Source organism: Pavona decussata, unplaced genomic scaffold (assembly GCF_977016875.1).
Source record: "Pavona decussata unplaced genomic scaffold, jaPavDecu1.1 SCAFFOLD_329, whole genome shotgun sequence".
Lineage (NCBI taxonomy): Eukaryota > Metazoa > Cnidaria > Anthozoa > Scleractinia > Agariciidae > Pavona > Pavona decussata.
The window spans coordinates 659,339-710,000 of record NW_028145717.1 but is presented as its reverse complement, the minus strand read 5'-3'; the positions used below and the strand labels follow the sequence as shown (position 1 = coordinate 710,000).

The 50,662-nt window shown below is 40.9% G+C and overlaps 6 protein-coding genes across 8 annotated transcripts; 1 reads left to right on the top strand and 5 right to left on the bottom strand.

The window, feature by feature from the left end:
• Nucleotides 1-6,868: 6,868 nt before the first annotated feature.
• LOC146453574 (uncharacterized) lies at nucleotides 6,869-7,756 on the bottom strand. The gene has a single exon (XM_085096449.1). It carries the CDS (start codon nucleotides 7,754-7,756, stop codon nucleotides 6,869-6,871), a length of 888 nt encoding a protein of 295 aa, XP_084952575.1.
• An 18-nt stretch (nucleotides 7,757-7,774) lies between these two features.
• Nucleotides 7,775-8,197, bottom strand: LOC146453573 (uncharacterized protein F54H12.2-like). Its single transcript, XM_085096451.1, has one exon. The coding sequence runs from the start codon at nucleotides 8,195-8,197 to the stop codon at nucleotides 7,775-7,777; it is 423 nt and encodes a 140-aa protein (XP_084952577.1).
• A 302-nt stretch (nucleotides 8,198-8,499) lies between these two features.
• LOC146453572 (uncharacterized) lies at nucleotides 8,500-9,791 on the bottom strand. Its single transcript, XM_085096450.1, has one exon. It carries the CDS (start codon nucleotides 9,538-9,540, stop codon nucleotides 8,659-8,661), a length of 882 nt encoding a protein of 293 aa, XP_084952576.1. The 5' UTR covers nucleotides 9,541-9,791; the 3' UTR covers nucleotides 8,500-8,658.
• A 596-nt stretch (nucleotides 9,792-10,387) lies between these two features.
• Nucleotides 10,388-11,515, bottom strand: LOC146453571 (uncharacterized). The gene has a single exon (XM_085096496.1). The coding sequence runs from the start codon at nucleotides 11,513-11,515 to the stop codon at nucleotides 10,388-10,390; it is 1,128 nt and encodes a 375-aa protein (XP_084952622.1).
• A 9,801-nt stretch (nucleotides 11,516-21,316) lies between these two features.
• Nucleotides 21,317-50,330, top strand: LOC146453569 (uncharacterized). Of its 3 annotated transcripts, XM_085096447.1 has the most exons (19): nucleotides 21,317-21,385; nucleotides 21,834-21,905; nucleotides 28,613-28,684; nucleotides 29,110-29,181; nucleotides 30,837-30,908; nucleotides 31,331-31,402; nucleotides 33,008-33,079; nucleotides 34,459-34,530; nucleotides 37,485-37,556; nucleotides 40,176-40,247; nucleotides 41,865-42,867; nucleotides 43,900-43,981; nucleotides 44,252-44,320; nucleotides 44,526-44,588; nucleotides 45,698-45,730; nucleotides 46,101-46,136; nucleotides 46,663-46,734; nucleotides 47,289-48,677; nucleotides 49,933-50,330. In XM_085096447.1, exons 7-19 carry the CDS (start codon nucleotides 33,012-33,014, stop codon nucleotides 50,037-50,039), a joined length of 3,138 nt encoding a protein of 1,045 aa, XP_084952573.1. In that variant the 5' UTR covers nucleotides 21,317-21,385; nucleotides 21,834-21,905; nucleotides 28,613-28,684; nucleotides 29,110-29,181; nucleotides 30,837-30,908; nucleotides 31,331-31,402; nucleotides 33,008-33,011; the 3' UTR covers nucleotides 50,040-50,330. The 3 variants fall into 3 exon arrangements, with proteins under 3 accessions (XP_084952573.1, XP_084952571.1, XP_084952572.1); XM_085096445.1 differs by lacking the exons at nucleotides 21,317-21,385; nucleotides 21,834-21,905; nucleotides 28,613-28,684 and having other exon boundaries at nucleotides 29,142-29,181; nucleotides 31,331-31,753; XM_085096446.1 differs by lacking the exons at nucleotides 21,317-21,385; nucleotides 21,834-21,905; nucleotides 28,613-28,684; nucleotides 29,110-29,181 and having other exon boundaries at nucleotides 30,643-30,908; nucleotides 31,331-31,753.
• On the bottom strand, nucleotides 23,731-24,480 carry LOC146453570 (uncharacterized). Its single transcript, XM_085096495.1, has one exon. The coding sequence runs from the start codon at nucleotides 24,478-24,480 to the stop codon at nucleotides 23,731-23,733; it is 750 nt and encodes a 249-aa protein (XP_084952621.1).
• Nucleotides 50,331-50,662: the final 332 nt, after the last annotated feature.

The window sequence follows — 50,662 nt, the reverse complement described above, 5'->3', positions numbered from 1 at the left end:
TCTATTTGTCTTTGGCAGGGAATGGGCATCATGGGTGCTATCAAACCTAGATCCTGAATCTCACGATAAAGAGGAATATCCATATGGACTGTACGTAAATTCATATTAGACTTATTTCATCAGCTTAGTTTGTGTTGTTAGGCTAAGACCACAAACGACGCCTCAGGCTTGTCAGTATGCATCTATATCAAATCCTTTTCTCGAGACGTGCCGACTGATACCGACAATGTGTCAATAATTTCCAGCGCTTACGACAAAACTGCGTTTATGTAATAGCAATTTCAATTTCAATTTAGCGCTGATAAGTAATTTAAAGGGTTAACATAGTAGGAAGGTAAACAAGATGTAATGTCTGATGCTACACCAGCAGCAAAATTGTTAAACAGCCTTTTAAGACCAGATTAAAGGCTTTACATTCTCACCTAAAGAATTTGTTATTTTTTCAAACGTAAACAACTTTTTGTGTGTCTTAAAATCACGACCCGGCTATGTTACAGGAAGATGGATCACTAAGTGTTAAAATCAAGTAACGTTGATCTTAGCGAAGAGAAAATGTGTAATCAAAATTGCGTTATAACAAATTTTAATTTTTAGAGCCGCCTAAAACAAACACATAACGCGCGAATGAAACCATTGAATAATAGAAAAAACAACCCCTACGCGTTTCCATCGGGACCAAATATCTTTCAGTTGATCTATGTCTCGTTTGATCGCGATGTCTAGTTCAGATACTTAACGCTTTTGAACAAGTTAGTAAACATCGATAACAGTAGACGCTAAATCTCTAATTTGCGTTCAATATTAATAAACTTTTGAACAACCACCGATGGACAGTCTACGAAATGGCCTTTCTTTAGCAGAAAGTAAGTTAAATTTTTCATACGGCGCTTTAATACAACATTTTCGATATATTAAAATTCCAGCTTGCCTAAGAGGCTTGGGGAATAAAACAAAAGACATAATCATTCTGAACCTCAATATAATTTTTGTTGTTTTAATACCCCAAGCCTCGTAGCCAAGCTAGAATTTTAATATATCGGAAATGGTCTATCCGTTGTCCTTTAAAGCCTAGGCTACAAGACCGTAAAGTGATATGGGTAATTTATTTTACCCTTTACGAAACCCACCTATGACTCGTCCCTCGGAAAAAATAAATCCCAAGGGAAAAGGTTTAGGGTATTTTTCCAACCCTTTCGTACTGCTAACCGTAAACTTACAGACAACTTATAACATGTTACAGCTACCCATAAGACCTTTCGGTCTTGACGCGTAAGCCTAAAGAGTACTCATGAACTGCATCCTATTGAAAAATTGTAATGAAAAAAAACGTGCTGGCCATCAAGGCTTTGTCAACTTGAGATAAAAATGCAGGGGATGTTTGTACAACATCAATAAGTTAACTAACAAATAACATCAATTATGATTGTTTGTTGATAGATTTTTGTCAAATAACGAGCTGAAGAACTTGTCGTCTGGCGTTTTTGATAAGAATACTCGGCTGAAAACTTTGTAAGTTAAGTTATCGTTTTACTGTCGCACTCACCTACAGCAGTGAAATTCAGATAATTTAGACTGTTTAATGCGAGTGTTATTTATTTATCTGCAAGACGTGAATACAGCCATTGTTTGTGTGACAGTGTTATCTTTGTGCCATGTGTTTTGGCACGTAAAGTGTAAATTTTCTCTTACATACTGAACAGTTTGTGGATCTTTGGGTTGAGTGTATTCAAACCCAGGCATAACTAATCGATAATCAATGAAATCAATTGGTAATCAAGGAGTAATCGATGGGTAATCAGTTGATAAGTCATTGATTATTGGCGATGATCAATGAGTCATCGATGAGTAGTCGAAGCCCAAAAATTTTGTGGCCTATCGATTAGCGATGACATCGATTACTCATTGATGACCCATCGATTGCTCATCGACTTTTATACCGCCTAGCCCTCCTTTAGACACAGCAGAACTTAGCCGCCAAGAAGCACTGCGCCTTTTGCGAGTGAACAAAATTCCAATCGCGCAGTTTGTTACCCACGTGTTGGAAAGTTACCAAGGTAGAGGATCCGAAATTGTCAACAAACCTAAGACGGAGGAGGGAAGAGGGCCCTACCGAGAGATAAAGAACTGACTTTAGCAAGAAGATCCTATAGCAGATCTGAGAGGAAAGATAAAAGGTACATGAATCCCTTATGAACACGTGTTATTCAATCAATTCGCAAGAACTATTTCCGTTGCACAATCCATATGCGTTGTGTACTGTCATTAGTACACTGACGTCTTTCCTAGGAATGTTTTTACCAGATGTTTATTCATCAGCTTTGCATATAGATAAGTAAATAAATACTTGTTCAATTAAGTTTACCTAATTTCATTTTGTCTTTGCTTTACAGGAAAAAGGAAACGAGCGGCTTCATCAACCACCCATATTAAAATGAAATTTTCCCATCTACAAAAAATGGCCCATGAGGCCCTATATAAAGGGAGGAGATATCCATCCCAAGGTGTGATAGAAAAATTTTCCAACCTTGACGGGACAACCGTCAAAGTTTGGTTCAATAATAAACGACAACGAGATACGGGTGAACAAAATAGGCCTTCTGAAGCTTAATTCACATGTACTGTAAACTGGATAGAATAAAGCTGGAAACATCGTTTTACATTTAATAAGTTGTTTTTATTTTGTTCTTATTCGCCGAATACGGTCGTCAGCCACGAGATGATATCGATGAGTAATGGATGAAATCAATGACTAATCGATGCAATCGATAACTAATCGATAACCTAGATTTTTGTGGCCTATCGATTAGTCATCGATTACTCATTGATCATCGTCAATAATGATCAATGACTAATCAACTGATTACCTATCGATTACCTATTGATTACTCATTGATTTCATTAATGTCATTTATGTCATTGATTTGTAGTAGTATGGGTCGAATGGATAGATCAATTTTATTCATGTATTCAAATAGATTCAGGGGTCACCTAAACCGGTTTTAAGCGTTGAATGAGTTGACATGACATGTGGTAGATATAGGGGAAGGGTTTAATGAGATGCAAGCCATCCAGGTGGAAGAGGGGTTTAATGAGATGCAAGTGTGGATAGAAAATGGAGATTGTTGTTTATTAGTCAAGTGTACTGTGTTCTGGTAGTACGTTTCCGCCCAACCAGCCGGGTGGTATAGCAAATATATAGGGAAAGAAACAATGGATAAGTTGAGAACCAATGAGAAACCACTCACGTCATGGTCAAACAAGTTGAATCTAGAAAAACCAGACTAAACCAGTTTTGAACACAATTAAGTATTCAAATGACCTCCTTAATATCTCAGACTAGACAAACCTGTCAAACCGGTTTTTTTTTTCACTGTTCAAAGTAGCAGCACCCAAAAACGGACACGAGACAATATTTTGTATGAACACCATTAATTTTATTGAATAAACATGATCAATTATTACAAACACTTTCCAAAGAGAATGATGGTTCTGAATTTTACATGAAATCAGTTACTTTATCGATTCTGGCAAATTGTCTCTGAAGCTTGGGTCTTTGCAGCTGTTTCCCATATGTTGTCGTCATGTCCACCTCAGTTTCTCTTGGTTTGTACACCGGAGACTCCCTTTGAGAATATGCGTCCACAGGCATTTCATCACCCCATTGAAAGTGTCTACACATTTCCTTTCTTCTACATGTAAAGTAAGGCCTGAACGGATTCTTTGCTGATCTTGACACCCTTAACGTGGGCGTGTCCATGTGCTTGCATAGTAGCGGCTTACCACCTTCACATACTTTGTACTCAGGGATCACACGGTCGCACACGCATTGTTGATAGCCATGGATACTCTCTTCAGGGCAGAAGAACGGACACTCTTTCCAATTTGAACACCGAATGTAGGCTATACCAGAGGCGGGTTTGATCACTTCGAGGTCTTGGAGGCAGAGTCCACATTTTGAGTAACTCATCTTGGAAGTGTTTCTTGGGAGCAGTCAGTTGAAAGTGATGTGTGATGGTCAAAGTCACGGTCACTTTATACAGTTTTTAAAAACCGGTTCTTTCAAATATCACAAAACCAGTTTACTACCTGTCAGGCTCATCAATGTCGTTAACGATCAAGTCTAACCAGTACCAACAGGTTTTGCAAAACTGGTCACGTTGCAGAAGCACTTTCTCAATGTGTTTCCGCTCTTCATGTCGTTGTGTGTTATCGATCCAGTCTTGTTCGTACGGCGCCACTGCATCCAACACATCTAATAAATCGTGCCACAACCAATAAACATCGCTGCGATATTTATCCAAAGCTGCTTCCTTCAAACATGACGTCACGTTTTGATGATCATGCAATGAAAGCGGTTCCTTTTTAAAAATGTCCTCATACACTAAGAACGCAAAACAGATCCAGTACGCTTCCTTTATTCTCTCCTCGTCACAAGAGTTGCTTTTATTGTCAACGATGTTTGGTGCCATGATCTGGACTCAATAACCATAGTAAGCATGTCCTTCTGTTTTATATCTTTCCCTTTAGGTAAACAGGTTTTTCCAGTTTAGTACGGTTCCCATTGTGCATTGCTTCGTAATCTTGCGACCAAGGGTGTTCTTGCCTTGTAACGACGTTTTCCTGTTTTACGCCTAGAAGGTGGTGGTGTATCCATCATGAGTGCATGCGCTGATTCTTCAGTTGAAACGGAAGGTGGTGTTTCGGTTCGGATGGGAATTTTTGACCCTTTAGTACTGAGAGGAGTACCCCTCAATGGTTTAGAGACTTTGGTAGATTTTGTCTCTGGTTTGGGGGTAGACTCCTTAGCAGGTAATGCCTCTGACTTTGGCATCACCACTGTTGGTTTCACTGTCGCTTCAGTTTTCATCTGTTTTGTCAACCCTTGATACTTTTGCAAAAGTTGATCCAACAATAGCACTTTTTGATCTTCAGGTAAAGACGAGTCCATGATCTGTTTCATGTCTTGATCTAAACGTGTCAAAGTGGGAAGCTGAGCTGGTGCAGTCAACCGGTGTTCTGTTTCCATACTTTGCAATAAATGTTCAGGTACCATCACCATCTTTTGCGCGTGCTTCATTTGAACACTTTTCCTAACAACTCGGTAGCAAGAGGAGCAATCAAACTAGCAAGGGCAGACAAGAATCCTCCCTTTTGATTCAACACTGCCTTTTTCCGCTTAAGACTTGGTTTCTTGCGAGTCAAAAAGAGGAGCTTTGACTTGTGTGGCTTCAACCGTTTAAATGATGAATTCGGTATTACCATGTTGCCTTTAAGGAGATTTAGAGCAATTTCACCAATGGCCTCCATTTGCCCTTTGTTCGCATGTGCTATCATGTCTTTCCGTTGTTTTCCATTACTCTTGAAACAAGTACAAAGAAAGGGTAAATGTTGTTGGACTCTTGACTGTTTGGATACTCTCACGCGATTTCTATTAACCCCTTTAGATCGGGTGGTGGTACCAGAGCGTAACGCCATACTGCCACCACGTTGATTTTTTCTTATCCCTTTTGTTGTGCGACGTGACCTGCAGGACGTCATCACGTTAACTGAAATCCACCCGTAGTGGCTCCTCTGTTTTATGACATTTCTTGTCTACGTAAATCACGGGATAAGAATGTGACGTTGGCAATATCCTTGTCCGTAACCGTTGAATATTTTGTGTACGAGGATGTAAGTCCAAGACAAGATAACCGAATGGGTGTGACGTCGCATCTTGGAAGCTCTCCCATACGTAAAGTACATTTCCTGCGAATGCCTGCTGAGCCAATGTTCGAAAACCCAGCGTATCGCGAGGGTTGTCAAAAGAAATGATGTAGTGGGCATTCAGAGAGATACTCCGCGAAAACTTTCCAGGTGGAAAAAGGTTCTGGGTCAAATAAATGCAGGTTACATCACAGTGATGAGACACCTTAGTAAACAGATCGAGAATACGTTCGTCATCGCTGCAATTTCGCATTAAGTCATCCAGTACGAGTATTCCAGGTCGGCAGTTTGCTGGAAATAAACTAGGAATATCTTCGGGAATACCCTCAACAAATGTCACTTGAGCTGTCATGTTCCTAAAACATTCTTGCCATTGTCCATAGCAATACACAATTTTACGAATAGGCCTTTCAAATAAAGAATCCGCTTGTTCAAGTAACTGTTTTGTAAACGTCGTCTTTCCACACTGACTTGGCCCTGCTATCATAATACTGCTTGGACATTTGAATTGGGACATCTTCTCGCAATGAAAAGCAGCAACGTTATGATAACTTGTTGATCGATGTTCCTTTTTAAAGTGATATATCAAAGACACGGACACATCATTCATTTTAACATCAACAAAACTTTATTTATTGATTACGCCAACATTTGAAAGATTTACAAGCTTGCTCCTCAAATTGTGAGACATTTTCATTCCTAACATTCGTTAACGACTGAATGTAGGTGTGTACAAATTGCGCTACTTGTGAATCGTTCCATTGTGTATCATATCGCAGAAATTTATTTTGAATAGTGTTTAAATCCACATTTCGTGCACGATGAAGTAAGTAAAACAGGCAATAGTCTCCACACACATCTGAGGTTAAGCCTTGCATCGGTTTGTCATTGTAATATGTTGTTTCCCTCAGTACGTATCCATCCATACCATAGCTCTCAGGAGGAAATCCATAGCTGTCAAAGAATTCGCTTTCTTGAGGCGATACAAAGTACATCGCAATCCAATGCGTTCCAGGTTGATTATGAGGATCTGTATTTGCAATCATTGCTGAAGGATACGTTTCGACGATTGGTAACTTGTCACTTGGAAATACTCCTTTCATGATAGGTGCTAGGACAGGATCGTGTATTGAGGCTTGCCATAATTCTTGAGTTGTATGCATCTTCAAGCACCTTGAGACAGATCGTATACCACGCGTCTATTGCGGTCAACCTCCAAATGATTTTGGAATTCTGCGTATACGATTAAATTTAAAACCTCTGGTGTCGGCACTCCAAATTTCAGATACAAATTGACGTTACCGCTGCGATGGGGAATCAGGTGGTCCGGGTGGCCACTACCCGTAGGAGTGGTATCCAAGCGGAATAAGCCGTATCCACCTTCCCAATCCTCTCTGTCAATATCAATACCATGGCCACAGTTCATATCGCCACTGCCTGAGAAGAGTGTATTGTACCCATCAATTCTCTTTCCACCTGTCAAATCTATCACTGAATAAGGGATTTCTTCACCATTGACCGTCAGTCGTACTGCATTCACGTCAAACAGCTGAAAATTGAAAGGATTTCTTGCCAAGCTACCATTGTAGGCATCATTTCGTACCATTTCAAATATGATGCATTGAGGAATAAGTCCGTTGAAAAGATCCGTCTCGGTATGATTCAGCACACCCCTGGGGATAATCCTCGCGTGTGTTGGCGTCCTTGTCAGCGTGTAGATAGCAGGTAGGGCTTTTTGTCCTGACCGTCCTTGCATGATACTAACATGCTCTAGTTTGGTACTGTCAGCTACGCGTACTGTGCGGACTCTGAGAGTGCTTGACATTATGCTTATCTTGCAATCATTGGCCTCTTCTCCACTCATGAGAACAAATTCATCGCTGTTTAGATCAATCTTGATTTTGATTTCTATGTTGTCCAGCAGCAGCTTATTGGTGTTGAACAGATCACACAGGGGTACTCCAACCAATCCTACCTCAGCACCAGCATTGGTAAATACACCCCTCTTCTTGAGTCCCCAGTTATTGTCAGAAGTGTTATCTACTACATCCATATGTCCTGCTGTGTCTTTTTAGTACAATGCTTTGGTTAGGTAAGATTTCTTTGCCTGTTCAGTAAAATTAAGCAAGGTCTTGATGTAGGCATTGTACGCCTGCGTGTCAGACTGTTCTGTGACAAGTGTTTCGTTCAACTTGATGGTAAACTGTTTGATGAGCGAATGAAGCGCGTTGTTGATCAACGTATATTTCTTTCCACCTCCTGTATCCCCGCCATTTCGTTTGGTAATCTTCACCACCAATCGCAGTTCTGTTTTGTTGATGTCAATGTAATTAGATAGAGGCTTGATGACAAACTCGATAGGGTTGGTTCCACTTTGAACTGGTTCATAATCCACCCATTTACTTTTGAGAATGGAGACATCCGTGACCGGTACTTGAAATAACTGTAAGCTCGAATTTTCACCGGGGGCAGAGAGAGGGTGAGCTGAGGCCATCTTTAGTCGAAAAAGGTCTTGAACTTTGAAGGTGATGTTCTCCGTTTCTTGGTCTGTCTTGAACTGGCAGGAGTCGCCTTTCGTTTGCGCTTAAGTAGTCTCCCCCCACGACCTTGTTGCGTAAGGTCCTGGAAAGCACCCGTCAGAAACTGTTTACCGGCAGTCTTTGCCCTCGCTTTCGCTGCTTTCTTTAAAGACTGACCATTGATGACATCTTTTGCAATTTGCATTCCTGTATCCACTCCTGTATTGAGTAAACGTTTTCCTACTTTCTTGGCAGCTGTCTTGAGAAAGGGTGTGGCTGTAGGAAGAGGGAACGAAACATTCCTCCTAATCCATTACCTCCTTGACCATAAGGATGTGTCCCTCCAAAGACACTTATGTCTCCTTTCCCTCGTTGGAAAAAGGGGATGACTTGTTGTTGGTAAGGGTAAAATTGATGATTCATAGGTAGAAACATCTTAGAGAATTGCACGACGCCGAAAATGAAGTGTTACTCGTACAGTGCCAAACGCAAATGGTACCAGATGGCCAGTGTCACTTCTTATATTGATCTCCACGGAAGAAAATACAGATGTACGGAGTCGATGGTAAGTAGGAGTCTTTATTTCCTCTGCCACCATCTCCCCAGGTTGACCACGAGGTACTATGGTTCGAAGGATATTCGCTTGTACATCCCCCACTACAAGGGACTCTATTAGGTCAGAGTAGATGTACATCGTCTGAAATGAATGTCTGCTTAACATACCCCAGACCAATTCATCGTCTCGTCGCACAGTGGTCGTAGTAGCGGTAAGTGTCACACTCTGATTCTTATTCAGTTGGACAACGGTGGGAAGACTGATCTGATAAAGAGCCGGTACCCGATCATGATGGTTCAAGTATCCTAATGCCCGAGCTAAATTCTTGGGCAACGTTACTTGAAATGTTGGAGGTAAATTGAATTCGTAGTAATGTTGAGCTTTGGAGTAAATGTAGAAGCAGTCACTTCCACCGATGCGCTTGATCCTTTTTCCACTTTTCAGATAAATATCTGGAAATGCACTCTGGAGTCCTGTCACCATACCTTTGACCAAGTCATCAACTGTTCGATAAATGCCACTTGGTAGATAGATGGGTAGGGTCCATGGTGAATCGCTGTTACAGCTTAACTGGTAAGACAGTTGCTGACTTTGCACATTTTTCCAAGTATGTGGGTAAATGATGTGTGTCATTGCCACTTCCCAGTCTTCACTTAAGTGCTGCTGATTTAGAAGTTGCATCTTAAACTTGGCAGGTTTGTTTTCAGGGTACTGAGCTGTGCTTGCGTCACTGGTTACAACGATGTAAAAACTGTTACTCATCTTGTACGCCGTCTAAAGTGAAGTGTCACGTTTACGATACCACCTTGGAATGAAAGCAGCTTTCCACAACCACTTGTTAAGTAGATTTCAACAGTCTGAAATGTTTTGGTTCGTAAAGGAAAATAACTGATGTGCGTCGCTTCTTCCATTAACGTGTCGCGAAATCTACCGTGTGGTACCATTTCATATAGCAAATGCAACTGTTTTTCACCCACTTGATGTGGCTCTATGAGATTGGTTTGCACTTGCACTACTCTGTGTGTACAGTGACATAAAGAAACGGTGAATGGTATTAAGAATGTCCCGGGAAATGTGAATGAGTAACGAAGCGGTAACGCGCACCATTCATAACCATAAGTAGGAATCTGTCCAAGGGTAGAATAGATCTTCAATGCAAACATGGTGCTTTCTCGGACTTTGTTTTCTTGGGTTATCCAACCAAGAGCTTGAGCCACAGGCTTGGCCACGAACATCCATTCCTCTTGAGTTGTAAAGTTAATGTTCCATTCATCATCCACGGCAATGTGAAGGCTTTGTCTTTGCACGCATTGCAGTATGCCTTCTATCACGTCCAGTGCTGAACGATATCTTCCCACAGGTAGAGTTATCCTCTTTACTTCTTGGGCACCAGATCGTCGGAGCATGAAATGTGGATGATTGCATTCATGGGGAACTTCAAACCACGAGAATGGGTAGATTACATTATGAAGTCCAACTTCCCAATCCTCTTCATCTTTTAACCGGATTTGTCGAGGTAACGCTACACGATAGTATGACGTTGAGTTGGTTGGGAACAAATTCGTATTGGCATTGCTAGGAAGCATCACATAAAAATCATCATCTTGAATCATTTTTGCTGCAGAGAAACCAACTGTTTATATGGAATCCAACTGTCGTATTTCTTTGGCCAACCTTTCCAATGCACCAACACTTCTTTGTTGACGCCTTTTCCTCGACGTTTTAAAATTTTCTCAATGTGAAACAGATGATCTGAACTTTCTGTCACTTTCTGTAACTCAGCCTCGTAAAATGTTCCTCTAATCAGCTCACCGTCTGCCTCCTTCAAACGATACACGGGTGGGTTTCGTGGCAGTCTCTGGGCGACCGTAAATGATTCCTCTGTCCAAGAAGGAAGATATCCTTTCTGAAAGACACGTTTGTACTTACTGGTCTTGACTTGGTCTCCCACCTTGAATTTATATTTTATGATCGGGGCCTGTTTACCACACAAGGTTCTCCATACGTCTTGAGCATTAAAAACTGTCACATCTGCAGGTTTCATTTTTATACTACGATGTATGCTCTGATTGTAGTTCTCATTCACCAAATTGTCTAACTTGTCCAGGTAATGATATGAGCTGCTCATAGTAAATAACCGCCATAGAAGATGTTTCAAGGTCCTGTTAAATCGTTCAACTACTTGCGCCTTCGTCTCGTTGTATGTGAAAAAATGACGAACATCATGATTCTTGAGAAATGTTTGAAAGCTACGGTTCATGAATTCCGTCCCTGCATCTGTCTGCAACCTTTCCGGTTTACGTCCTTTCTTAAATATGCTTGTAAAGGCCGCTACCAAAGCCGAAGCAGACTTAGATTTCAATGGCACCACCCATGCATACTTGGATAGGACATCAATGCAAGTTAACAAGTATTTGTGACCGCGATTCCACCGACTCAAATTCTGAAGATCTGCCAGATCCGCTTGCCACTGTTCATCCAAACCGTTGACAAATACTCTATTGCGACGAAAGCGTTTTCTTGCTGGTTTGTGGAGAGTGTAGCCAGGTTGTTGCTGTAACCACTGAACAACTTGCAAGCGGGTTACTCCATACTGACGTGCGGCTCGATACAACTTTTGTACACCACCTAATGCGGATGGGCGATCAAATTCATAATACAGTTTCTCTAGTAAACGATTCGTGTGACGGGTGGTATTCTTCTTCTTCGTTCCCCTCTTCGTGTTCTTCTGTCGCATCTCTTAAATCGATGTGTACTTGACCACCGCAACATGCAACTAAACAGCGCATCCTCTGACATATATCATTTAAAGCGAGGGTAGGAGTTGAACTTGCACAAAGACGACTTGTAGCACTGCCCATGGTTGTCTTAAGAATGACCAATGCAACTTGTTAAGTCCGCCTTTTATCCTTTTCCATAACATTAGCCAAGGAGCCTTTATTATTTGTCGAATCATCCACCAGGGAGTAGGATAATGCGATGAATACGTATCACATAACATTAGATGAAATGCATATTGTTCTCTCAGAGGTGCGTTGCTTCGAGCCATATAAGCATAAAAGCCCAGCAGCCTACCCCAGTGCATGGCGCCTATTTCTTTCAAAACATCCAACCAATGGTGAGAGGAAACGATTGGCAAAGAGGTACGATGTACAAGTGTTTGAGCGCAGCCACGCACCAGGAAAAAATACAGTCTGTTCATGTTCACTGTTCAATGTGTAATGAGCTGCAGATGGCCTCCAAACCTCCCCTTATAGCCATCCCTATCCTCCACAGCGTCACCATTTCAGATTGCAGGCTCCAGTATGGAACGGTAAAGTCAGCGGTAACCATATGGCAATGTTGTGAAACCGTGAATAACTCGTTTGTCATACACCAGTTTGTACCTCTTCTTTAAGTTAACTGTATGTATTGTTTTTGTTTTTGCATCTCGTTTGATGAAGTGTGGATTCTCCAGGAAGGTGGGCTGTTCATTAGGGTTGCAGACATGTGCACACATGGTTAAAAAATTCAATTTCTGTGATCCTCTGAAGTTTAGCGTGAATCCTCTCACTTTGCATGTAGTTTTACCATTCTTGGTTTGGTAGGCATAATTCTTTGGACCACCGGACACAAAGGTTGTGATGTAGTCATCATCGTCCAGTTCATTCGTTAGCTCTCCAAGATAATCCCCAAGGGCTGGCATCCAATCATCTGGTTGGCTAGTGAAGATGACAGAATCTTGGTCAAAGTAAAGGACCCTTGTTTGTAGACGTTCAAGGACAGAATAGAGTTTGAGTCTTGCATGGGCTGTCGTGAAAGCAGCAATGACAACATTCGTCTTGTGTGATCCTGATACGAACCCTTCCCCATGCGTGTAGTAGACTTCTACGCACTCATCATTCACAAACTGAATGTTTTTCACTTGAGTTGACTGGCATGTGAGGAGTCGAAAGTAGCGTTCTGGATCCTTGACGAGCTCCACTTGAGGCATGTTGTCACGTTCACCAAATTTCCCCCCTTGAAAGAAGAATAACAACCATAATTAGTTTATTGAAGCAAAGAAAAGTAATCAACATTATCATTTTGGAACTGTAAGAGATGATACTTACAAAACGAATTCAACATCAGCTTGGCCAATGAACGTAATCCAGGGTTCTTCTTAACCTTTCCATAGTCCAACTTGATGCCTTCTTTCCCTTCATAGTCTTCGATGTACTGTTGTTTTTGAGCTTCTGTTTCACACCAAGAGGGCCACCCACTCGCCTCTTGCTTGATTTTAAGGAAGGTATCGATGTATCCTGTAAAAAGCTCGGACGATTTCTGAGGGAAATGCCACACCTCTATCATTTTAACCACTCGGTATCCCAGCTCCAACACTTTATCGATCTCAATGGAACACCAGGTTCCAGACAACATACGTTCTTCATCTGCATGTTCGCAGGCAGTCTGTTGTAGGCTCTCAGCACATGTTCTGCAGAGAGGGAACATCAGTTTTCCATTGGCACGGTAGGGCAACACAGGGTGGAACAGAAAGGTGGGTGGAAGGATGTCACACTTGATCAGCCCAAAGAACTCATGGGGTGAACGGTTCATTAAGGCTTCACTTGTTAAAATTTCAGGATGCTGGATCGGAATTTCGCAATACTTATTTGTCCAGGGGTACAATGATGTAAAGTCCACGTAATGAATCTTCTCGTTCTCATTTACTTCCTTGTGGAGACAGATAGCATTTGTCCGTCCACCGAAAAACGCATGCCGGGGCTCTAAGGGCGTGTCAAACTTGAGACTTTCAACAAATGATTTCATCTCTAGGTTGTTGGCTAGTTCTTGCTTGAATTCACATTCCCATTTTACTTCTACTCGGAATCCAAGCTTCTTGAAACGCTCAACTTTTCGAATGGTACCTTCCAGGAGATCTTCCATACTTGTGTCGTTCACTGGGTTCACTGTGTCGGGTAGGTAACACTTACGACAACCATGCCACAGGCACCCCATGAATTCATAAATGATCTTCTTGGTGGGATCATAACCGTCAACATAGCTGTTATCGATCCGTTGTTCACCACCGTTCAGAGCATGCAGAATTCGGTCACCTGACTGATGGTGGATCCATGCCAACCACTGGAGGGCCATGACAGAATATTTTCGGGCGGGTTGGTAGCCCTGTGCAGGAATGAGACCAATGGTCTCTTTTTCTAGAAACTCTTGCCTGAACACACGGTTACAGGCACTTGCAATTGTAACACAGTACTTGAATGGATCGAGGTTGCACGCTTCCTCCATTAACTGTTTAAACTGTAAACAACACCGTCTCAGAATGTCCACATCACTACGACAATATTCCTCGATTTCTTTTTCAAAATCAAACACATATTCTGTGTTTCTCCGTTCTTCATACCACCTCAGGAATTCTTGACGCTCTTTCGTACTCATGCCATCTGGGTCGTAGTTTTCAATAGGCGGAAGAGGACCAACATACTGCTGATTTTCTTTGCGATTAAAAAAGTGAGGAAAGTAGCCTTTCTTAAGCTCTGTTAGGCCAAAGGTTTTTGGTAACGCTTTAAGTGGCATGGGGAGGAAATTGAGAGAGTCCCGGAACTTGATTTCAGCTTCTGTTAGTTCCATAGACATGATTTTTGCACCATTCAGGATCAGACTTGGAAGCAGGCATTGTTCGTAGAAATATTCACACAGTAGATATCCATCGTACCCCCTTAGATTATGTGCAATGACGATAGCACCTTGGTGGGTTCCATCCAACAACCACGTGCCGAATTGGTCAACGCAATCATCCCCTTTAAAGACCATCTCAAACCCTGTTTCATCTTGCACGATGAGCAGATTGGCAATATGTCTCCCCTCGTCTTGGCGTGATTCTATGTCAAAGAATAAATATTCCTGCTCTTCCTCTTCTTCTCTGTCTTCGTCTTCAACTTCATCGCTTATCATCTCTTCAGAAATCCGTCTTCTCTTTGTTTGCCCTTTGTTCTTTTTCTTCCGCTTTGGCTGTGCTTCATTTCCTTCACCTGAATCTTCTTCTTCTTCTTGATTGGCAATCGGTTTCATATAGCATCGGTGTGTATTTGGGTCTACAAACTCTTCACAATTCCAGCACATCTTTTCTCCACACATGTGATCTTCCGGCTTCCTTTTTTGATGCGACAAGACTTTGTTACATTTTTTACATTTGTAGAATTTTTGACAGACAGATTGGCCCTCTTTGTTGGGTCGGCAGTGGTTGGTATAACATTCATCTCCAGCGAACATTCTGTGACAGGTTCCACACTCTCGCCAAGGTGCTTTCTGGGTAATCCCTTGACAACCATCTGTGAAGCAACATTTACATACTTTGTTGCAACGGTGTTTCGTTTTTGTATCGTAACCTTTCTTGCATTCCAAACACCAATAGCCCCTTCCGAGAAAGCTAGAGACAGAGGTGATGACATCAAAGTGGTTTTCGTGGTGATATAGGTAAATTTGTTTTTCTCGGCGTGGTCCTTCGTAGACAATGGCGTTGAAATGTATGGCAGACAGAACGATGATTTGGTACTCGTCAACCACTGCTTGGAATTTGGCCACTTCTGTTAACCCACAGAGACCCTCTGGGACACCAGCCTTTTGATGCAATCGTTGAGTGAGGAGCCGTTGCCGTTTACGTCCTAGACGAATTGAATTCCATTCGGGATGTTTCTCTTGTCGAGCGATATCAGTCACTATAGCACGGGCGAGGCACAGAAAATCTTTGTTTTTGATGCGAAGGACAGAATGTTTGCTGTCTAGGAACTTGGACAATTTGAATCCATAGTGTTTTCTCTTGCGCGAGGCCACTCCGCCTTGTGGCATACCCACATGAACCACATGTACTTGCATGCCATCTTGAAGGTTGACCTGTTCGTTGGATTGTAAGACGCGCTGTACTTCGCCCAAAATCCTTTCTGCATTCAATTCATGGCGTGGCATAAAGGGTAATGAAATGGGGTATTGCAGAGAACGACTTTGGAGTACAAAACGTACAAGATCAATGTCGGCCATACCTGACGTCATCTCGTCTACAAGGGAATCAAAAATGTTGCCAAGTTGATCAAGTAACGGGAGTTCCTCAGATTGCGGATTCAAGGTAAGGAGAAAGTCAGTAGCAGTGGTATTAAATTTCCGTACGTTTCGGGAGGCGACTTCACGCAGGGTATAGTACTGTTCAGAGGTCCACAGATTGTTTCCAGCCCCGACCTGCTCCTCAGCCAACAAACATTCTGCATCTTCCAACTGTGAACAAAAGAAATTTAACCGTAAGTTATATCAGAGAACTCAAATTGCATACTAATCAAAAGTGTTACTTGCAGAAAAATAGAGCAGTAACGATATGGCATAATAATCAGAAGTGTTACTTGCACAAACATGGGACAGTAACGTTATCGCATAATTATCAGAAGTGTTACTTGCAGAAAAGTAGTGCAGTAACGTTATGGGATAATAACCAGTAGTTGTACTTGCAGGAACATGGAACAGTAACGTTATGGCATAATTATCAGAACTGTTACTTGCAGAAAAGAAATGCAGTAACGTTATGGGATAGTAATCAATAGTTGTTCTTGCAGGAACATGGAACAGTAACGTTATGGTATAATAATCAGCAGTGTTACTTGCGTAAAAATAGAACAGCAAGTACCTGAATTAACGTTAAAGAAATGTCCTTACTTCATTTTCCAGCAAATAACCGTAGGAATCGAAAGCGTCATTCATTTCTTTTTCCCACTGTTCCATAGACTCTACCTTTCGTCATCCGTCAATTCATTGTTCAGGGTTGAGATGTCATCTTGCGTTTGATCTTCAGGTAATGGCAAATTTTCAAAAAGTTCGGGATGCGAGGATTCCAGTTCTGCAAAGGCCTCTGAAACCACGTCAAACTGAAGTTGCGGTGTCATAGTATCATCAGGGGATAGTTGTAAATCGTCCAAGAGTTCAGTATCAGAAGGGCTTGTTAATTCCTGTACAAGCTCGTTGAACCAATGATTGGACCGGTCAGCTCGTGCAATCAATCGTTCTTTCATTTTGTGAATATTTTCTTCCTCTTTAAACAGCGAGTTTAAAAATCGGTCGTGAAATGGCACCATGTGATGCTGTTCCACAATGGGGAATAAAGTCATCAATTGTTCGCGCCATCTTTTAGTTATTTCATTCTTGTTCACGGAAGTGATGGCTTGTACTGCAAAAGTATCAACATCTTCAGTGGTAACAGGATTGTCAGCGATGTCAATCAGTCTCGTCCACGCTTCGTCTTCGTACGTAGCCCAGAAGACTTCGAGAATGTCATCACGCATGAAAAGCTTACTTCTCTTTCTTTTATTCATGTGATATTCATGCAAGGCTTGCTTTTGTTGTCGTTGGATTATTTGAAATTCCGAAGCGCGTCCGGCGACCTCGCTCTCTTCAGTTAACGGACATGGTTCCACCTCTTCAATACAGCGCTTAGTCCCTTTCGTCGGGTTAAACACGGCTTGAGAAACATTATCCTTGAATCGTACTTGCTTTGACATCTTGTCTCGGCTCTCAGGTTTCACTATAACACACACTGCATGAGTCCCTCCTTTTATTAACAGGTTGCGGACGTCCCAGAGAAAAGTAGGATCGAAATCCACCAATCATATTTTGCACTATCAGCTGCTTTATTCTTCTTTAACTTGTTTAACTTGACAAACTTGTTTTTTAATTGCCTGTTCAGCGTCAGCAAAATGACCATTGTTAGAATCACATTTGTATGCAGAAACAGATACTCGCTTCTGATTTGCGTTTACGGTTAACCGTTTTTTTTTTTTTTGCTCCTCCAACCAATGCGAACCGGAATAAAATAACCTATCAGGAGTTAAATCGGAACTAAAATCGCACTCAGCAAAATTGAATTTGCACTGTGCACGAAGCGAAAGACATTGATGAGACGAAGTTAAAGTAAGAGAGAAAAACCTCAAGAAAATCAGAAGCTGATGTAACAAAGATTACTGTAAGATTTGTAAACGTCTTGATGAATGTTAGCCACCTTCTCGGGTTGCAGTAGTTTCTACATTTTCAAAGACAGTATTGAATGCCGTTACTTGTAGATTCTTTACGTGTAAAATGTTCTGTAGAAGACGCGAATGCGTGGAATCGTTTGTAATATGTTCGAAAACTTTATGCGTACTGAAGCAGTTTTGTTTTAATTGTTTTGTTTTCAATGATGTTTGCGAGGACGACGCTGTTTTAAGTTGACACGATAGTTTACTAGTTCTGCGCGTGGGAGTTCGTTATTCGAACGAAGTGAAATCGCTTCTCCTTACTGCTCGAAGAAATTCGCGCTTTCAATTGCATCGTTTTACTTTAGGTTTTGCGAGCCAAACAAAGCTAAACTTCTTGTTTATTTCAATTTTACTTAGGGTTTTACGAACAAACAGCACTAAACTTGTTCGTTTCTCAAAGTTTTGTGTGCATACGACGCTGTTCATTTCTCAAAGGAAGAACAGAGCGCGCGTAAATATGCTCGAAAACTTTATGCGTACTGAAACGGTTTTGTTTATTGTTGTGTTCTCAATGATGTTTGCGAGGACGACGCTGTTTTAAGTTGACACGGTAGTTTACTAGTTCTGCGCGTGGGAGTTCGTTATTCGAACGAAGAGAAATAGTTTCTTATTGCTCAAAGAAATTCGCGCTTTCAATTGCATCGTTTTACTTTAGGTTTTACGAACCAAACAAAACTAAACTTGTTCGTTTCTCAAAGTTTGTGTGCATACGACGCTGTTCATTTCTCAAAGGAAGAACAGAGCGCGCGTAAATATGCTCGAAAACTTTATGCGTACTGAAACGGTTTTGTTTATTGTTGTGTTCTCAATGATGTTTGCGAGGACGACGCTGTTTTAAGTTGACACGGTAGTTTACTAGTTCTGCGCGTGGGAGTTCGTTATTCGAACGAAGAGAAATCGTTTCTTCTTATTGCTCAAAGAAATTCGCGCTTTCAATTGCATCGTTTTACTTTAGGTTTTACGAACCAAACAAAACTAAACTTGTTCGTTTCTCAAAGTTTGTGTGCATACGACGCTGTTCATTTCTCAAAGATACGGCATACTTCTCTCTCTCTTCTTCTACTTGTTTCTCAAACATTTCGACTAGTCGCATTTGGTTTGTTTGTGAATTTGTTTGGGTGTTTGTGTATATTGTCAAAAGGCAAAATTATCCAGAGCGCATCATTTTGATTTGAATATGTCAACCATTCATTCTGAAGGAGTTCGCCTATACATTTATAGCTTCAAGGTGAATTGAATGTTACTTTCTCTAAATATAAATACGGTCCTATTCGCGTTATATTTGTCTTTTGAAGCGTTCCTCTGTGGACGACATTTTAGAGTGTTTTTTAGCGTTTAGTGATGAAGTCAATTTCTCTAACATAATTTTAACTTCATGCTTAAAGCGGAGTTAACAAAAATTATTACGTCTTTTTGTTTTCTTTACAATTGTTTGGGAGTCGCCTATTATTGCAAAGCCCGAACATGACTCTTATTTGAATATAAGAAGTCCGTTGTAAAGTGTGAATAATTAGTAAAGTGAATCATGTATAGTAAACGCACTGATATGTTTTCGCCTTCAGTGCTGTCAACATTTTCTTTTCCGGAAAATAAGTTCAGGGTAACGATAGTAATTACTTAAAGAATCGCCAGAAGTTCTTTAGAATTGTTTAGGATTCGCCTATTGTTGCAAAGGGAACAACATGACTTTTATGTGAAACTCAATAGCGCGCTGTAATGCGCGAATAATTTTGTAAACGCAAGAATTTGTTTTCGCTGTCTTTCTGTTGTCAACAATTAGTTCAGAGAAATGAGGGTAACGCGGTAACGAAATCATTTCACCGAAAACATCGCAAATGCGAAAATGCGTTTATATATTTTTGTCTAATAAATGAATTAACATGAGTGTAATCGGAGGTAATTGATTTATGTTTGCTCTGATTAGGCAACCACAACTCAATTATTATTTTTCTTTAAAGCCTTTTTAATTCCATTTTCCATATCCTATTTCTACTCATATCTTGCAAAGCCTTCATTTTGTATTTTCTGCTAGTGTACAAAAACGGAAAACGTTGTCAAGGTTTTGCAAAGTTTTTATTTCTTGTAAATAGTTTTCAAAGTTTTCTGTATGAATATTCCTCCTCTGTATTAAAGTTTTTCTTCTTCATAAACAGTTGTCTCTTTCATTGCGTGTGCTAAGGCTTAACAAAGTTTCTTGATACACCACGGGGTAAATGGTTCCATACACCAGTCATGTAAAAATGTTTGTTGAATAACAGCCTTGATCCAAAAGTGATTGCGTATCCTCAATTTCAGAATCTTGTTAAGTTGACGTCTAAATTTCTTTTCGTCGAGAAAGTAAAATGAAGGCACTTTCAGTTCTCCAATGGCAAATTCCATTCCATTTTCCTCCCATGTTGATTCAATTGTTTTCCGAGGGATGTTTTCATGACAAACATTGTCCCACAGTTCATTCAATAAAGTCACAACTCTGTCTTGTAACTGTAAACGTCTCATTTGTGAAGTGAGCGCTTCCATATCCAATGCAAACAGCTGTTGTTTCATAAAGTTTTCCATCGTTTTAGATTTCAAGTAAAGGGTTCGCTTTTATAGGAAAATTTTAAACCAGTAAAGTCAAGTTAAGTCAACTTGAGGACCGGTTTGACAGGTTTGCCTAGTCTGAGATATTAAGGAGATCATTTTGAATATTGAATTGTGTTCAAAACTGGTTTAGTCCGGTTTTTCTAGGTTGAACTTGTTTGAACATGACGTCAGTGGCTTCTCATTGGTTCTCAACTTATCCATTGTTCTTTCCGTATATATCTGCGATACCACCCGGCTGGTTGGGCGGAAACGTACCATCAGAGCACAGTACACTTGACTAATAAACATTAACTAAACTCCAAATTATACATACACTTGCATCTCATTAAATCCCTCTACCACCTGGATGACTTGCATCTCATTAAATTCACCCTTCCCTATATCTACCTTATGTCATGTCAACTCATTCAACGCTTAAAACCGGTTTAGGTGACCCCTGAATCTATTTGAATACATGAATAAAATTGATCTATCCATTCGACCCATACTACTATTTGTTATGCCTGGTCAAACGCATAGTCTTGGTACCATTTGAGTACAAGTCTTTGTAACATGTAACATAAGCAGAAAACAGAATTGGCTTAATTATCTGATGACAGTGCTAATGGATATTTAAAGTTCTCATTGCTTTCAACTAATAACGCCATTATTGTGTTCGTACACATGATATAAGTTAAAAGGTGCGTTGATAAAAATAATTATCTGGAGAATATGGGGTGGCTAGAAAGAAAGAAAGGCTGTCCAATAGCGCAGATGAAGGCGAAATTAATTATTGTTTAATTTTGTTTTTTATTATGGCGTTTTTGTTCTCGAGATCCAGAAGAAAATTTTTCTAGAACAATACAACATCTAATCAACTTGCCTTCAATAGTTGTATTTTTAGTTTACATCTATTACCTTTCGGTTTTCATTAATTTTTCTAGGTGGCTAGAAAACAACGAGCTACAAGAGTTGCCAGCAGGAATATTTGACAACAATCCTGAGCTGGAGACCATGTTAGTCAACAATTACGATGTACAGATTTACCTAATTTACAAGCATTACGAGCCCTTTCCTCAAAGTCTAATAATGTTAAAGCATTAAGACCTTGAGAAAAGAGTCATTCATACAATTGCTTAAGATTGCTAAGTCAAGTATGAGCATTCACAGTGTTATCATGAGCCCTCTTTATGCTGTAAGCAGGTTGAAACATGTTTTGCCCTTATTGTTTGTTTGTTTATTTTTGTTGTTGTTGTTGTTGTTTTTTTGTCTGTTTAATTTTACTATTTCCATAGTGGCTACATCTTACCTAAAAAAAAGACTTGACATCAAATTCTTTTTTGATAGCGCAATTTTTAAAGGTAATCAATTTTAATCATCTGAGTGAGTATGGTTCAAAGCGTTTTCACTTTAAATTCAACCGGCCAGTATATCTGATATCTTTTCCTTTTAAATGATCTGCAGTCTTCTCGACGACAACAAGTTGTCCCAGCTGAACGAAAGTGTTTTCCGTGGGTTGGAGAATTTAACGTATTTGTAAGTAAAAAACGTTTTGTAACAGTTTGCACACCAAAAAATTGTATCATTGAACAGGTTATAATCAATAAATTAAAGTCATCAACAATAGATGAGCTTAGCAGCAGGTGCCTAGAAGGTTGGTGGAGCCAGCCAGCAATCAGGCAACGGGAATGAGTTTACTATGGCAACCGTTCGAGCGGCCACCACCAACGGCACCGTCACAGTAAACCCAATCACTGGAATACTTACAAGACCCGATACTTACCAAAGGGAGGGCGGAGAGGGGAAGGGGGTGGGGGGGGGGGGGGGGGCTTGACAATAAGGCAAGCAAAATGACCTATCTCGTAGGCCAGGAAGCAAGCAAATGCGATGTGAACCATGGGGCGCCCCCCAGCAGAGAATACAATGGTCTCCCCTGAGCCGTGACAAGAGGGGACCACTGACCTGCATTGAGCTGACTTTAACCTTGCCTTAATTACATTTAGCCAAATTTAAACTCATCAACAATAGATGAGCTAGGGAGCTGGGCCTCGAAGGTTGGCGGAGCCAGGCAGCAATCAGGCACGGGGAAGGAGGTATCCATGGCAACCTAGCGAGTGGCCACCACCAAGACCCCATAACCCTTAGTGCTTGAAAAAAGAGAGGCGCGCGACACAGGACGAGGGCGGGGGGGGGGGGGGGTAGGGGGCAAAGGATCTCCGACTTCGCCAACCTCAAGCAAGACCCACTTAAAGGCTAAAGAATAGAAAGTCCACACAATTGCAACGGAAGAGACTTACCGCGCCATGACCATCAGCTCTACGAGCGGCTGGAAAGGCACAGCGAATGGCACTCATACAGGCCCAAGTCGAGGAGCACTGGCATGCAAGCCACTTTGAGCAACGAATACCACCACGCAATCGATGGCGCTTGGCGACCTCAAAAATTAGAAGTAGGAGGCAAAAAGTTGAGCGACGCATGGGCCAATTAACTCAAGCTAGAGAATGGCACAAGTCAGCCAGATATTCGGATGGAGTCCTGATATAAAGCTGGTAAGTGTTGTTGATCCAACGCCTGGATAAGAGTCTGGATCAGATGATCTGGAACACCATTCCAAGCTGCCACTGTAGCTGCACCAATGGGAAAGCTGTGACTGGAGAAGTTACCTGGAATCCCGCAGCAGACATTGTCTGCTGTATCCAGTCAGTCAAGATGGCACGAAACAGCGGCTATCCATTCTGCAGGAGGGACAATAGTCCAGGGGAATCGCCTTGGAGGAAAAGATAAGCCAGCATTGCATGAACGGCACACAAAGGGAGGTTTCCACGACCAATGTATATAAAACAATCCTTGCGAAAGGGATGCCTTAGATGCCCTGATCCTGACACGCAAGCACGATGAAACGAGGCTACAGTCTACAGCTATGTCTGCAACTGACAAATGGATAGTAGAAGAGAGGCTGGCTAAGTTGGAAACAGTAGATTCAGTGGAGCGTAGGAAGCCAAAGTAACTCAAGGTACAGGCTGCCCAGAACATGCAATTTGTCGGGGGTGATGTTACCTTCAAGGCCTGTCGGATGACGGTCATGACACTATCAGTAATGGGCAAGCGCGAAGAAACAGGGGAACCCTGAAAGCGCTTAATTTCCCTCATAACTCGTTGCAGGCGTAAGCAGTTGGGCATTGGGCCAGGAAAACCCTGTTCAACGTGAAGGGAACGGATAGCTGATAGATAGACTTTGATTGAGGCATGTTGAATGGAATCAGCAAGAAAAGGAAACAAACAAGCACAGCGTACATTCCTCAACCGGACACGGCGAGCCATCAAAGTGTAGTTTCCCTGCTTGACGACAAAATTCGATCAATCACCGCTGACCAGACGCGTAAGACTTGCACGTAGACTGCGTTAACCCGTGCGCAAGAAAGAATCGGTACCGATCCTCTAGCAAGAAGGAATTAAACTGAGGTACTGTGCATGGAGCTGCCTGAGCCTCTGGAGCCAGACGCCGGAATTCCTGCAAACGAAAACGAGATACTGCATCAGCAACTTTGTTATCAACACCTGGAACATGGGAAGCACTGAAAGAGAAACCCCAGCGTGCTGCCGATAAAAGCAGGTCACGAAGAAGATGCATTAACACGGAGCACTCCAACGTTCTAGCTGACGGAATGGCAACCACAGCCTTGTTGTCGGAGCGAAAGAGCACATGCTTCTTTGACCAACGACAGCCCCACAAATGGGCGGCGACTACCCCGAGAAACAGCTCTTTATAGGCAATGGACTGATGTGCCTGAGTTGGAGCCCAAGAGCCGTAAAACCACTTACCCCGAACGTAGGCACCATAGCCTAAGATATCAGCCGCATCAGATGTGACTTCGAGGTCCGAAATTGCATTCATGCCAGGGAACAGCCAAAACCCAACCCCATTACACGAGGACAGGAACAGCTGCCACCACTGAAGGTCCGAACGAAACTCCCTGTTGAGGTGAATTGGGTGTTTCTTATTGCAAAAGCAACACAGCGGATCAGTCATCCTGCGAAGAAATGATATTCTGGGCCAGACTACCTTAGCAGCGTGCTGAAAGTGACCAATGAGTGCCTCTATCTCCCGCATATTGCACCAGCGATGTGGGAGCCAAGAATGTAAGGTTTTGTGCACATAGAGGGGACTGCGGGGACCCCGCAGTGATGAAGTCATCCAAATAGTGTGATAAATCCGAAACACAGTGGGAGTTAAGGAGAATCCATTGGACCATGTCTACCATTGAGTTGAAAATGAAGGGCGCTAAGCGCATACCAAAGGGGAAGGCGAGATCCACATAAAATTGATCCCTCCACTTCATGCCCAGCAAGAAACGTTCATCAGAGTCTCAGGGCCATAGTTCGCAACCATACGAATGTTCTGATCAACCGTAATATACTGAAGGGTGAAAAGCTGGGAGTCAATTCCATCGTTTACGCTAGCCCCACCGAAGGACGACAAGTCAACTATCATTCAGCCGCCACTTGCCAGGCTGCCCTTTCTTGGGAATAACGCCAAAACTGCTAACGTGCAAACGGGGTAGTGGTGGGGATTTGCAGGGGCCAGCAATCTTGCCTAAGGCTACCTCGTTGGCCAAATACTCGTCAATCACCTTCGCATGTTGCAATGCGAAAGGGTTATTCTTTTTGGCACGTCTAAGCCTGTGGGTGGCTGAAACCCCAGCTTAGAACAATGGCGGATGTCCTGAATAACAAAAGTAACCTGTTGTTGGTCAGGATGGGAAAACAATTCTCTGCAAAATTCATCCACGTTCAACGGGCTAACTGAAGAGTCTGGCGGAAATGCAGAACTTGCTGAGAGAGAGAGAGAGAGAGAGAGAGAGAGAGAGAGAGAGAGAGAGAGAGAGAGAGAGAGAGAGAGAGAGAGAGAGAGAGAGAGAGAGAGAGAGAGAGAGAGAGAGAGAGAGAGGAAAACAAAAATTCACTAATAAACCACTCAAAAATGGCAACAGAATTTAAAAAGCTTTAATACACGAGAATAACAAATAAGCTATAATGTTCACATCTACCAAAGCAATTATCATACTATGTAAACACTGATTTGCCATCAGTTCATTTTTCACATAGTCGAGTAACAAGAAACAACACGCGAAATGGAAACCAAAACTAGAAATGCAACCACAGTCAAAAACAGCATGTACAATCATTACAACATGTAATGTTTAACAATTAAACAAAAGGGAGAGGGAGTCCATCAAAGGCGTTTGGAACGAGAGGTGGACGAACTCGAAGACAGCGAAGCAGACTTGCGTTTCCGATCCTGTTTGGACGCATTATCCGTATAGGGAGAACTGGCACGAGCTTGATGGGGACCATGATAATGGCTGGAACGATAAGCAAAGCGACAAGACATGATTGGGCGGAAGAACGACCTCTGTTCCACGTCCTGCATACGAAAAGGCCGCTTCGGAAGGTTCAGTCAAGTCGTTAAAAGCACTGGCGAATCCGCCACGTACCGACGCCCCAGCAGCACAGAAATTATATAGCTGTACGTTCAGAGTCGACCAATCATAATAGTAATAATAATAAAGTCTTTATTTCTTCACAAATCAACGATCCTCGCTGCCGCTACTTGCTCGCGGAAAGCTTTATCGTACGCCAGCCACACGCGCCCACTGAACTGACGGTACGTGCGAAGAATAAGCAATTTGTAGTTGGTCAAATCCTTCCAGCGGTGAGGAAAGTATAAAGTAAGAATGAGCGTGAAAATAGCGAAAGCTTCGCAGCACGAACCGATATCCTCAACCCGACGACGATTTTTTTTTTTTTTTTGGTGAATGGACCAAACGCCTATCCAACAGGACCTGCAACTGCGGCTTGGTGTGTACAATGTTCGCTGAGAGCAAGTCGCTCAGATCGACAAATTTACCACTGACGATCTGATTCACAGTCTTAGCCGGGACCGGGGAAAAGCCAGGACCAACAACGAAAGGCTGTTAAGGGAGAGGACCAGACGGCAAGCTAGTAGAGGATGTGACGCTAACATCACAAGGAATCGTAGCCGGGATCGGCGAATTGAGAGAAATCACTGAGCTTGTATCGGCAGATACCAACACCCGACGCAAGGAAATCGCTGTGCGAGCGCCCAAGTCCGTCTGTTGAGAGGGAACGCCCACCGAAACACGCCACGAAGACGAAATCGAAGGTTCAGGCATCGAAACCGGCATGGTACGACATCCGACGAAGCGGAGGTTTGGTCAGGAGCCAACGCAACTTTTACTGCATTGACAACAGCGCCAAGGAGGGCTGGGTCAGGCAGATTCACCGCAGGAAAAGATGGAGCTGTCGGTGAACTCGTTGGGACCGCCAAAGAAACGACAGAAGATCAGAAGAGGCCTAAGCGCCACAAAACACGGGAAAGAGCGACGGATCGCTAAAAAGATCGACTGAACGACTATTTTTCGTCTGACGAGAAGACGACATGACAACGAAAAGGCTTGACCAAAAGGGAGCTTGACAATAAGGCAGGAAAAATGAACTATCTCGAAGGCCAGCAAGCAAGCAAATGCCATGCGAACCATGGGGCGCCTCCCAACAGAGAATACAAAGGTCGCCCCTGAGCTGTGACAAGATGCGACCACTGACCTGCATTGAGCTGCCTTTAACCTTTCCTAACCTACATTTAGCCACATTTAGCGCAATGTAAAATTGGTTCATTGGTTTTTACAAATAAATTTTAAGTTACCGGTCGTCTGTACTTCGATAACCCATAGATGGCGTAAAAATGTGGTAAGAACATAAAAGTACGCTACTCGCATCCGGCTGGTAGCGTGACTGATGTTCTTACCAAGTTTTGACGACCTCTGTGCGTTATCAGAGTACAGACCCACGACAAATGAAATATTTTTGTTTTATACAATGAACAAGATCATTTCATGAGCGAGCACCAAATTGACTGAGCCGACTCAAAAACTTTCAAGCAAAGTTCTAGACTAATGCACCCACGCGCACACACAGTTGTGATCCTCGTAAGAGTATAATCCAAAAGAATTTTACAAACAAAATTTCAAAACTAACCATTATTCCAGAAGGACTTTCTGACCCTAAATAATTACAGCATGTCAGTCACATAAATGCGATTTCTGACGCCAACATATTTGGACAATTTTTTCCTTCATTTTCACATCACAATAAAGTTCTAGCTTTTAATCTGGTTGAGGTCACTTGCAACGGTCGTTGTCGAATTTTTATCGGAGAGTTTTACTTTTCTGCAAAAAAATTGCCTTTAACGCCAAAAACATTGTTGAAACAATTTCCAAAACTTTGTTGACCAGGTTGGACTGTAGATTCTGATCACGTGCGCTGGTCACACCACTCAATGACGTCATTGGTAGTCTACACTCGAAGAACTCCGCTGCACCAATCAAAGCCGGGAGTTTTACTGTATAATGTTATTAGCCTATAAAATTGATCATAGTTAATAAAAGGCAGGTTGTGAAGTCAGAAAAACTTCGTCTTATATGTTTTTGTTAGCATTTATGACCTCGACCGTGCACAAACCACAATAAATTTTCAAATGTGTTAGAGCAACTGACCAATAGAAACGTCCCAGGTAAGATATTCACCTGTAGTGTCAACGATTAAACCATTTGTGCACATTCGCACCATTTTCAGCAACTTTCGAGATGTCAGGGTTTCATAACCAGTTCCTTAATTAACTATGTGCTAAAGTACACGTGCCAAAAATATATTATTGACTGTAAATTCACAACTGAACCAGCAAACAATTAAGCAACAGCTTTGCCGTGGGGTCGTTTCTTCGAAAGTGATTTGGTATGGGCGTAAGCTTGAAATTAGATAAATAATTAGATTAATGAGAACTTTTCTGTCGACCGATGGATTTGCAATGAAAAATACGAAAACGTTACTGATGTCTTCACAAAACTCAATTTGCAATGTCATATTGCCTCATTTAGTCACTTTCACTGTCATTTCGTAGCCATACGCCAGTAAACACCATCGCAACTTAGAAGTGTTTGCATTGCTAAATGGCCAGCTGTTTACTTTACTAGCTGCTTTACTCTGATTTTACAAACTGCGCTGTCAAATGTTTTACGCTTTGTTTTCCAAGAATCGCGAGCACACACACCTTCTTGTGTATGTGCAAATGCATGGTTGCCAAGACATCTGACCAGTCGACGCGTAAGCGGTCAATAAAACTGCCGTTTATTTCTTGAAGCAGTTTCGTTTATTCATTGGTGTAGGTATCTGCAATATAACAATTTACAAGACATATCACCAAACACCTTTGCCAACAACAAAAAGCTGCTCCGTCTGTAAGTAAAATGTGAGTCTTTTTCTTATCAACCACGCACCTTCAATTTTTGCCACACGGGCGACAGTAAACGAAATCTTCCAGCAATTACCAACTCCCTCAAGATTGGCAGCACAATAGTTCATTGTTTTGTCCCTTAATTCACTAATAATCTGCCCTTTAAGATTAATTATATTAAAAATTCCCTTTGATTATTAACACTCTTTACCTAATAAAACTCCCTCAGACCCACATTAAAAATTACATTAAGTACTACTCTGAAAATTTTAAATTAATGCAGTATTCCGATTTGCTGCCACTATTATTGTGTTGCTTGTATATGAAGATCTATTTAGAAATAATGGGTTTGCCTGAATGTGTTGATAATCAACCCTTGTTCAATTTCTTTAGTAACAGTAACTCTCTATCTCTTCTTTAACGGTACAGGCGATTGAACAACAACAATTTAACGCTGCTCAATGAAAGTCTGTTTCGAGGCTTGAGGCTTTTGGATGAACTGTGAGTTAATTTAATTTAGCTTCATTAAAGTCGAAACTGTAATAATGGATAAAAATCTGGACATGCACGCATTTTTGAAAAAAAAAAAAAAAAGAAAAACAAGTGACTGTTGGATCAAGAACTTTACTAGGTCATAAGGATGTGAAACGTTTTTTTGGCTATACCGTAAATGTTCGATAGATGTAAATGCCTCACCCATACCAGGCTCCTTTTTCGCCCCAAAATTTGTGTGAAACTTTATCTGTTAACAGGCCTGTATGCAGGTGATGAACATGCGGATGTCACTTTACTTTTTTTTCTAAGTGGATGCGTTAGAAGGGATAGCTAGATCTCTTACAACAGGGATGCGTTTCTCGGTTTGTTTTCATCTCCCCTCCAGGCATTAAGATCCTTCATAAGCTTTTATTACATTGCCAGAAATTCCACGCAACCAATTGCAGATTCGGTAATTGTTAGGATGCTTCGTAATCTTGTTAATCACGTTAATGACGTTCACGCAAACTCAATCTGTTCCTCGCTTTGCGGAATCTTTTTCTCGGACAAGTGGCTTATCGCGACAGAATAAAATAAATATTTGGTCGAGAAAATGGGCAAAGAATTAAAGAGGCTCAGACCTTTGTCATTTTGAAGATTCGTTCGTGTGGATGTTTTTCAGGCTTTCGTCACGTTCTTCGTCGTACACCTGCATACATTTCCATCGAAGATTCTATAAGACAATTGGTTCATGCATTTAGCTGTGCGTATATCGAGTTATGATACACGTGGGAAGTTTTATACGCTTCTCTCGTGTTCTCCAAACTTCCCGAGTGCATTATAACTTAATACATGTACGCGTACGCTAGAGGATGACCAATCGTTAAAAGACGTTCGGAATGTTTTAGAATCGAAGAAATCGACTTTGACCTTGCAGCGCCAGAGTCATAGACGTCAAAAAGACTTACAAAGTCCAGATAAAATAAATTCTGGCGCCTTTAAGGAGGCTCGGAGGGGTTTTAGCCGTGTGCGCATGCGTACTCCAACCACGTGCCATATATAGTTTCCTCTAACTAAGGTCTCTTTGAGTTACGTAATAGGAAGTTTTGATGTCATATGAAGCGGAGATGGCGTCACGATGTCAAAATGGTGGGCATTTTGGATATCTTGATTTTGCTAAAACCTCAGAAAACCACCAAAATTCGAATCAGGATGTAAGAAAAACTTCAAGATGATACGAAAGTATCAAAGTCAATGTCTGTAGAACGAAAACGAGAATCTTGCAATTTCTGAAGTGCGTCTCTGTCTATATCAATTTCGTGAACCCTAACCTATCATACCAAAGTGTTACCAGATAAATATCTGAAAAAGTCACGAAGTTTCGCCCCGTCTGCACAAATATTAAAAGAACGTTCGAACTCGGCACGGTTAAAATCCACCCCCGTTCTAGAGAGGCTAAACGTAGTACTATGAAATTCAACAATGATTTTGTCAAAGAACAGAAATATTACTTAGTCCTAGCTTACTTGATTGGCTTTTCGTTCTGTATTTCCTCTTTTCATGATTTCTGGTGTTAATTACACTGTTTATTGTGAAGCTATTTAGTTCTGTGCAAACAACGTAAACATCACAAATGTTAACCTAGGCTCAACCAAATATGTTTTCTTTTCCGTGCAATGTAGGTGGTTACACGAGAACAATATCGAGGTGTTACGTGATAGACTGTTTGCAGATCTCAGGAATTTGGACGAACTGTGAGTATCAACAGATATTACTCGGTATTTAACAAATTAATTTAAATTAATAAAAACTTAAGTTACAATCAACTTGCAACGTTTAACTTTTTTCGCAAAAGAAACATTTTACATGCCCGCAGTTAATGAAGATGAACTGAAAAACATAGATTATAGTTCATGAAATTCCGTGCACTTTACAAGCTTTTTGATCGGTTCAAAGCTATGCCTAGTGATTAGGAATAGCAAGAAATTAATAAATTAGGCGGGGGTAACAATTTCTAAAGAAACTGTGAAACTACACTGACGTGCAACTCATTTAGCTGATTTAGCTGGGTTGACAATTTACTCTTTCAACACTGCTGATATATTACATTGGAATGACGAAAGCTGACTATTATTTTTGCTGGATTCCTAACTTTATATGTTTTCTGGTTCAACAGGGATTTATCTCACAATAATATCAAGCGTTTGCCACGCAGGATTTTTGGTAACCTTGTCAATCTGACACAGCTGTAAGTGAGAACCATCTGCGGAGTGGAATACGCCAAAAATACTCCATTTTTTGTTTGTCAGTAGACTTCTATGTTAATTTTGATGTTACAACTCCTCCTTGGTCTTGTTATTGAGGCATATTAACGACTAACATCCAGGATCACTGTTAAAGAAACACAACCTATGCCACTCGTAAACCAATATTATTCCACAGGATTTTGGGCCAAAGGGCTTTTCAATAATGCGTTCATTTGTGGCGTAAGTTGCATTTTTCCACCTAAAATGTATGTCTTATGCAGGTGGATGGCTGACAACAAACTTGATGATCTCCCCTATGACGTCTTTAAAAACCTGACTAAGCTAAAGATACTGTAAGCGAGGTTCATGCTTAGCTCATGTTAATTAAAATTGGTAAAATAAGAAAAAAGAACCATGACAGCAGCCAACAGATACCAAACTTATTTTAGCAGGACGTTTCTAGTTCCTTAGCCTTGAGGGGGGCGGGGAGGGGTTCGGATAATTTTCACAACCCCTGGTAACTTCAAAAGCATCAAACCTGTGGCAATGAAACCCGAACGGAGAAAACAGTTTCTCCCAAATTGTTGCTAATGGGGTAAAGAGTCAAAGAGGTCACATCTTAGATCTGCCATTTCTCAAAAAATGGTTAAAATTTATTTTAATAATGACAATTTATGAAAACCGTTTTCCTGGTATAAAATTGGAAAAGTTCGGACACTATATTGAAAAATCCTCACAAGAGGCCGAAACCTTGAAAATAAAAATTGGATGCACGAGCTTTTCAAAATGGTTGTAACTATGGGAAAATGTAGTTACGTGAACAATGATGGGTCATGTAAAATTGTTTCCCAATAAATGTGGAAAGGCATACGACGTTTGGTGACCTTGATATTTAAATGATAAAAAAGGGTGAATATTCACTTTTTCCTACCTTTTCCCTGCCCCCAACACCTCCACAATGTGTTTTTTCTAGGAAACATGGATAATAATTTCTAAAATAAAAAGATAATACTACTTGTTGTTATCGCACAGTTTGTTATTATAGTCATTGTTGTTAAATAATCTTGGGCACAGTTCGCGATGCAATTTCTCAATGATCCTTCACTTAGAGGTATCAGCCGTTGTTTAAGTCAATTGAAGGCTGACAATTGTAACTAATTGGCTTAAATTTGTTTTCATACCAATCCCAACAACAGCAGTCTATATGTAAATAATGTAGCTATTTCTTCTTTACGCCGTTCTCAAGGCTTTGTTACTTACGATATACAGCTATTTCAATTAACGTTGTCGGATTAAAATCAAGCTAAAAGACCAGACCGCAATGTTTGGTGGGATTATTTTTTATGAATAATTTCATCAAAATCTTCCCTGCACGTGCAGGTCATTGTACTGCTAATTACAACCTATTGTTTTCTCCAGGCATGACTGATTTTGATGAATTTATTCATAAAAATCCCACGTAAACTTTCGGTCTTGTCTTTTAGCTTCATGCTTTGAACCGACAACATTAGTTTAAATGACTGTATACAAATGTAACTTTCCTGTTACTCATCATCATGATCATCAACTCACTTGCTTTATTTTAATGTGTGCTGTTAATATATCAGGCAAATGGAGAAAAACAACATATCAAAGCTTGATCGTCATCAGTTTAAAGGCTTGGTGCATTTATATGATTTGTAAGTAATGCCATTTATGCCCATACTACACTCAAGTTAATTGCTTAACACTTATCTAAGTTTCATATTGCAACTTTCAGTAGACCTACTAATATTGATTGACATTGACCTTTAGACTTGACGGGAGTTGAGTTTTTCTTTGAGGAGCATCATTTCAAACATAAATCACATTAGGATTGAGGTTAAATTTCTTCCAAAGAACTAACCTACATTTATGTAAATGTTCCAAAATAGAAATAGAAAATAGAGCCTCGCCGTACTCGTTTGCGAGGAACAAAAGGTTTTAAATATCTGAGTCAAAGCTTTTTTTAAAGAAAAAAGTGACGGTAATCGAGGAACTTTTATTCAATAAACAATGGTGAAGATCTCATTTAATGGTCTTGTTTGCTGAAAATAAGTTGCATTTCTTTTAAAACTATTCCGTGACAGGATGACTCTAGAAAAATCATGAAACATGCCTATTAGAACACTGGAATTACGATTACTTTTATTTAGATACGAAAATGTGCTATTTCTAGCGATGGAATGTCATTGATATTCACGTACCGCCCAGGAGGCGTTATTAAGTTAAGAAATCTGTAAACCGGCAAAAAAATGTTTACAAGCCGTTTTGCAAACTTCAAAACCCCATTTTTAAACCATTTGAATGGGATACATCCTACATTTTACGAATAGTAACCAACTTCCCTGGGACCTTCAAATTAAGAAGCTTAATGGGAAATTAAGATTGAATGGAATTTAAAGAAAGGAAGAAATTTCGACTTTGCTGCCATGGGCAGAAGAGGTACCCACTTGAAAAAAGGACAAACCTCAAGAACGAGGTTCAAAATGAACACAGTATACAAGGAATTTTTTGGCTACGCAAGAGATCCCGGTTCAATGATGACTAGACAGCAAAAAAGGGAGAATGCTTGGTTCTCCATGGAGAGGAAACTTCGATACTTCAACTACGATCTCACTTTCTACTGATTGTAACTTCGAGAACGTGTTCCTTGGTTGGTTTGTTTGTTTGTTTGTTTTGCTTTCTTTTCTTTTTTTGTTTTTGTGTTTCTCTAAGCTACAAACATGCAAACGTTGCATCGCAGTCAAATTTGTTTACCTTGGCACTGAAAAGAGAAAAAAATACGGCTTCTTGATATGTAGTGACCCTTGCACAACTGTCATGTCCATCCCCTACCTTAGAATAATCGAAGAGACCACCACGGATCACTGGCTAGTTTTCTACCAACCTTAAATTTACCATTGGTGTCCATTTCCGCCCTTAGAATAAATGGAGAGCCGTGCCTCGTGATTTCTGTCAAGTGATGACACGGTGGCATGTGGAACCGCATGTCGAGTTCTTGGTTATAAATACCCTTACGTTTGTTCTGTTCTTTAAGGTATCTGTCGGAAAACCGTATTAAGGAACTACCCAAACAGCTTTTCAAGGGGCTGAGGGGTCTTATTTCCATGTGAGTACATAGTCCATAGTTCCTTAATTACTGAAATATTTTAAACAAGCATTCAGTCTGAATGCTTGGATAATTGAAACGATGCTTAGAGTATAGAGCAAAATATTGAAAATCTAGGCAGATTTCAATCTTAACACCCCTAATTAATATGATACATACATTTTCTCACTAAATAATGTTTGGCTTTATCAACAGAGTTGATGACTTAAGGTAAACTGACCGTTTTAAAGATACAGTAGGGCACTTGTGTTCGGCTAAGATTTGAGACTCAAATAAAGTTGTTACTATTATTATTATTCGAGTGCTGAAGTTAGCCCTTCGCCAGAGCGAATCCAACTATCATCGTTGTTGATAAACCAAACATTCCTCCCAACTTCCCTCCGACTAAACACTAAACAGTTAGTTTTTAAACTTTAAATTACCGGAGTGGACAATAGAGCAGTTTAGCGTGCGCTGAAAGACTAGTTTTTCTGATGTGCAGGCAGATATATATACTCACCGGGAAAAGAAAGAAAAGGAAACGAAACGAAGAGAAGGGAAGGAAAGGAAAGGAAGGAAAGGAAAAGAAGAGAAGGGAGGGAAGGGAAGGAAACGAAGAGAAGGAAAGGGAAGGGAAGGACAGGAAAGGAAAGGAAAGGGAGGGAAGGGAAGGGAAGAGAAGAGAAGGAAAGGAAAGCAAAGGAAAGGGAAGGGAAGGGAAGAGAAGAGAAGGAAAGGAAAGGGAAGGAAAGAAAAGAAAAGGAAGGAAAGGAAAAGAAGAGAAGGGAGAGAAGGGAAGGAGACGAAGAGAAGGAAAGGGAAGGGAAGGACAGGGAAGGAAAGGAAAGGGAGGGAAGGTGAGGAAAGGAAGGAAAGGAAAGGAAGATAAGGGAGGGAAGGGAAGGGAAGGATAGGAAGGAAAGGAAAGGAAGAGAAGAGAGGGAAGGGAAGGGAAGGAAGGAAAGGAAAGGAAGAGAAGGGAGGGAAGGGAAGGAAAGGAAAGGAATGGAAAGGGTGGGAAGGGAAGGGAAGGAAAGGAAAGGGAGGGAAGGGAAGGGAAGGAAAGGAAAGGGAGGGAAGGGAAGGAAAGGAAAAGAAAAAAAAGGAAAGAAAAGGGAGGGAAGGAAAGGGAAGAGAAAAGAAGAGAAGGGAAGGAAAGGAAGAGAAGGAAAGAGAAAGGAAGGGAAGGGAAGGAAAAGAAAGGAAAGAAAAGGAAAGGAAAGGGAGGGAAGGGAAAAGAAGGGAAGGGAAAAAAAGAGAAGGGTAGGGAAGGAAAGGAAAGGAAGACAAGGGAAGAGAAGGAAAGGAAAGGAAGACAAGGGAAGGAAGACAACGGAAGGGAAGAAAAGGAAAGGAAAGGGAGGGAAGGGAAGGAAAGAGAAGAGAAGGAAAGGAAAGGAAAGGAAAGGGAAGGGAGGGGAAGAGAAGAAAGGGAAAGGAAAGGGAAGGAAAGGAAAGGAAAGGAAGGAAAGAAAAAGAAGAGAAGGGAGGGAAGGGAAGGAAACGAAGAGAAGGAAAGGGAAGGGAAGGACAGGGAAGGAAAGGAAAGGAAGGAAAGAAAAAGAAGAGAAGGGAGGGAAGGGAAGGAAACGAAGAGAAGGAAAGGGAAGGAAAGGACAGGGAAGGAAAGGAAAGGAAAGGGAGGGAAGGGAAGGAAAGGAAGGAAAGGAAAGGAAGATAAGAGAGGGAAGGGAAGGAAAGGAAGGAAAGGAAAGGAAGAGAAGGGAGGGAAGGGAAGGGAAGGAAAGGAAGGAAAGGAAAGGAAGAGAAGGGAGGGAAGGGAAGGAAAGGAAGAGAAGGAAAGGAAAGGAATGGAAAGGGAGGGAAGGGAAGGGAAGGAAAGGAAAGGGAGGGAAGGGAAGGGAAGGAAAGGAAAGGGAGGGAAGAGAAGGGAAGGAAAGGGAAGGGAAGGACAGGGAAGGAAAGGGAAGGGAGGGAAGGGAAGGGAAGGGAAGAGAAGAGAAGGAAAGGAAAGGAAAGGAAAGGGAAGGGAAGAGAAGAGAAGGAAAGGAAAGGGAAGGAAAGGACAGGGAAGGAAAGGAAAGGGAGGGAAGGGAAGGGAAGGGAAGAGAAGAGAAGGAAAGGAAAGGAAAGGAAAGGGAAGGGAAGAGAAGAGAAGGAAAGGAAAGGGAAGGAAAGGAAAGGAAAGGAAGGAAAGGAAAAGAAGAGAAGGAAAGGAAGGGAAGGAAAAGAAGAGAAGGAAAGGGAAGGGAAGGACAGGGAAGGAAAGGAAAGGGAGGGAAGGGAAGGAAAGGAAGGAAAGGAAAGGAAGAGAAGGGAGGGAAGGGAAGGAAAGGAAGGAAAGGAAAGGAAGAGAAGGGAGGGAAAGGAAGGAAAGGAAAGGAAAGGAATGGAAAGGGAGGGAAGGGAAGGGAAGGAAAGGAAAGGGAGGGAAGGGAAGGGAAGGGAAGGAAAGGGAGGGAAGGGAAGGGAAGGAAAGGAAAAGAAAAAAAGGAAAGAAAAGGGAGGGAAGGGACGGGAAGAGAAGAGAAGAGAAGGGAAGGAAAGGAAGAGAAGGAAAGAGAAGGGAAGGGAAGGGAAGGAAAAGAAAGGAAAGAAAAGGAAAGGAAAGGGAGGGAAGGGAAAAGAAGGGAAGGGAAAAGAAGAGAAGGGTAGGGAAGGAAAGGAAAGGAAGACAAGGGAAGAGAAGGGAAGGGAAGGAAGACAACGGAAGGGAAGAAAAGGAAAGGGAGGGAAGGGAAAGGAAGGAAAGGAAGGAAAGGAAGAGAAGGGAAGGGAAGGAAAGGAAAGAAAAGGGAAGAAAAGGAAAGGGAGGGATGGGAAGGAAAGGAAAGGGAATGAAAGGAAATGGCTTTCCATCTCTACCCGTGGTTTTTCTTCCTTAGAGTATGTCAACCTACTCCTATGATCAAGAGATTGCCTATCACACAAAGTGGTCACGTGGTAATTTGAGCCTCAGTGTTATGTTCTTCTTATGAATATAATAATTTAAACCAAACGTCTGTTTCCTTTAGTCAGATTCAGGACAATGAAATACTCAACGTCTCCAAAGAAACTTTCCAAGACGTTAAATCATTGCGAACTTTGTAAGTAGTAATTTGCGTGCCAGTGTGCCACTATGTCGATGTCGATGCACTTTTTGCTTAATGAATAAGTGAATGATCATCTATGAGTGTATGAATTTCCATGTATTCACTTTCTTGGCATAAGTTAGTTGTGTTGAAAAAAGGTCTTACTTGAACTCTTTGGGTGTTCAAACTTTTCTATTCATTATTTACTTTTAAAGAGCTTCTTTTAATTTACGACTGTTTGAGTAGAAGCTAACATTTTGAAACAAGCAGACGTTGGAAGAGCCGTTGAAGTGCTTAAAATTGAAAAAAAATCAATAAACGACTGCTTGAAATAGCTTCCAGTCTTAAAAGGAGCATTTTACACCTGAGCATGGGCGGATCCAGGGGAGGTGAAATGGGTGAATTTTCACCCCCCCCCCCCCCCCCCCCGCTTTTTTTGAGCCCCCTTCCTTTTTTTTTTCCTTATCCGTCAAATATTGAAATAATATTTGATTTCTCTAATTGAGGTGGAGAATGTGCATTAGCGATGACTGGTTCTACCAATCAATTTATTCATTTTGAGCCTGTTGAAATGTGGTTGACAGACCTACACGACTCCCGCTGTGTGCCCATTGTGTTGACTAAGCCTTTATAATTTTGCTTTAATAAGCATGTCTTTAAGCGATTTCCCTTTTCTATAATAGATAAAGGGAGGTTCCTTGTATATCTCTCTTAGTAGCGGCTGGTTTTGTATTAAATGCCATTCAGTGTCCATTAGAATATTTTTCAAACATGGCAGTGATGGTTGAAATTGTGTCACGAAGGGTGGAATTTTCTTGTGCACTTTCTGTTTTTGTGTAAGAGCGTTCTTCCTTTCTGCAAAGTTAACTTCGGAGAGGATTTTGTCCACCAGGTTACTAGGATAAGCTCTCGATACCAGGCGTGTTTTAAAGTTTTTAATGTTTTCGTCAAACACTACTTTAGAAGCGTTTGTCCTCAGAAGTGCCTGCTGGGTGGCAGCTGTTGTAGTTTGTGTACTGAAATGTTTTAGTAGGTTTGTAATGTGTGCACACGTCGAGAATCGATTTTTTCTCGAATCTCTGTCCCTTATAGACTGTTGTATCCAAGAATGTTGTTTCTTATTGTGAGACTTCAGCGGTAAACTTTATGGTAGGGTGGTACGAATTTGCTTGCTCAATGAATTTTCTATTTCTTCTTTGTTTGTATCCCACAAGTAAAATACATCGTCAATGAATCTTCTCCACATTAGTGGTTTGTGAACGCTCTGCCTTAAGATCTCCTTTTCTATAGATGCCATAAAGATGTTGGCAAAAGCTACTGCCATTTTAGTGCCTATGGCATTTCCGTGTGTTTGGAAGGAGTTCTCCTTCAGTATAAGGCTGAGCATTTCTCTGAGGAAATTTGTAGCTATAGGAGGGTTATTGGCATGAAAGTTCTCGTATGCGTTGCATACTATAGTGATTCTTTCAGTCCTCCTGTGGGATATTCGTGTAAAGGCTAGTGACATCCATTAAGACTAGAAAAGCGTTTCTAGGCACCCTAGTGCTTTCAATAAACCTTATGAAATGTGTCGTATCTTTTAGAAACGAGTCCTGTATTTGTGCTATTGGCTGAAGTAGTTTGTCTACGAATGATGATAGGCGTTCTGTTGGGCCATCACACCCAGATATGATAGGTCTTGACTTCCGACTAATGTAGGTTTGTGAATTTTTGTGAGGGTATAAAACACTGGGCTTCGAGGCGGATTTGGTGTTAGGTTAAACCATTTAACCGTCATTTCGTCTATGCACCCTGCTTGATGAAGGGCATTAATGAGGTGTTTAACTCTCTGGGATGTGTCTCTAACCATTGGTTCGTCTAGTGGCTGACAGTTATTTCTATCATCCAATTGTTTCTGTCCGTCATTGATTTTGTTTTCTCCGTTCATAACGACGGTTGTTCTGCCTTTATCTGCTTTTTTGAGAATAATTTCTTTGTTGTTAACGTTAATAAGCTCCTTGAGAGCTCTTCGCTGCACAGACCTCAAACACCTCAACAAGGCTTTGGCTCTATAAAAAATTACATTATTACAAAAATTCACCCCCCATTTCAAAATCCTGGATCCGCGCCTGCTGAGCTAAGCATTTTAACATTATTTTAGTTCGTTTATTGTTCTTTATGACATTGTTTCGAACCAGACACTTTGTAACCCAACTGCTATCAGTCAGTGCATGACATTTGTTACAGTCGCTTTGTTTTCTCTATTGTAGCTTCCGTGTACGATTATTATCTATGTTTTTGTAAGCCACTCACATATATAGAGCTGTTTCATTCGGTTTTCAATAAACAGAGGATGGAACTAGTCATACCGAAGTTCCTTTAGTATTAATATTCTCCTGCCAACAAGAAGAAACTACCAATTGATATATCCTAACGGTCTGCTGGAAGCTAAGTGACTTTTATTGCGTATATGTCACTCATTGACACTTCAATCCTAGCAGTATACAGGATGTTTTTCCCAAGAGCCTAGTTAAATGGCCTTAGCTCCCACGAGTCTCCTGTAGCTCAGCACTCGGAATTTCTTTTTCCGAGTTTGCCTGTGTCATTACTGAGTAATACATCATTCGCATTGAATTTCTTTACTTTGAATTTCAGACTGATGCACTATAATCTGATGGCCGAGCTTCCTAAAGATTTCTTCGAGGGGATGGATAACATTACGAGGATGTAATATTCGCTAATTAACTAGATTTGTTTGTTAACTTGAAAAAATACTAATCAGTAATATTGTTACAAAACTTTTCAGCGGTTTTCAGAGTCAATTACTATCGCACAGTAAGAAGGGTCAGAAAACTGCATTAAAAACGTGTATTTGTAACTAAGCAAAAGAAAAAATTTCCCAACTGTTGTTAAGCGACTGTCAAGCTTAATCTAAACTGTGCCTTAGTCGTTTTTGTTTCATAATAGCCTTTGACAAAAATCAGTTTTGTGGTTAAGTTAAATGATGTCTAAGCTGATACTCTCAGGTAGAGATAGTTTGAAGATAAGGACTCAAATAATCACTTTGTGCGTGTTTAATCGCGGTCGACTATCGCAGTGAGAAAACGAGAGACTTGGGCCTGGGATGTTAATAAGCCTCCTTACGCTATAAATGACGGATTTCCTTCCATTTTGTCAGTGCTACATTTCTAAAGTTTGTAGGTCGTCGCCGTAGTTATGACTGACAGCAGTGCAACAAAAATAAAAACAAAAAGAATCCAGACAAACAAACTGGATTTAACTAAGGCCTTTACTCGGGCTTTTTTTGTCTTTTAAAACTGGGGGCGGGGGGGAGCGCAATCCGCCCCCGAACTTCACCCCCCTTCATAACTTCGCAACTATAGAATCTATGAATATGATAAAGAGGTCTGTAGGATACATGGTACTTGTAAACATGTTTCCTTTGAGGTTTGCAACGAGCAGTGATGACGTCATGTGACATGATTGCCAAATGGTGGATGCCTTGAATTGGCCATCTTGGATTTCCTCCAAAACTATAGAAAAGCACCGTAATTAGGCGAATAGTAATCAAAAGCAATAACAAAACACTAATATTAGCTAAAAACACAAAAGTTATAGGAAATAAGTAATTTTTCTTCACTTCACTACAAAAAAAGTGGTTATCACAATTGGTTGCCATGGTGATATTAAGTCAATCAACCCTAACCGACCACATCAAAGTTTCCCACATATTTTTTTTTAAAGTCTTCAAATTTCATGGCGTTTGTGTAAACTTGTTTAAGTTCAAAATTTGCCACAGGTAGAATCGGTCCATCCCCCCCCCCCCCCCCCCCCTTCGCCAAGACGTTGGCGAAAGAAGGTATTTGGCATTACATTCCCCCTCTCCGGGAAAGGAAAATAGTCAGACGCCCGGGGTGTGCCTCGGAAGAAGAGTTGTAGAACAGTGTATAAGTAGGTTCGTATGTAACATGCGACCTGGCACTAACGGTTATGTTCCAAACCTCGTAGATTTGATCAGCCTTGGGACCTGAGCGAAATTTTTAGATTGGCCGGCGTCATGCTGAATGACAGAGAATTGGCAAAAACACTGCAAGCCGAAAACGCTGATAGGCTTCTTATATTCCCGTAAAAGGTCACTTAGATTGTATTATAGTCTACCTTGCCATAGGCCAACCTCGCACATCAAGAGAATGCTTTCAAGACTAATCACAGTGCTTGAGTGATCTCATTAAAAGTCATATTCCAGCCTTTAAAGTTAACAGATATGTTCTAAGGGGACAATTTCAGCCGTCTACAGCCATAAATGAATTTAAAATTTCTTTCTTCTTTTTAATTGTCTTGCAGAATACTTGATACCAATCTTATGTGCTGCCATGCGGAATTCAAAGAAGACGCCGGCTGTGCTTATGTCGTCAATGACAATTTCGCAAACTGTGACAGTATGTTTCGGGACCGAAACCCTAAGAGGTGTATCTGGGTGGTTGGGATTCTGTCGCTTCTTGGGGCTGTGTTTGTGATTGTCTGGCGATTGTTCTATGAAGAAAAGAACGTCGTGCAGACGATTCTGTTGATGCACGTTGCTTTTGCAGATGGACTTATGGGAGTGTACCTTATTACCGTCGGGGTAATGGATGCTGTCTGGTCTGGTGAATATTATCTGCATGACTTTGAGTGGCGAACCGGTTTCAGGTGCCAGGTGGTAGGGGGGATGTCGGTGATGTCCAGCCAGGTATCCATCATGACACTGGCGCTCCTCGCGATTGAGCGAGTGAAGAAGATCGTGTTCCCTTATCAATTCAAGGGACTCACTCGAAAGAAGGCCCAAAAGTTTTGCGTTTCGATCTGGGTGATCGGTTTCCTTTTTGCTTACCTGCCAACCTTCGGCATCCGCTATTTCCATGATCATGACAAAAGCATATTCTACTATGGTAAGTCAGTCGTGTGTATCCCCCTCCAGCTTGACCCCGACTTTATTTCGGGATGGGAGTATTCAATTGCCGTATTTGTGGGTTTGAATGTGGTTCTGGTTATCGTTATTATTGTGGCGTACTCCATGATTTTGTACAAGACCTGCATGTCGAGATGGCGGCTCACCCGTCAAGGTACGAAAAGGGAACGAAAGGCTAGGGCAAGAGATGCCAAGAGAGAAACGTCCCTCTCCAAACGTGTGTTTTGGATTATTTTAACCGACCTTGTATCCTGGGTCCCGATTGTGGTGATCGGTTTGAAGTCGGTGTTAAACGAAGCCTTTGAGCCACCTGACGATATCGCCGTGTGGATTGCTGTCTTTGTCCTACCAATTAACTCAGCAATGAATCCAGTGCTCTACACCTTATCAACACCACAGGTATGAAGTAACTACTTGTATCTTTTACTGAACAACCTACAAAGACAAAATTCAGCTAATTCAAATATAAAGATACTTTATTCATTTCATTTCACTTTTTATTTCGCCACTAATAAATTACATTTAAACTTAAGAAAACCAATACACATCAAATTAATCGCACATATTGTGTGAATATAGATAACATGGGGGAGCATTGCCTTTCTTTATCGTAGTTCAATCTGGATAATTGTTTATCTATTTTTCCACAATAGTAGTAGTGCATGACAAACAACTTCCTGTTGTTGGTTTCCATGCCCATTATGCCTAGGGACAACCGAGCCCTGACCTTTTTTATCTTGATTTCTCGCGAAAACCTCTCAAATAGAAGAAAGATCCTCGCAGTTAGTACGCAACTTAAGCAGTTGAGAAAAGAAATCCTGAAAAAAATTCAGGCTTTAACAGAATTCGAACCCATGACCTCTGCGATGCTGGTCCATTGCTCTACCAACTGAGCTATCAAGCCAACTGGGTGCTGGTCATATTGTGAGTCCGTACAGTGTATCCGTGAAGGATGAATAAATGAAAGTAAATATATGAAACATATTTTTTGAACTGCGGATGCAAGATCAAATAGAAGAAGGATCCTCTTTCTTCTATTTGATCTTTCATCCGCAGTTCAAAATATGTGTTTCATATATTTCCTTTCATTTAAAAACCTCTCAATACGACAAAATTGACCAAAAGTTCTTACAAGCAGAAAAATACTGGACGATTCAATAATGTAAAATTGACCACAGGAAGGTTAAATAATTGATTAAGAAAGCAATAGAGAAAAATGTTAAGACTGTTGATGAAATGTGTAACTATGGTAACATCAACAACGATTTGAAGCCTACTCGCAATGCGAGATTCTCTTAAACGCAATACTGGCCGATTCGGCTCCCTTTCCTGTTGTGAATATGATTGTTTGTTTTACCATAGCATGTGTTTAAATGAATAAATTAAAATAATCAATTCTTTCAAAAGTAACTAAAACGGCTCCTTTGTCAGGTACGAGGGATCTTAAAACAGAAAATGCTCAAGCTGTGGAGCTATTTGCGCGGAGTTCCCTTCTGTGTACAGGACGACGAAGGTCAGTACAGTTTACCTCTCCTTATAAACTTGCGGTGTTTCTCATTACCACTAGCAAAAAAGGGTGCTAAAAAAACGTACATTTTCTGAGGTAATATTACATTGACGGTACCAAGTACCATGGGCACTTTCATGTCAAGTTGTCTACCGATATCACAGTGTAAACGATCCGCATGGAAACCAGCTGTCCATAACCATTATATCAAAATAAAGCTGTTGAAGTTAAATTAAGTTCTTGGTACCATTTACGCTTTTATGTTGCTTGTAATAGAGCAAGGAGGGGAAGAGGAACATGATGAATCGGAAGACGAGGACACTGACGACTATGAGAGCGACCAGGGTAAATTTGAATGCTATTCTAATGGTCGGAGTGTGTACTATGAGCTGTGCATCAATAACTTTGCACTTTTTTCAAACTCTAGTTTCAGTTGTTGTCCTTGTTATCTATTTGTCTTTATTTATTTACTTACTTATGCCTTTAAAGCATTAAAATTAACTACTTGTTACTAATTTGTTACATTTCTTTCTGGCTTTACTTTTGCTAGACGACGAACAAGACCAGGAAATGCTGGAGATGCAGGTTCTCGGTGTAGCATCTGCTGAACAAGGTGATTCGAGTGGTAACTAAGTGTGCCGTTACAGAATAGTTAGAGAATCTAAGACGATGAAAATGGAAGAAAGATCGACTCTTGTATAAAATGAATCTTTAAAATTCCGGAGATTGTTCAGCCTGGAAAAAGCCAATATCAATTTCCACTTGTAGACAGAAATACCGTATTTCCTCGAATAATAGCCGTCCCTCGATTAATCACCTCCCTCTGACGAAAATATTTAAAATAATCGCCTCTCTCGAATAATCGCCCCCACCCCACTCGCCATTTTCTCTTTCTTTTATCCCCTCCCTCTCAAGTTAAAAATTGACATCTTGTGTAGCAAACAAGCCTTTATTTAATTGTTCACAACTGAATGGTTACAAAAGCACCGTTTTGTACAGTTTTTTCTGTTTCATGTATTTCACTTTTTTTCTTTATTGCTTTGAGCTCTTTATTTAGCACATCGCATATGTTCTCGTTCCTTGCTCGCAATGAATAAATCGCTGGAACCACAAGTCCATTTTCTAAAGTCCGCTTTCCGATAACCGTGGCATCACCTTAATTGCTATCATCTGCATTGAGGAAGGTGCAAACAAGATGGCATAGTTCAATAGGTACTAACCAGCTAGAACATCATGGCCGCCACTACTGGAATGGAGTCTGATCCAGTAAAAGTAATCAGTGATGATTCAGGCTCTGACGCCGAAGATATTGGCATTGAACATTGATTAAAAACAATTTGAATCACTTAAAAAGCCTATGTTCGGTTTATTTTTGATTTTTTTTTTTTTTTTGATTAAATGGTATAATAAAACAAAATATTGAGGGCACGACCTCCTGTGAGAAGTATTTAAAATACTCGCCTTCCCTCGAATAATGGCCGCCTTTCGGTGCGAAAAAAAATAATCGCCCCCGGCTATTATTCGAGGAAATACGGTACGCATTTCATTATTCTTATCAGACCACCATGCAAATGGACTAGGTAGCTTTTACTTTCTACCTGGCTCCTAAAGTTTTTTTTTCCTATTTTGGACTGCAGGGTCATATCAGTATTACGAATATCTGTAAACATCCTTCTAAACTTATTTGATATGACTTCATCACTGGTCTCTTATTGGTTGCAGATTCAGAAGCAGGCGATGCATCATCGGACACAGGTATGTCTGTATTACACCCTGAAGCTTCTCATTGACAGTTAGTTGTCGACAAGATTATACCCAACTCTTTTATCTTTCGAAAATATTCATCTGAGGGCGACGTTATGATAGCATCTAATTCAAATTTCAACTCTCCATGAACGTATCAGTGAATGAGAATCAAAACATTAAGAACTGAAATAAATGAAGGCGTATTAATAAAAACGCACTAATAAGCCACGGATTAAATGACACTGGCTCTTAATGTGTGCAACAGTGAGTATGTAAGGTCCAGGAGACCCCTATGACGAACGTACCGCTATTTAAAGTCCACTAAGACATATGTCGCCTTTGGTGACAACCGTCTTTACCATGATTTTTCTTAATGCAGATTATGAAGAAGAGCCAGTGATCACCGTTGCACAAGGTAAAGTACTTAATTATTATTGATTTTACCTTCACCTAACAGTCCGCTAAAGATAAGAGGACACATAAGAAGTTAGTGGTCCCAGTTACTGACAATTTGTCAGGTTTTCATAGCTGCTAAAAATAGTGACATTGTTATCCTGTGAAATACCAGCTTGTGCCAGCATTGCTATATAACTAAGAAATTCACTGAAAGTCGTGACCGAATAGTAGAAGTTGAGCAGAGTTGTAATTGACATAAGCGTAGGGCTGGAGGTGGCTTTTTTTCCCAACAACATCACCTCTTCCCTCCCCTCCTCCCCCTCCCCCCCCCCCCAAAAAAAAAAAAAAACAATGAGAGCAACTCCGGTTTCTGGAGGTTTCCATTTTTGCCCCAAAAGCATTCAGAGTGACGAAAGTTTAAATAACGTATGGCAAGTAGTAGGTCTTGAAAAATTGGTTTTGCTCTTTGGCGTGAAATCTTGAATTAAACTTATATCCCACCACATAACGAATTCCTAAAGAAATTTAATTTCTTTTTGCTTTAGCCACCATACATCCTCATCCCGAACGTCCGGGGAGGGAATCTCGTAGAGAACAGAGAGGAACACATGAGCCAGGTAAATATGAAAGTAGAGTGCACCGTTTGTTTACAATAAAATAAGTATTTTAAAAGGCTCTCAACCGAGGATCAACGTTTACTGAAGTCCTCATTAGACACCTAATCCGACAACCAGTGAACTGATTTCTGAGGAAGCATCCAGTGTACAAATCATTAACTATCTATGTTAAAATGGAGACAATAGGAGCGTATTTCAAAACGTCTGGTTGATTTTAATAATAGGAAACTAAATCAAACTATTTAATAGCATCAATGCTTTACTCTATGTGTTCAAATATGTAAATGTAGAGAAAGCGGTATTTTTTTTTCAGCTTTCCTGGGCAGTAATTGAAGTAGATTATAAAACACCTCTTGGACTAGAGTGGACTTTGAGATCCCCTATTTTGGACAAGGATTTCATCAAAAATTAAAAGCCGAAATAAAAACTACATGGTTCTCTTAATAAAATTGCAATTTTCCACTTACTTGATCATCATATCTTTTTACAATTGTTGTATGTTGAATACTATTAAACAGAGTATTCCATAGTAGAGTGCCTTTTTATTGATACAGGACCTGGTACCGACATGTTAGAACAAGAAGGAAAAGAGGACGAAGCGGAAGACCAAGAGCAAAAACCAGAAACAAAAGATGAAGGAAGGCCAGAAGCTGTGGAGGGTGATGAGGACGCTGAAACTCAGGCTGAAGTAGGACAAGGAGCAGAGGCTGGGGCAACATCGAGAAAAGTTGATGCTCAGCTAGGAGCAGCTGACATGGTGGAGGCTGGAGAAGAAGCGGTTCATGCTGAAGGAAGGGAGGCTGTGTCAACGGAAGCTGAAACTGAAGTAGCAGGAGCAGACTTTAAAGCAGGAAAAGGAGAAGAGGAAGAAGAAGAAGAAGAAGAAGAAGAAAAAGAAGTAGCAACAAAAGCTGAGGGCAAAGAACCAGGAGACGAATGTAAAACTGTTGAAGCTGAAGTTGACGCAGACGAAGCGGTGGGTGAGGCAGCGGAGGCTGATGGTAAAGCACTGGACGCTGAAGATCAAGCAATAGAAACTGAGGTGAAAAGAGAGGAGAGTGAGGATAAAGTAATCAAAGCGGAAGATGAAACAGCTGAAACTGGAAACAAAGAATGGGAGACCCTGGGTGAAGCAGCAAAGGCCAAAGTTGAAGTAGCGGAAGTGGAAGATGAAGCAGTAGGAGACATCTTTAAGGCAACAGAGGCTAGAGATGACGCACCGGATGCTGAGGATAAAACAGTGGACGGGGATGATGGAGCAATGGAAGTTACAGATGAAGCAGCAAACGGTGAGAATGGATCAGTGGCGTGTGACGATGAAGTTAGCGAGGCTGCAGATGAAGCTGAGAAGATCAATGTTAAATTAGTGGAAGCCAAAGGGGAAGTAGTGAAAACACAAGATGAAGAAGCTGAAGTTACGGGTGGGGCAGTGAAAGAAGAGGATGAAACAGCAACGGTTAATGCTGAAGCGGCTGGAGCTGAAAGCGGAGCATCGGAATCCAAGAAAGAGGTAGCGGAAGCTGAAGAAGCAGAGAAAGTTGACGGTGAGTCAGCGCCGGACGAGGATGAATTAGGGAAAGCACAGGATGAAGCAAAACAGATAAGGGGAGCTGCAGAGGAAGCCAAAGTTAAGACATGGGAATGTGAGGATGAAGCCTCAGAAGCTCAAAGTGAAGTGAAGAAAGGTGAAGAAGTAAAGGGAGTTGATGTTGAAGTAGCGTTGGCTGAGGTTGAGCCAGTGGAGACTGAAGCAGCCAAACAAAAGGGAGAAGCAATAGAGTCTGGGGATGAAACCTCAGAAGCTGAAGAAGTGAAGGGAGTAGATATTGCCGAAGAGAAGGCTCACGATGGATCATTGGAAACAGTGGGAGCCAAACGTGAAGCAGTAGAAACAGATGAAGCGGAAACTCAAGAAGTAGAAACTGCAGATGCTGAGAGTGAAGGTGAGGTTCCAAACTAGATGCGAAAGCTGCTTTCGATGTAGACTCTTATTCCCTTAATTAAATAATAAATTTAAGAGAGTAAGACATGAAGCCACATCCGAATAAATTTTAACTTTAGTGAGAGATTTTGAAATCCAAAAAGAATTTTGGGGGTAACCATGTATTTTTCATAGGTAATTAAGCAAGTATTTTATCTCAGATTGAAGCTTAATAATCTTTGAAAATGCGTGGTTACCCCCAATTTTCCCTTTTCGGATTTTAATAACCCTTGCTTAGATCTTTTTTCCAACACAGTCATAAACCGCACAAAAGACCGTTGCATTAGTAGGCGCTGACCTAAATAAATCTCCCGGAAAGATCTGAGAGGTGTAGAACAATAGCAGCAAAAGGAAGTCCTTAGGCTCCATTGTGGCTGGAGGGCTACAGATTCGTGACACTCTCCATAACTCCAAAATTATTGAACCTATGACAATGAAATCTGAATAATGAAGAGTACGTCCAAGGATGTTTTTCCTTTGAGGCATACAAGGGAAAGTAACGTCGTTAAAAGAGGTGGGATAACGTCAATATTTCCAAACGGCCGCCATCTTTTATCCCAATCTAGGATTTCTGTCTTTTCCTAAAAACGCAGTAGGCACAAAAAAATTGAAAAAGCCATCAAAACCAATAGCAGAAAACAAAATTGATGTAGCAACATGAAGATTACCGTAAAAATGCCAATATTTGTCCATTAAAAACAGTTTATTCCAACTTCTGAAAAAAAAAACTGCCCTCAAATTATATTTGCTATGACATCATCAAATTCAACTAACATTGCTCTACCAATCAAACATGTGAGTAACTTTTATATTGCTCGCTTTGATATGTTAGTATATATATAGTGTTCGTAGTGTTTTATTAAATATTTATTTGTTTTTGTATTATGAGGTCATGAGAGTATCAATTTAATTCCTGACAAACGTTACCTTCTTTAAAAAAAATCTTACGTATTTACTTACTTACAATCCAAATGGTTTTGTTTAGTGGCACATGCTCACATTTTATAGATGTTGTAAACGTTCAAAGAGGTGTAAGCAAACTCCGCCTACCCCCGGTCTAGAAATGGTTAAATCAAGACACTTCAGTGTACTAGAGGAATGCAGGCATCACTTGACTCGGTCCACCGGGCTTTAGCTTGTTGAACAATTCAGTTTGCTTTACTATCCAAAGGCTGAGTTCACTTACTAAACGATTTTTGTTTTTGTTTTCGGTCCAGGAAAAGAGCAAAGTGAAGAAATTGGCATTGGTGAATGGCAACCGCCTCGAGATAACGGAACATCAGCTCCCGCTGAAGAAACAACTGTCTTTGACACAAGGTTGTAAACAACTCTCAATGAACACGCGACGATCAGTCTCGCAACTTTTGCTTTTGATCGTTCTTTATTTAATCCTTAATATAATGTATAATAATGTAGCTGGATTATAAGAGAAACTTACGTTATCATCACAGAGAGTAAGTTGTTAATGTACACTACTAGGTATTAATGAAAAATATACAATGATTGGAAAATATTGTTAGATGGGAAGAAGGGCTTTTGAACTAAAAATGGCATACGTTCGGCATGATGGAAAGCCACAAAATCAATGAAAATCAACATCCCATGACGAAAAGCCACACTGTGTTACTATTCTGCTTCATCTGGCGGTAATTGTCAGCAGCTGCTGTTAGTCTTAAGTAGTTCTTTGAGATTTCCTCTATTTCGCTACTTAATTTTCGTTACGGGAAATCCCGAGTAATTGTCAACAATTATTGTCAGTCATTATTAGGGTTAATGTTTGTAAGGCAAACGTCGTTGGCATTACTTTCTGTAGTCATTGCTGTGGCTGTACTTCAATAGTGCCTTTTGTAGTAGATACAGGTCCCGTGACATTGTAGTTCACAGTAGCACATTGTAGTTGTGTTCGTGTTTGCAGTTGTACCTCAGTGGAAGCTAGTAGAGTTAAAT

Bases quoted from the DNA above. Each gene is read 5' to 3' on its own strand.
- LOC146453574 (XM_085096449.1), bottom strand. From the start codon at position 7,756: ATGGATGTAGTAGATAACACTTCTGACAATAACTGGGGACTCAAGAAG.
- LOC146453573 (XM_085096451.1), bottom strand. From the start codon at position 8,197: ATGGCCTCAGCTCACCCTCTCTCTGCCCCCGGTGAAAATTCGAGCTTA.
- LOC146453572 (XM_085096450.1), bottom strand. From the start codon at position 9,540: ATGAGTAACAGTTTTTACATCGTTGTAACCAGTGACGCAAGCACAGCT.
- LOC146453571 (XM_085096496.1), bottom strand. From the start codon at position 11,515: ATGCGACAGAAGAACACGAAGAGGGGAACGAAGAAGAAGAATACCACC.
- LOC146453570 (XM_085096495.1), bottom strand. From the start codon at position 24,480: ATGCGGGAGATAGAGGCACTCATTGGTCACTTTCAGCACGCTGCTAAG.
- LOC146453569 (XM_085096445.1), top strand. From the start codon at position 31,566: ATGCCACTCGTAAACCAATATTATTCCACAGGATTTTGGGCCAAAGGG. The intron at 34,531-37,484 runs GTGAGTACATAG...TGTTTCCTTTAG, and splicing joins CTGAGGGGTCTTATTTCCAT to TCAGATTCAGGACAATGAAA. The intron at 43,982-44,251 runs GTCAGTACAGTT...TGCTTGTAATAG, and splicing joins CTGTGTACAGGACGACGAAG to AGCAAGGAGGGGAAGAGGAA.